This window comes from Lonchura striata, chromosome 4 (assembly GCF_046129695.1).
Source record: "Lonchura striata isolate bLonStr1 chromosome 4, bLonStr1.mat, whole genome shotgun sequence".
In the NCBI taxonomy this organism is placed as follows: Eukaryota; Metazoa; Chordata; class Aves; order Passeriformes; family Estrildidae; genus Lonchura; species Lonchura striata.
Window position 1 is genome coordinate 66309941 of NC_134606.1, and position 70647 is coordinate 66380587.

Consider the following 70647-nt stretch of genomic DNA (forward strand, 5'->3'; position numbering starts at 1 on the left):
CCTCTACAGGATGGTACTGTAAAGTCAGGATACCTGCTATGATTCCAGCTTTAGTTTGTTTTTTTTCCTGTGTGATACACATTCCCCTGTGTTAGATAAATCTTATGTTGGTGTGTGCCTCCTGCAAGCTTCTGTCATCCAACAGAACTGTGTGAGGAGCTCAGCCACTCTTTCTTGTAGAGGACAGGGCTGGGAATGCTCTTCTGTGGACTGTTGAGGGCAAAGCTGAAGTGAAATGTTGGACACATTCCTGGAAACAAGAGACCCAGGGCACAGAGGAATCCTACCTCAGCCTGCTCCTCTGGGGCTGCCCATTTCATTCCTCTGTGATTTCTCATATTGATTCTAACATTCTGCTTTGCAGCTGGTAAGGAATTTATAGGTATCACAGCTGACTCTCCTGACTCTGAAGACATCAATGATCTGGCAGTATTGTGGTAAGTAGTGAATGACACGCTTCTCTCCATCTCACAGCCAAATTAGTTTTCTCTTGTGCTGCCGGGCCTGCCTTCTGACATCCAAATGTTCAGGGCTGAAACACAGATCTGACTTACTTACTTTAGCTATAGCTCCCAATCAACCACAAATGCACCTGTGAATGCATCAGCGTCTCTGAGTATCACTTGCAGAGAGTGGGAGAATAATTTAAAAGACCTTCTTGCTCCAAAACTTGGAGAGAATGCTTTAGCAATCATGGGTAATAGAACAGAATCAGCAGCAGCCACTTTCCAGAGCAGCAGATAGTTCAGCTGTGCTATTGGCAAGTGATGATGACATGGAACCACGAGATAGTGATGGGTATGTGAGAGATAAAGTGATAAAGTGTCTCTCCAAAGTCTAATTTCTGACATAGGGTAGAATGAGTTTCTGGGTTCTGCTTAATTCTGTGTGAAAACTTCAGACATAGAATATAATATATAGACATATATAACATATATATATATATATATATACACACACACACAAAATATATAGATATAGAATAGAATATAATCTCTTCCAGACAGGAAGAGATTATATTCTATAACTAAGTAAAAAAATCATAGCAAAATCTAGCAGAAACAATTCTTCTCTGTTCATGAGGTCATTAATGAATGTGTCTTACATAATTGCTTGAGATGTGCTGAAAGGCTTGCAGTACATAGGAGTTTTTGGAATAATTGTGTTGCTGGGCTGGGGTGTTGCTAAGTCAGAGTATATATATATATATATATATATACTATATACCAGTAACACTTTTTGTGTGGTGAAATTAATGGCTGCATGTTCTTTCTGGCTGTGTTCTCTCTTGTGCATGGTCATCAGGTACCCTTAGTTCTCCAGACTGGATGGATGAGTACTTAGAGGTAAGGATCCATGTGTTGCCATAATTTCTGTTTTGTGGGAGGGCAATGGGGCAGAGAGGGAACTGTACAGCTCATCTGGCCAGTGTGAGGTTCTGTGGGCAGCTGGTTCAAAGCACAGCCCTTGCATTGGAGCTCCAAGTAGCTTGTCCCTCCAAGTCACTTCTTGATGGTGTAACCTGAGAGGAGAAACTCCTGCCAAGGTGGCACTGGCACATCTGTGGGTTCCTCATTCTTCAAGCAGCTACTGACAGATTGCAGATATACAAGTCCTATTTTCCTGGTGCCCATAGAGAAGTCAACTGGAATTCTTTCTTCTCAATCCCTATTGTTTTTTTGGTTTTATTTTTTTGTTTTGTTTGTTTTTTTGTTGTTGTTGTTGTTGTTTGTTTTTTTCCTTCTCTTCTTTAGTTCATCTAATATGAATTTTCCTGCTTGGGGAAAATTGAGGGAAGAAACACCTCCAGCCAACATCCAGTCTGGCAACTGAAATGAGAGGAGGGAAGAGGGTTTGCAGGTGGTTCTAAAGATGCCTCTATTTCTATCCTGTTCCAGCAGAGGGAAGAGACGTACCAGCAACTTCTTTATTTGTTCCTAAGGCAGCAGCTATTTAGCTACTACTTTTAATGTTCTTAACCAAAATTAGAGAGTGATAGCCTAGCATTCTTCATCTGATCTGCTATAATTGCTTGGCTGAGCTGGTGGTGATGTGTAACGCCAGGGCTGCACACCAAAGTCTAATTGTATTTTCTTTTTTCTCTCTTCCCATATGCACTGGTGCAAGCTTATTGAAGGTGAGTTTACATTTTAAAGTTGACAATGGAATTGTTATAATCATTAGTTTTTCTCTGTCCTTTCCAACCATCTCAAACAGCAGGGATTGAAACTGCATTCAGCAAAAGGCAAAGAAAAGTGGTAAAGCCTCTGGCCAGTGTCTTAAAGAATGGATCCCATCTTTGTTTGATAGCTGCTATCAAACATGGTGGAAAATCCCCACAACACAAGTTGTTGCTCAATACTTATGTAGGAAGGAACTTTAATTTGGTGACATTATGTAGGAAGGAACTTTAATTTGGTGACATTTTCTGTAATTTTAATTGATTAGTGCTTGATTATTGTTACATGGACACAGGAGTTGCAGAGATCATTGTTGCATGTGTATTCTGAGAATTAAAAAGCAAACAGCTGTTCTTACCCTTTGGGTGTTACCAGGCCATTAAAAATATATCTCCTTTGAACTATATGTGTTATAATTTTCAAGTTACCTTAACACCATAGGACCACAGCAGACCCTGTTAGCAAGAATTGTGTGAAAGGTCTTCCCTTTATAAGGCAGATTTGTTCACAAATAGTATAATTGTGGAACATATGACACTGAGACTCTCTTAGGTAACATTTTTAGCTGTTCATAGGGTGAATAGAGCAAATGTTTTGTGCTGGTCTGTAGCAGAATAGTCACAATGTGTGGAAGGGTTCAGCCTCAATATTTAGGGAAGCTCGTTTCTTTAAGATTGATTTTAACCCAGCTGAATAGGGTCCGTTTCAAATAGGAACCATTACAGACCATTTATAATTACTCATTTAAAGGATAGTTCCAAGAAGAGAAATTAAATAATAGATCTAACTTACTGAAATTAAATTGCAGGATGGGATCAACAAAGAAGCCAGCTGCTGTTGGACAACTCTGTACTGAATGATGATGAGGAAGATGAAGCAATAGATAATGATGTATCTGTGACTGATTCAGCATCTGAAGAAAGGGATTCATCAGAAGATGAAACTGGAAGTTCAGAGTTTGTATGACTTGTGATGTACCAGACATTTAATTTTGCTTTTTGTCTTTCATACAGACAAGACTATGTTTTACTGCTTACCTTTGTAAGCAGTACCTTTTTACTGCTTACCTCTGTGGCCTGGCTTATCTTTGTAACCTGTACCTTTGTAACCTTTGTAACTTGCTCTACTTATTTCCCATTTCCAATGATGACCACATCCCATGCTGCATGATGATCAAATTTTAAGATTTTTACTTTTGGAGAGGAAGGCAGCCCAAAGCGGATGGAAAGCTTTGCACACAGCCTTAAAGATGAGTTTGGGAGTATAGCAAGAGAGGGTGATTAGGCACAGGCCACTGCTTGCAATACTTTACATTTTCTTTTCATGCCAGGCTCTAGTAGTGCCATTAGATAAGGAAATACTTTCATTGGTATTGATGGCTTGACAGCAGCCAGACAAATTCTGTGCAGGTTTTAATAACTGGTGCGCTTTGGATTACTGGAAGGCAAGATAGGAGAGAGCTTAATACAAAAGAGGCATAATTTTCCCCTTTGATCTCAAGCTCCTCTGTTACAGCATGCACCTTCCTGTTCTGTTTAGGTGAGGCTGAAAAGCAGCACTTAACATTGAGTCAAGTCCTTCTTTCCAGAGCTGTCTGCAGTGTTACTCTGTAGTGTCAGGCCTTGTTCCATTCTAGAACTAATACTTCCCAGAGGACAGCTCAATGCTTTAGTTAAAAAGCTTATTTTGATAACCTGTTGGACATAAATGCTGACGTGCATAGACTGCCCAATGCTGGAGGCTGCTGATACTTCAGATCCTAGAGCAGGGTGCCTGACTGCATCCTTCTTCCAATGAAAACCAAGATGCTCTTTCTTTTGGGAGACCCACACTCATTTACATACAGCAAACTGAGAGACTTAAGGATGTGCAGGGTTCTCCAAAGGAAATGTGTCATGGCTGCTCAGTGCAGCTGGAGTTTATGTGACATTTTATGTGCCAGTGACCCTCAGTGTAGTGACATAAACAGCTGCATGTTCTTTCTGGTTCTTTTCTCTCTAGTGCTTGGCCACTAGGTACTATTAGGTGCCCAATCTGCATGGATTTTTACCCACAGGTAAAGATTCACCTGCTGTCATCTTTCCAGCTTTGTGGGAGGGGAATGGGGAACAAGGGGAGCTCCACAACCGAGCTGACTGATGTGGGATGCTGTGGGCAGCTGATTTGAAGCACAGACCTTGCTTTGGAGCTCTAAAAGTTATTTCTTGTTGGTGTACGTAGAGGGAGAAGCCCTTGCCAAGAAGGCACTGCCAGACCTACGTGTTCCTCATTATTCAGCAGTGACTGACATATTGCAGATACTCCAAGTCCTATTTGCCTGCTTCCAGTAAAGCAGCTAACTCAAATTCTTTCCTGTTGTGATTTCCTTTCTCCCAGATCGTGCAAAGTGGATGACTGATTTTGTCAACACTGTGTGGCCATGTCTTCTGCAGTCAGTGCCTCCCTTTTGCCCTTCAGACTGCCAGCTTTTGCACAACCTGCAGGACAGATCTCACTCCAGGACAATACCATCCCATTTATATATAAGTACTTCCATTTTTCAAGACAGTCTTAGATAGATTTGGGGGGATAGGTGGTATAATGAGGTTTTTTTCCTATGTATATATAGTTTTTGTTGTATAAAGGTCAATTTTCTCTGAATTTAATTATAAATAAATTTTAAATGTATTTAAATATAATCAAGTCTGTTCATCTATGTTGGATTCTGCTGGTAGGCAGACATTTCTTTTAACAGGTGGAAATAAAACCCTGGGTTTGATCAGTCAGAAGTGCTTGTTCTTTTCATCATACTATAGTAATTGATTTTTGGGGGAAAATACTGAAGGTGTAAGGTTTTGAAAGTGTAGTTCTTGTGATGGCATGTGTTTGATAGGGGAAGGGAACCAGGCACTGCTTGCGGTGAGAAGTCTTTTGTTTCTTAGGACAGACCCAGCCATCCTATCTTGCTAAAAATGTCATTACTTCAGCGCTTTGAAGGCTGGAAGAGCAGCAGGTTGTGCACACATCCAAAGACAACTATTTTCTTTGAGAAGAATTCATTCGTATTTGTTGTTTGTGGCCCAAGCTGCTCCTTGTTTTGTCCCTGGTTACAGTGTCCCATTGATGATTGTCAGCTGATGATAGGAGCACTGCCAGCTTCTATGAAGCTCTGCCACTTCTAAAAAGTCTGTAAGCTTAAGGACATTATTGCTTCAGTATATTTGCTTTATTATAGCTGCTTCAATACTGCTTCAAAACCAGTGCACTATACTAGTAGTTATAGCTATCTATCTGTAAATAATTCTGATTAACCTCTTTTTGAAAAAAATAATTATTATTATTATTATTATTGCAACCAATTTAAATTAATAATGCATTCTATTTTTATAAATATATTTGGTTTGCCATCCTTTGTGCTGCTGGACAAAGTTGTATAAAGGCTAAATTATCCCTGTATAACCTTTTGGACATAAACCATTGACAAAGTCTGGTGTCCAAGACTGGATCCCAGACTAAGTTCTTCTTCAAGGATTTCAAAAAGCAAGGGTTGTTTTTCCACACCTTTTGACTTAATGAGAGGGCTTCTCTTAATAAACTTTGTGTGAAGTTCCCACTCTGAAATATCCAACCCCCACAGCCCCCCATAGTTACTACACTAGCCCAGACCCGAGAGGACTTTGGGGGAAATATTTCAGTGGCATTGGCAAAAGATTCCAAAAGAGGCTCCAACCCCTGATGTGGTCCAAGATGTTTATTGCAGGGGAGGAAGAGGGAAAGAGAATGAACATGGAAGATCAGAGCCTTATCTATACTCCTGCCCAGGAAAAGATAATTGGTTCTCAGCCAATTAGGTCAAGAAAGGAAGGAAGGGTTAAACTGACATGGTCACAGCTACAGGGGTCTCTGGGGAGGGAAAAACCCTTCCCCAGAGCAATCCAACACCACTCTGCCTGCAGCACAGGTGCCAAACCCCCCCTGTTGTCTCAGGTATCTCACAGCAGCTGTGAACAAATCCTTCATACCTGTATTTCACCTCTGGCAAGATATGCTGGAGATCTGCTGGCCACAGATCCTGCAGGCATGGCTACTTTACACACTCCTCCTACCAGAAACTTGATCCAAGGACAATTTCTGGGCATGAGAAGTACATGTTTAAGGAGGGATGGCAGCCCGACGTGGCTTGCTTTGTAAATAAACAGCAGGGTGTGTAATGTAATAGCACGTATACTTGGCCCCAGCTGGGCTGTTTCTTTATGCTGTGTTGTTTTGGTGTTCTGGATCAGAAATCTGTAGGTTTGTTTTTGTACCAGCCACTCAACCACTAAACTGCTTAACCTTCTTCTCAGTCAGCGTCTTGGAAAAGCCAAACACAAGCAGCTTGGGCTGCATGAAAACATGAGCAGCAGACGGGTCTGAAAGCAAAAAAAAAGCTGTAATTTACTGGAAGGGAAGGAAAAAAAGAAAAGAAAAGAAAAGAAAAGAAAAGAAAAGAAAAGAAAAGAAAAGAAAAGAAAAGAAAAGAAAAGAAAAGAAAAGAAAAGAAAAGAAAAGAAAAGAAAAGAAAAGAAAAGAAAAGAAAAGAAAAGAAAAGAAAAGAAAAGAAAAGAAAAGAAAAGAAAAGAAAGAAAATAAAAATGTAATGACTGTCTGGCAGGGACCAGGGGATGCTGCTGCAGGAAGTGGTGATGTGGATCAGCTATCACATGTTAAACACATTTTGTCTTAGTCAGGTCATAATCCCATATGTTTGATGAGGAGCATCTCTTCCTACTACTAAAACTGCAGAGATGCTGCTAGAAAAGCCAAAGCTCAGCTTTAATTTAATTTGGCTAGAGATATTGAAAACTGCCAGAGAAGGTTATTTAGATACATAAACAACAGGCAGAAACCTAAAGGAAATATTGGCCCTCTGTTAAAAAGAAGAGGTGAGTTAATAACGAGAAACTAAAAAGGTTGGTGATGAGGCAGAGTTTCTCAACATTTCTTTACCTCTGTCTTTGCCTGTACTGCTGCTCTCCAGCTTGGGAGGAATTGGATAAAATACTGCAGTTGGCATGTATTTAAGTGGAGTCCTGATGGCAGTGTAGGCTGCACATGCCAGCAATAGCAGGGGCACCCTTAGGCAAGCTATGGAAATTCAGAGCACTGCATGAGCACCAGGATTTGTGCCACAAACATTTAAGTTAGCACTAAAAATTTTTATGCAGCTTCAAGGCAGGGCTTGCAAATTTGATTTCTTGGGGATAATCTATTAATTAAGCAATCAAGCTCATGAGAGCAGAGTTGATGCAGGAGTACAGACACTGCCAGACCTGCCCAGCAGGGACCACTGCCACAGGCTTGTGCAGTAGGCTGTGTGGTGCTGGGGAACAAGGAGAACTGGGGCCATGCTTTTTCCCTCTGCTTAAGCTCTGCCCCTGACAGACCAGCTCAGCCTTATGAAGTGTATTTCACTTCATTATTTTGCTTTCTTCCCCACTTTTGCAGTTCAGTTTCCTTAGTTACCTGTGCTCCAATCTTTCTCCCTCCCAGCCTTCTAGCTTTTCTGCCCAATTGGCATTGCCCCCCTCAACCCTTTTTTCCCACTGTTGTTTCTCCAACCTTGCCTTTTCCACTATGTATTTCCACCCTGGTGTTTCATTTTCTCCTGCTCTGCTCTCTGTCAGTGTTCACCTTCTCTGTTCCAACCTGAGTAAACTCATGCTAGCTCCTTGCTCTGACTGCCCAAAATTCTCAGCCAAATTAGGTCGAGGGACCCCTTAATGAAATTCCTTGAATATCAGTTTTTGTGTAATAGTCTGCTACTCATTGTATCTGGTTCTTTTATGCTTCCAAGCTTAATTTTATGCTTTTTGAAATGAGCCAGAACAGAAGTGAAATGAAGATGCTGTAGGGAAGGCTGTGGGGGAACATCAAGAGACCCAGTGCTGCTGTAGCTTGGCATATCTGGGAGTCTCATTTGCTGTCTGGAAATTTTTTGCCTTTATTCCTGTTTGTCATTAATGCATCTGAATAATAATACTTAATGCAAAGGAGTGGTTTTTGCTGTGCAAGAGCTCCCTGTAACAGTAAGAAAAGGGGGACTCCCTGTAAAAAAGTGAATAACTGCCACACTGTGGTGAGAAAGTTGATGTTGAAGACCTGTAGGTTACTTTATACAGGTCCTGACTCCACTTAGCAGAGAAACACCCATGCTGCAGCTAAGGAGGGACCCTTCAGGATGAGTTTCCCTGGAAAAACTCCCTAGGTTTTGCAGACAGCTCCTGTACCCAAAGTTTCTGGATGGAAATTCTGGATTTTATTCTGGATGTAAATCATTAACAGGCAGGGAAGGATGTTGGTCTCCAAGCGAATTTCCCAAAACTAAGTTGCTTGAAGTAAGTCACAATCAGATGATGATGATTTTGTCATCTCATTTAGAGCCAGCATCTGCTGTGGCCTCCCAGCTCTCATGGGTCACTGGAAAAAGTCTCTGACACATGCCTGGGGGCAAGACGGGATTTTCTGTGCAAGAGCTGGGGAACAATTGCTGCTCTCAGCACTTCCCAGCAATGAGTAAGTGCTCCTGGAAATGAAGAGGTGTCAGGAAACTCTGCCCTTCTCTGACCTCCCTGTGTGCCTTCTCCCTTAGTCACCAGCTGGGGCTGTTGGGGGCACTTTAAAAGTCAAAGAATGTTTAAGGTAAGATGCTGTGATACACATGGTCTAACATCCAGCAGAGGAGGATGTCTCCATGCCCTGTTTCCACCCTGCACACCCTCCCTGTAAGCCCTGTATGCTTTACCCTGCCTCTGTGCTGTCCTGCCTGCCCTAACCAGTGTTCCCTACAAAAGGGGCTTTGTGGAGGTGTGCTGGAGGAAGGTAGGGAAGTTTTAGCTTCCTGTTTGCAGAGCCAGGAGTAGGTTTTTAACAGAAATTATGCTATACCTTTGCTAGTGCTTACTTAGTGCTGCCTGGCTGTGGGCCACTTAAAACGGAAAGCCAGATCCCAGAAAAGAGCAAAGCATTGCTATCATCACTGGAAAAACGAATCTGTGTCCCTTCTCCATGCAGTTCAAACCCAGTTTGGTTTTCAGAGCCAGAGAAACCTCCCCCAAGGTGGGAGCTGGAGGTGTTTGTTGGGCTGTGGACTTGTGTTTCTCCACACAGGCATGTGAAGGGAAATTGCAGGGCATCTGTGTCATCCAGAGGGGTTTTGTGGTGGGGGAGAAAATTTAATTCTTCCAGCATTGGCTGCACCATCCACTTCCACAGAGGGCAAATCAAAGGGCTGATGCCCCAGGGACTGAGGTCTGTGGCCAGGCACTATCCTGGGCCATGCTGTCTGGGCAGGCTGCTGTGGCACACCTGATAGGAAGGGAAGGTGCTAGTGGGTTTGACACAGCAAGCTCTGCACCACACTTAATCCCTGAAAGTCCTGCTTGTTTATAAAGGCATGAATAGTCTGATAGTTCATAGTTAACTAGAAAATGAGATTTAGTTAATAAGGTATGCATTAGGACACCAGTGAGATTAAATCACTTGACTTTTAATGACAGCAATAAAATACTTTGGCCCTGTGGTACAAAAGCCTCAGTAGCAGTGGGTGTCAGCCTTGGTTTCTCCCTATGGTTTCCCTCTATGTGCTGTCAGGGACAAAGTAACCAGTACACAGCCTGGATCAGGCTTCAGGGCACTGCAGAGGGGACAGGAAGGGGACCCCTTCCTAAGGCTGCTGGGCTCAGGAGGAAGAGCTGTGCAGGGCTTTGGCATGGACTTGCTGTGTCAGATTGTTTTCAAAACAGCTGTTCTGCTTCTCAGGGTTTGCAGAAGAATTCCAATGGCCATGAGGAACACAGAAAGGTTTTTCAGGGCTCAGAGATATAAGAAATGTAAGGACACAGGTAAAAAGCTAATATTTTCAAGAGCAGATAAAGCCCTAAGGCTGTAAACAAGTCAGTGTGGGAGAGCTGACTGTGTACAGGTGACAGTCTGGAACAGCTACTGTGATGTGCTCTCCAGGAGATGAAAATCAACTGGCAAAAAAAGAGGTATTTAGCTTGTTTGCTTTCTCTTTGATCCTCCACTTCTGCTAAGCAATCCCTTGGTGTGACTTGTATCAGAAGGGCAATGGTGATGTTGCTTCTTGCTCTTTCTGTACTCTAGGATTTGCATTTCCAGAGCCTGATGCAAGAGCCACTGATGTGTCAGCGTGCCAGGCACAAAGAGGAGGTTTTGTCAAGCTATGTGGCATGACTTGCTCTGTTTGCCTCCCCTTCTTGCAGAAACCATACAGGAATTAGTTTCGAGTTTCTAGTAAAATGCTGATATAATTCCATTCAGTTTGTATAGAACATTTACTGTTAACCACTTATGTTCTTCCGACACTGTTGGATATTCCATGTTTGTGTGCCTGAGAAGTACTTTTACTTGGGCTTGTCCTGTCTTGCAAGGGAAGGCTGTCACTAAAGGCAAAACTTACACTGGAGAGATGTTGTCCAGTGACTAGTGTGGAGTTTCACCCCCTCTTTTTTACAAGTAGAGCACTGCTCAGGCTGGATCCTGCTCTCATTCCAGTGAGCAACAGAGAGCTTTAATACGCTTTGCTGCAGGGACTGACACACCTTGCTGATATGACAGACGAAACATGATTCATAAATCATCAGTCTAGCACTGGAATGCTGCTGGAAAATTCTAATTTAAAAGTTTTACATGGTACTGAAACAAAGCAGTCTGTCACAACTCTCAAATTGCTCAGAATTCATGTGCATTTCCTTGTGCTTGAAACAAGAAGTGGAAATTCAGACCTCAGCTCCTTCTGAGAGTCAGGCAGATTCTCCAAAGCCTGCAGATGTTTGTTCTGAGAGATGGGCACCTGCAAGCAGCTACAAGCCAACAGAGTCTGTGGATGGAGGTGCATGAGGCAGAACCCTTGCACACAGTGCACACAATGCTTTGTTTAAACCATCTCCTCTCAGCGATTGGCTTGACAAATTTTCTGTGCCTTTTCCTGCTTGTTTTTCCTTAAGAAGTCTTTCTCTACCCCCTGACAAGAACTTTGTGTGATTGTGAGCCTGTGGCAGTCCCAGTGACCACTGTCAGTGTCAGATGAATGCTAAAATCAAGCTGTGCCTGGTACCCTCACCCTCTTTTGCACCTGCTTGCCTGCATTATCCTCTTCACCGGACAAGGACCACCCAGACCATCAAGGTCCTGGGTTTTAATGGCTGAATCCTCTCACAGGTTTCACAAACAGAGCCAGAAGACTAGTCTGGTTGTAAAAGCTCACTGGAAGGGTCAGGAGTCTGGGAAATCCTTGCTGAGCTATAGCTGTGAATGTTATATTCAGAACATTATGTTCATTATGTTCTGTGTATGTGACAGAGCAAGTCATCAGACTGAATGGGCCAAAACATCATGAAATACTGAGGACAGTTTTTGGAGTCCTGGATTTTAGCAGGAATTTGATTCAAGAAGGTCTTCGGGGTTTGTGAAGTGGCCTTTGTGCAATTACATGGGAATCAAAATATTTAGTCATCTTTCCAACTCTCCTTCCTAACACCTTCCCTGCAGGATGGGAGTACCTTCTGATAGATAATCAGCTATATTCTGATATCTAGAAAATGAATTTTAGAAGTATATGCTGTGTGTATATACCACTTGTGCTTAGTCACATGTGTTCCTAAAGCCTAACAGAATCACAGAATGGTTTGGGGGGAAAGGGACTTTAAAGACCATCTTGTTCCAACCCCCTGCCAGGAGCAGGGATACCTTTCACAGTCTGGTCTAGAACAATTAGATGAGGATTTCAAAGTTTCTCTGATCAAGTGAGACACGCTCTGGTGTCTCACTACCCTTACTGTAGACAATTTTTTCCTACTATCTAATCTAAACCTGCCCTCTGTCAGTTTAAACCCATTTCCCTCTTGTTCTTTATGTCCTCTTGTAAAACCTCCTTCTCCAGCTCTCTTGCAGCCCCCTTTCGGTACTCAAAGGTGCTATAAGGTTTCTTTGGAGTCCAGTCTTCTCCATCCTGAGCAACCCCATCTCTCTCAGCCTGTCTTCACAGCAGAGATGCTCCAGTACTCTGATTATTTTTGTGACCTCCTCTGGATCCCTCCAAAAGTTCCATGTCCATCTCATGTTGGGGATCCCAGGGCTGGATGGAACACTTCAATCTTGCTGACTCTGCACTCAATGTTATTGTCTGTGTGTGCCACAAAAGTGTTAAACAGTGCCTGTCCAAAATGACCCCTGAGGGACACCACTCGTGACTGGTATCCGGGTGGACAATGAGCTGTTGATTGTAACTTTGCATGCTGCCATCCAGTCACTTCTTTATCCACTGAGTGGTCTAATCATCAAAACCACACCCCTCCAGTTTAGAAACAAGGATGTTGTGCAGGACAACGTCAAATGCTTTGAACAAATCCAGGTAGATGATTTCAGTCACTCTTCCTTTATCCATCAACACTGTAATCCTCTTGTGGAACATCACCAAATCTGTCAGGCATGATTTCCCCTTAGTGAAGCCATATTTGCTGTCACTAATCACCCTCCTTATTTTCCATGTGCTTTAGCATAGTTTCCAGGAGGATGTGCTCCAGGATCTTTCCAGGCACTGAGGTGGGACTGACTGGTCTGCAGTTCCTCAGGGAGCAAATTTGTTGCCTGCTTTTCCCCAGTGATTTATTTAGCCAGGCCACTTGTGCTGCAGTGTCTTTTCTTATGGATGAAGGACAGAGTATTCACTTGTATATTCCAGCAGTGAATGAAGAAGATAAGAGAGAAAGCAGCTGATGGTTTTTTTTTTTTTTAGCTACGCTGGCTCAAAAAAGATTTATAGCAATGACTGTGTAAAGCCCACATCCAAACAAATTCAGTAAGCAAATGACTACTTCTACTAGTGAGTTTCTGTGCTGATGGAATGTAATTTTTCACTTATGTTTAATGATTCACCTGGCATGGAGAGCAGGGAATAGTAAACCATTTGTTATTTCAGTCCTCTGTTTCCGTCTTGGATTATACGTTGTGCGTGTGGGACACGTTGCAGGGAATTGCCCATCTGGTTCTAGTGACCTCCAGGCAGGAGGTGGCTCACCACTGCTTCCCTAGGCTGCAGCCATCCAGCCCCACTGTGCCACACTGCACTGCTCTCAGCAGCTCCTGGGGCTCAGCCGTGTACAGGTTTAGGTGCTCTGCCTCCTGAAGGGCAAGTGCAAACACCCTGTGAAATGTGAAGACCATGCCGTGTTTAGTCAGGTTCTTAGCAAATGCTTTTGCAGAGGGAAGTCTGGCTCATTTCTTTGACTTTAAAAGGAAATTCCATGCCCTTGTTTGAGCGCTGTGCGAGAAAGTATATAGCATCATAGAACAGTTTGGATTAGAAGGCACCTTGAAGGCCATCTATTTTCAATCCTCCTGCCATGGGCAGGGACACATTCCACTAGATCAGGATGCTCAGAGCCCCATCCAACCTGGCCTTAAACACTTGCAAGGAATGGGGCTTCCACAGTTTCTCTGGTCAACCTATGCCAGTGCTTCACCACCCTTACAGTAAAGAATTTCTTCCTAATAGCCAATTTAAATCTGCCCTCTGTCAGTTTAAAGCCATTCCCCCTTGTCCTATACCCTTGTAGAGTTAGTCTCCAGATTTCTTGTGTGCTCCCTTCAGGTACTGAAAGGCAGCAGGTTTGTCAGAACTGAGGCATTTTTATGTAAGATTTAACACAACTTGAAATCAGACCAGGGTTTGCCATGTCACACAGGATCAAACAGCATGTGCATATTCTGGCATATGCTCAGTCTTCAGAAAACTGCATTTATAGATTGGAGGAAACAAATTTCTTTGGGTGAGCTGACCATCATTATAGGTTATGGCAGCCGTTCCCAGACCACTGGCTTAAACAGGAAGGGAGAGAGACATCTGCCCCGTCTTCAGTTTGACAAACCAAACTTGTTGCAGTATTTTGCTGCACAAAACCATAACCCAAAATAACCCCATTCTCATGTGTCGGATTATATTTGCAATTATACTTTGCGACAGGAAGAAAACTATGTTAATTACATTTTGCAGAAGGAACATTCCTCTTGTGCTTTCCTAGAGCGCCTGTAGGGAGATTACTATGTTGAAATAAAAACCCAAACAAATAAACCAACAGCTGTTTTCATTGGAGAGCACAGTTTCCACCTTGCTGCTTATTAGAGTAGGGCCTATGCCATTGATGAGATTTTTCTGGAGAGTAAGAGCTGAAAAATCTGCACAAGAATTGCTCCTGCTGGGTACAGGCCCTGCATGATGACAAGGTGTTCTCAGGAAGTTGGGAAAAGCTTTTGCAGAAGAAAGAGCAATGAGAGTACATTGTATTGCATTGAGAAAGGTGTGGAGAAATGATGTAATTTCTAAGTATTTTTTTAATACCCATGTGTTTCTAATCCATTTTGCATCAGTGGTTCAGGTACTTTGGCATCTTTTTCCCTAGAAGTCACAGATAGTTTTGCCATACAATGAAACAGACTTCTCGGGCAGTAAAATCTGAAACTGGAGCAAGGTGAGAGGCCAGTGCTCTGGGGAGGCTTTCCCAGCTGTGAGCATAAAGGTGCTGGCTAAACCTCACCAGCATTGCCATCAGGCTTATCTCTGTTAAAATCAGAATATAACTTGTGAATACCAGGAGCTGGAATAGAACTGGTAATTGTGAGCCAGGCTGCTGTGTTTATATGTGGCTGAATTGTGTAAATGACCTGAATAATCTAATCTCCTCTCTGGCCACAAAAAAAAAGGGGGAAATCCAAAGGCCTGTGCATAATTTAATTCTTAGAGTTACAGCTGGGTGGTATAGCTGTACTCTTATCAATGTGACTGTATGGAGAGTAGCTTTAACAACAGAACAACCCCAGTGCAGGAGGAATAACTACATTTGGGCAAATGCAAGCTGATTAGCTCAGTAGTATGTGAAGTTTGTCCTTCAGTGTGATGTGTGCAGGGGATCAGAGTAAAAGATGGCCTATTTAAGATTTTAAAATCCACAGAACTTCATCATCTGGTTTGTATCATCTGTACACTGTGGTAATTGACTTTTCTAGTCTGTCTGTGTTACCAGTTCAGGCTTGGGAGAGTTGTTGGCTTTCCAGGAAAGATCTCCTGGGTACTGACCTGGACACCTGGATAGCTCCTGCAGCTGCTCAAACATGGAACAAGGGAGACCATAGGCTTGCCTTTGCCCCTTTTAATTGCTAAGCAGGGAAGAAGCAGACAGGCTAATTTTTCAGTAGGCCTTATCTTTGTGAAAGGGGAGCAGCCCTGCTGTCTAAGGCTTCAGTTTGAAGCATCTGTTTAGCCCATGTATTTTCAATTAGAAAGAGCCTCTCTCTTTCCCTGCCTCCAGTGTGTAGTTTATGAATATGCAAACAGAGCTGCTCTTCACTGGAATCTATAGAGAAGACTTCCTTCTGGAGAAAGATATTTAATAGCTACACCCAATGAACAAAATTACTTGGCTGGGTTTATTTTCTTGTTCGTTTTCTATTTTGCCTCAGTGTTTTTCCTTGATATCCATGGTGATAAAGGTGGGAAATCAATGTGTTAAGAGAAATTCTAGTACAATTGGAGTTCAGAGTGAGCTTTTAGTATCCCTTAGGCATCTATGCCTCACCTCATGGAGATGATAAAGAAAATGAGAAAATTATTTTTACATCAAGATTTAGAGTGGCCTACATTTAAAAAATATATATTTAACAGTCTACCAAATAACAGGACCTGATAACTATTTGATCTCTAACAGAAAACTTGTGCCCATACAGCAGCTTTGCAACACAGAGCAGTGATTAATGTTATTTTTGCTGAAAATTATCAAAGTCATGTGCTATAACATCAGTATGGGAAGGGCAGGTATGGCAAACATGAAGCTAAATGAAAGGCTACTTAAAAAAAAAAATCTTGCTATGGTAATTCTCATTTATTATTATTTAGATGCTATGTTTTTTAATTATTGTTGGAAAATCTACATTATTCCTACTGTCTTAAGACCCCAAGCAAGCCACTGAGGGTGCCTTGCAACGTACCTGTGAAGAGCAGTGTTACACCCCAGCAATGACACTGCTGGCACTGTCCAAAAGAGAGTAATGGATAATATTCCCTGGACAACCCATCTTCTATTGTCCTCGCTCTGAGTCTTGGTCCTGCCTTTCCTTTTGTAAAAATCTACGTCCAATGGGACTGTCACACTGCTCTCTCTCTCAGGAGAGCAGCTACTTAAAAAATAGGTGGGATGAATGAATCTGCTGACCTGAAAGACTGGGAGGTGTACATACAAATTCCCAGTGTATCAGCCTGGCTTCTTTGTCTGGAAGAGATGAAAAGAGACCTCCATGACCATGAACATTTGTTGAAATTAAGCCTTCCTCTTTCTGTCTTTACTTAAGCCTGAATCAGAAGACTAGGAATAATCTCACTGGAAGTTTCTGTGATCCATCACTATCCTTTGCTGTTGATTTTTCAGCGGGGGGGTTTAGAGAGCCTGGATAATGTAGCTGTGTAATATGCCCTTGCCTGCACTCTTAGGGTAGAGCAGAGCTAGGATGTGTCAGGGATGTGGCAAACTCCTGTGGGATGTGACTGCATTGGTGCCAGTGAAGTTACAGGTACCAGAGTTCCCATAGTGCTCCCTTCAGGGATTGGCTGCATTAAAAATGCTTTTCAGCTCTGCAGAGGGCACAGATTTATCTGCTGACCACCTGGACCCTGAGATCTGTGTTCTCCAGCCTGGCCCAGCCCACGTGTCACTGCCCTGTTGCTGCCCTGCTGTCTGAGGTGAGACCAACACAGCTGCAGGCAGCAGTCAAGCTTCCTCTTTTGCCTAATCAATTGCTGAGATGAGATCTAGTCTGTGTTTCAACAGCAGTTATTTTGGGTGCAGCAGATCAAGTTTCTCCATACAGAACGGATGTTGCTTCCCAAAATTGCCTGTCATCCACTGTGTTCACATTTTCCATGGGTGAGAAGAAGTCATTTGACTTCTTAGTGATAAACAAGATTCAGTGAGGAAAATAGCAGTGCTGGCTTTTTATTTGTTGACTGGTAATGTTCTTCCTAATGCAAAGAGCTCTGATGCTGCATATCCTCCTCAAGAGTAAGTTGCCCTGTCAGCTGCCCCCTCTTATTGTTTGATTCAGATCCTGCTGCTTAACTCAGTTTCTTAGGCTTCTCTTTCCTCTAGTTAATGTATAGCTGCAGTTTGCATCCTGCTTTGCATCCATATGCCAAGCACAGTTTGCCATTTATTCTGCCAAATTTATAGCTACACACTCAACCAACAATCTGTCTAGGTAGCCAGTATGAGTTATGTGCAAAATGTTATTTCCTAAATCTGGATGTGATTACCTCTCAACTGCGTATTTCCAAAATAGCAGACTCCCTTCCAAAGACAGCTGGTAAGCAAGGAGGGAGAGCAGGGATTTGCCAAATGTGTTTGTGCTTCTGTGCTTAATAAAAAGAAACCTTTTCCCCAGACACTTGTATCTGAACTATTCAGTCTCAGACACTTGTATCTGAACTATTCAGTCTATCAATTTATCCTATTTTCTTGAAAAACTATACGTTTAAGAAAACATCCCCTTTGATTTGCTGATAGTAATACCTGTCAGGTATGAGTTATTACTTCACATTTCATTAAAAACCCTTTCAAGTTTAAAAAAATTTAGTATGCAGAACATGAGGAGAAATTGCTGGGTCTGAGTGATATTCTCTGTTGGCACTTTTGTTGCTTGTTGTACAAGAGGTGGAGGCACCAATACTAATTAAAAGAAGTGTACTGATGCTACACTGATTCTTAAGATTTTCTAAAGCCTTCTGAGTTTACATTCTGTTAGAAAACTTTCCCACACATTTTCTATAAACAACATATTGTTTTGCATTCCTTCGTAGGGGTAGAGGAAGTTAATGTACTAGTAGTTTGTCCAATGTCTTTGGAGAGGTGGCCCATTCACTCTCCAATCCACTGTCACCTTTAGAAAAGTATAAAAGTTGGAGTCAGAAAATAAACCTTCTTCTTTTTTACCTTACCATAGCAGTGGCTCGTGTTGTGCTTTCTCATGTCCTATAGCAACATACTGACATGCAGGAGATGTTCTGGCTTTCCAGGACAGAGCCAAACTGACTCATTGCTGCAGTGGAGAAGATGGTTCCTGCAGAACTCCTGCCTGCATAGGCTTTGTGGGAAAACAGCCTTATCACCTCCAGGCTTGAACAAGCTGCGGGGAATCTCCATGATTCAGTCAAGATGGGAGAGGCCCTGACCCCAGCCTGCTGATTTTTGGTTCCCCCACAAAATCAAATCAGCTTTTTGGCCAAACAACTTCCTCCCCGAGCCCAGTCCCCAACTCTTTAATTTCCCTTCACCAGGCCCACAGATGGGTTTTTCCTCCCACTCCACCACAGGGTCCCCACACCCTGGGGCACAGTGCCTGGGACATGTTTGCTTTCACACTGACTCAGTTCTGCACCCGTCCCACCTCAGACCACAGTGGCCCTGGGCTGAGAGTTAAGAAAACTGCTCCCAGCAGAAGCTGACGCCAGGTTTCTGACGGGTTTCTGATACGTAGCAAAGCCTATGTCTGAGGTCAGGTTTGTTGGCAGGCTCACAACGTGCAAACAGCACATGCTTCCCCTGCTCCAGACCTTCTGCAGAAAAGATGCCTTGTGTACAGATAACCACAGATATGCAGAGTGGAATCCTGGGTTGTGCAATGGCTGGCACCTCTCCAAATTATCTGTTTTGCACTGGCCTCTTGCAGGAGGCACTCAGAAAGTGTGTCTTGTGAAAGGTTGGTCCCTGGGATTGCTAGCAAACCTTTTTGGACTCAGCTCCTCGTGCTGTGATCCTTGTGCGGCTGTGTATGGAAACATGGCATGAGCTCAAGGTGGTAAATGTGGAATGCAAAATCAAGGCTGCTATGTGATAAAAATTCCCGGGATGCAGTCGGGACTCTGTCACGCTCATCTCAGTGCATAACTGAGGCAGCATATGGAAGAGCTGGCCCATCATCTCTCTGCCTACCTCTCTCTGTCCAGCTGTGCTGAGATCCACTCTGTTTCTTGCAGCAAGGGGTTCTCTGTGTTTGAGCAGCAGAGCTTCATGCAGATCAGTCGGAGCGGTGCGGTGTGCAGAATCCTTCCTCTTGTGCCCTGCCAGAACTCCCCGCACTTGGGAGAGCAGGCATCTTGTGACTTTCCAAGTTTCACAATGCAGAGTGAGAGGATGCTGTTCTTTCCATATCCATTCTGCATATTTATATTTTCCCATTAGGGTCCTGTCTCAGTAGGAGGAGAAAATTCTGCAGTAGGATCAGATCTGAGCAGAGGGGAGAAAGGGAAAAAACTTGTCACAAATTTTTTCCAAAATTTCTCAATAGGATCAGAAACAGGCAACTGAGCTGGGGGGAGAGAGGGAAACAACTTGTCACTAAGTTTTTCCAATACTTGTCTGAGAAGCAATCTTCTGTAAAGCTGTTTCCTACTATCAAATTCCCCTCAGCACTCAAACTGTGAGCCCTGAGCTGGCAATCTGATGACTGCTGTTTTATGAGCATGTGTGGGATTTAAGCACACACATATCACAGCTCATATGCTTTCCTTCATCCTGGAGTGTTATATCTGCAGCAGTGTTCAGGCTTCAGATTGAGCTCAGCTCCCACTGAGATGAGAAAGTCTCATCCTCCTGTTCCCAAAAAATTGCTTTTTGAGGGTTACATACATTAAGAAATTGTACAGTTACACCAGAAAACATAGTGTACACCATAAATTATTTCACTGGTCATTCTTGTTACTACGAGTACTTCAGACTACTATTGTGTTTGTTACTTTCCAGTTGAAACAAATGCATTTCTTCTCTTGTCAATTCAGAGCTGAAACACAGCCACAAACCCAGCACTGAAAAGCTGGTGTTTAGCTCTTCACACTGATAACTCTGATGACCTGATAATAATGAAATGTTTCTGGGCTGGTTTAGTTCCTGCTGCTACATGATCTTTAGTATTAAAACAGATGAATTTCAATGGGGGGAAAAAAATCTGGAATATTTTTCTAATTGGTTGTAAAAGTTGAGGGAGGGGACATCAGTGGGGCTCCATTCTAGCAAGTTCTAGACAGCTGGACTTTATTTGTGCTGTTGCAGGAACATCCACTTGCCTCTCTGAAAGCTGGGATCTGACTGAGGCTGGCCAACCTCCAGGATTTGTGAAACACAGCTGCATGGCAGTTTCTCAAATATTAATTGTTTTCTTCACTTTCCAAAGCTGTTCCTAAAAAGCCATTTGAAAATGGGAACAGATAGTGACTAGTCCCAGAAGCCAGAGACAAATGAGTGGGCTCTCTTTGAGTAGAGGGAGATAAGGACAGATGTGTCAGACACTGGCACTTTCTAGGATGCTGTCAGCCTATGGTAGGGCTGTTTCCCAGAAAGTCTGTCCCAATTTATCACCTCCTCTAGCTCTAGGTCAGTGTTGAGCCTCATTCTGCAACTCCTCAAGGAACTGGTAGGGCTGATTCTGGGAAAGTGACTTCTTTAATTGCTCCAAGTGGTACAAAGGAAAAGATATACAGCTGTACTGCAAAGCATGTGTTATCATGGTGCCCTGTTCACACACGTAAGGAGCAAACCTCTGTTGTAATTTCTTTAACAGATCTGACACCCATATCTCTTCTGCATACCAAATATTCTCCTGAGGCCAGACACAAACACTGTTGTTGTCTGTGTTGTCTATTTAAGAGGCAGAAGGCTTTGTTTTAATTCTACCCACTGCTGTATGTAAGCTTTTCCTCACTTTTGAAGGTTTAATTAGGAAAATGTAATGGCTTTGGGAGGTATATTGGTTGATACACCGAGTTTCCAAAGGGAATTTTATGATAGCAATATAAGAAAGTTTTGCTTTTCATCTGTCTTTACAGAAACTTTTCTTTACTAAGTCTGCTTTTCATGGAGATATTCTAGTTGCAAAACAATATTTAATAGCATTCTTAATGCTGCCAAAGAAAATAGCCTCTCTCTTCGAGCCTTAGTCTTTGCCATCTAGTCTTTGTTTATATTCTCCTCCAGATTTGTTTTTTGGTGAACAAAATTCAACAAAAGCCAGCTGCCCTGAAAGCTGCCTGATCACTACAGGTCACTGCAGGGAGGCTGGGATTTTCCAAGCCTGCCAGAGGTATTTCTGGGCATCACACTGGTGTCCTAGCTCAGGATCTTAAGTAGGTGTTGGAGGTTGCACAGGGAGGCACTGATACAGCTTCTTGACAACACAAAATGACAGCCTAACCACGTTACCAACATAGCCCAGGATGGAAGGAATTGTGGTCAAAAGCTTTGTTCGACAGGACAGACAAGTAGAAAATAGTCAACTACATGCAACAGATTACAGTCAGAATCATGCTCTGCACAGACCCTGACAGCTCTTGAAAGGCAGAATCATATACCCTCCCACCTGTACAAATTCAAGCAGGCTGCTTCTGCTGTGCCACTAGCAGACAAGTGTTCTCTCCACAACTAAGGATTTTAATGTGGGAAGTGAAGATGATGAAAGTTCCCCACTTTCTGCCCTGCTTGTTCCTTGTCTTTGAGACAAAAAGAAACATAAATCCTACCAAGGAAAAGGATTTCTCAGCTAGATGAAATAATTTACAGGAGGAATAACCACATAGTGATAGGCATGAGACGTGCTAAATTTGCTACAGCTCTGTAGGAGCTAATCTTGAATTAAATGAAGACAGTAATAGCCATTTCTTCTCATCCTGCTTCTGGATTGCTGCAAAACATCCCTGTTGTTCCTTAGTTCTTACTAAATCTACCATATAGTGGATTGTACAGTATGTTTGGCAACATACTCAAAAACATTGTCATTTCCCAGTGCACTGGAAACCAGTTGTTTGCCAGAAATAGCTCCCTGAGGGTCACACAGAGACTCTGCTGGGAGACAAGAGTTCCAGGTTCTTGCAAAACATTTGCCTTGAGGTGGCACAGTAATAATTGACCTGTACAGGAATGTCTGTAACAAACTGCAGGAAGACTGTGTTTCTCATGGCTCCATCAGCACGACTGATAACTGCTGCTGAATTTGGTGAAACAGGTGTTTACATAATGTGCATTTTCCTGATGGTCTGATACACAGTAATATGTCATTATGCAGATTGCAAGTATTGGTTTTGGCCAGACAGCAGCTCTAGAGGATCTTTGAGCATAATGTTGTTTTTCAGTTCTGTGTCTCTTGATGAATGGCTTGTAGGGAAAGTAGGTTTTTCAGGCTTAAAATTTAATCCAGGGTGTGGACAGGAGAGCAGCACACCCAGTCCCACATCCAGTGGTGTGAGCCGCTGGCTTCACTCTGTCTCTGCTTTTGCTCTGTCAGATGGAAGTAGTTTTTTGCTGATGGTCAGGACTGGTGTTTGGCTACCTTAGGGCCTGGCTTGGGGTTCCCTGGAGTCAACAGCAGTGGCCTTTTGAAGCCACCCTAGTAACTAAGTAAGTGTCAGCTACCACCTGATGCTCAAACCAACACTTCCGAAGAGCACCCGCTTCCAGCTGGAGTCCTGAATCTGCACTCAAGGCCTTCAGCAAACTGGTTTTCAGCAGCACTGAGCTATAGATACAATGGGAGATGGTAAATCTGTCTAAATCTGCATAAGATCTTGATACTGAAATCCTAGTTGCTGGAGGCTTTTTTGGTTGAAAAGTCTTTCCTGAGTTAGGATATGACAATGGTCATATAGCTTCAAAAATAGAAGCTAGCATGGTCCTCGCTCAGGTGGATCCTTACAGTCAGAACTAGTAATGATATACTATTACTGTTTTTATCCACTTCTCCCACTGGGATATTAGAGCACTCTCTTAAATACACTAAGTTGAACTTCCAGCTGTTGCTGATCTCAGCTAAAAAATATAATCAGCTAAGTCTGTGTGACAAAGCGTGGGAATGTTACTCCTGATGTCTCTAAACATGCCCCAGAAGTGTCAGTAAGCACAGGATAACTGGTAACAGGAGCTGCTACAGACAGCTCTCTCTTGTCTGCTTGGCTAAGGATACACCAGTGGGGTGTCACAAATGAGAAGCAGGATAACGACCTTGAAACAGTTATAAACATTCTGCCTTCTAAGAGGGCTGTTTGGAATGTTTTCCTGTGTTTGAATGACTCCTCATTGTCCTTTTAAAGAAGCACCACACAGAAAAGTGTCTGAGAGTCCTCCAGCACATCCCAGCTGATGCAGAATCAGTCCAAAGCTATGGACATCCAAGGGAGGCCACAACAGATCTGTCACCCATCAGCAGGACTGATGCACTGCTCCATAGTAGACATGAACTTTCATTCCATTATATCCTTTGTTTCCCAAAACGCCACTCATGGTACTCCTCATGCTGGAGCTATAGCTGTGTGCTTTTTTTCCCTTTTATTTTATTTTATTTTTTTATTTTTATTTTTAATTGAAAAATATCTGGCATAGTCCCTGAAAAGAGTTCTGAAATGGATTTGGCGCATGAGACAGCTTGACCAGATTGACCAAACCACCAGAGAAAAGAACCAGAAGGAATACAAATTAAGAGAAAAGGAGTAAGAATTCCTCATGATTCCTCATAAAGATGCACCAGTCTTCTTTAATTAGACCACTGGCTCTTGTACATCTTTACAAACAAGTTGCTGGATGCAGAATGCCTGCCAAGACAACTAGTACTAATAATTTATTTTTCTTTTACCCTGGTAGACCAAAAAATGCAAAGGGCCATATTCTGCAACATCTTTGCAATTCCTGTTATACCATGCATGCCCTGGAGAGCAAGTCTACAGTTCTGTGGACACATTAACACCTCTTTAGTGAATTTTATGTTCAGATTTATTTCTTCCAGCACACATTAGCTATTCCTACCCCCTACAGAACAGGGTACAAAAGATTTCTGGGAAGCAAGGCTCTGGCTTTTCACAAAAGTAGAACAGACATGCCCTGAAGCCCTCCTACATGATACCAAACACTGCATTCAACAGACTTGCTGGTTAATGATCTTGCTCATAAGTAATGTTTTAACCTTAGCATGGTTTTTGTTTATTTCAAAAGCCACAAAGCCAAAGAGGAAGTGTAGGAGAATGTGGGCAGGACAGTGGCCAGGAGCCTCATGACCTCATCTTTTTCCGCCACATGGGGATTGGTGGCTGTGCTTGGGACACAGCTTAAATTCCCAGAGCTCGGAGATGTCAGGCAGCAAGGGACAAGGTGAGAAAGCCAGAGCTGCTGGGAGCCAACTGGCTGGAGCTGCTGCTGCCATCACTAAGAGTGCTTTTGTCGTGGCTGGCTCCTTCAGCACCAGAAAAGGTAAATTTTTTTGCTTTTTTACCTGACATGTGCCAATTCATCTGCAGCTTTAGCCTAGGAAACACTGATCAGGTCTTTGAAAACTGCTTCATTGGGCAGGGATGTCTGATATTTCTCTGTAGAAAAAGGTGTGTTTTTATAGGAGCAAGGTTGCTTTAGCAATGCCAGGTATTACACATAATCACAATTTTAAATTTGTGTACTGATAGATGTTGGGAGAAGGTTACTGAAAACGCAGACACTGAATCATGCACTAGAAACTCAGAGCTTGTGCTTGAACACAGAAAACTTTCTTCCTCATGTAATCACTGCCTAGCAGTGTCCTTGTTTCTCCTGGCAGGCTCATGGTTCATGCTGTACAATCCTGAGTGAATGGGACAGTGAATGGGACACACTTCTCTGTAAAACTTGAAATTGCAATACCCCTATTAGAGTGTCATGTCTCAGGGCCAGCCTTACTGACACATTTTAAATGTCCCAAGCAGCTTTCTTTCCTGCTGTGACTTACCAAAGTTTTGAATTATTCTTGTTCATCAGTAAATCGGTTTAAATTCGCAGGGATGTTCCTTATTCTGGGAACTTGTCAGTAAGCACTGAAATTTACTGTAGCTCTCCTAATTTCAGCAGGAATAAATTATTTATTAAATTGCTAAAGCTGAAATGTGAGCAGCTATGGGAGTGGCCATTTCACCTAAACTCTTGTTTGGAAACACAGGTTATTTTGTTCTAACTTCTGGAGAGGGAAATGCAGGTCTATCAGTAAGAGCACTTTATGTTCATATAAACTGACTTTACTCAGCAATTCAAATTAATAACCCTAAATACTAGTTTCAAAATAGCTGACAAGACAACACAAATTGTTTGTCTTAACCTGCCTCTTTTTCAAAACAATTGTGTTAAGTGAATGAAGACAAAAAGCTGGTTTTTGTAACAGTTTTTCACAGATCTTTTCCTTTGCCTGTGCAAGTCAGTAGGCAACAGGAGTCATTCCACCTTTTCAGTGTGGTTTTTCTCACCACTGCTCAGCTCTTCTCAGCATTCAGTTTCAAAATTCTTGTAGCTTTTTGAGCTGCTAAGTCAAAATATTACAAGGTGGGTGGGAGGTGGTGATGGAGGATAGAAGAAATAAAATTAGCATGGGCAAGTTGAATCCATAGCAGGGACCTGGTCTTGGCATAGTGAAGTATACCAGGATAAAGGAAAAGCCCATAGCGTTTTTGTGGTATTTTACTTTATTGACTTACTGTTCCAAAATATTTTCTAGGTAAAATATCACAATGAAGGTGGCAGTTCTGTGTTTATGTCTTATCAGCATCACAGCTGCATGGCCTGTGAGTAAATCACAAACACTATCCCCTGCACTTGCATTATTTCCTTTGCACATCAGCGAGAAACACTGATAAATGTTTTTTCTCTTTTCTTCCTTCAAGGTGGTTCCATCCAAGCAGCATGCCATTTCTGCCAGCTCAGAAGAAAAATATGTAAGCTCATTTTCTCTTTCTGTTAATTTTATTTGATAAATATGTTTTGATTTTTGTTTATTGTCCTCCAAAACACACTTTCTGGTACTTGTTCTATGATTGTGGATGCTTGCAGAACATGCCCTCACCTGGCTGTTATGAGCCAGTTTCGAAGCAGAGAGCCACTGAGGTCCACAGACATTTTCCTGTGTCATGTGTCTTGGCTGTGGACTTTCATTAGTTCTGTCTCCAGACCAGCACTGGAAATCTTTTTTCTTAATGAAAAATATGTTAGCTGTTAATTAAAAAGAAAAAGGGACTGCAGTATGGCAAAATTGCTATAACCCATATTCATTAGTGTGAATCAGATAATATTTGGTGTTGGAGGATCATCTTAATCAAATATCCTATTTTTTTTTTTTCGAGTGATGTAAGCAAACTGCATTTAGTTTTGTTATATAGCTCTTGAATTCATTTCCTATTGCTGTTACCCTTGCAAAATCAATTCTTGGCTCTGAGAACCAACTACTGCATTAACTTTAGAGTCTTCATGAGGTGGGAGATAAATCACCCTCCAGAAGGGGCCTAAAAATTAGCAGAAGCAATGATTGTTAGATATAACTCCACATTCCACTCAGTAAAAACAAGCTGGAGAAACTGATCCAGCTTGCTCAGGCTCTGCCAGTGAGAGAGACACATCTATCTATCTTTTGGGTACAATGTTCATCTGGGATGATGGCTTCTACTGAGTCCTCTTCCTGCTGCAAAGGACAGCTGAGCACACATCCCATACAGGAGGACTATGTATGCAGATGCCACATCTGCCTGAAAACACAGGTTGGGATGCAGCAGTTTTGCCTGCTCCTTTGAGGATTAACCCCTCCCTTTTATTTTCTCTTGAAGGACTCCAGGGGCCAACACTTGCACAGATATCACAATGACCACGTGAATTCTCAGTCTCAGGAGAGTCAGCAGCACCCACAGAGTGACCTGGCATCATCTCAGCAGGTACAGGCACCTAACTGGAAGAGGAAGCAGAGCATCTTTCCATGCCAAGATTTGCAAGTTATGATTAAGTGCTTAAAGAATAGTCAATATGCTAATCAGCTCCACTGTATGTGCCTTTGTGTACTAACATTGAGCTTTGTGTTGATTTCAGACCCTTTACTCTTCAGAAGAAAGCATGGATGTCCCAGAACAGCTGGTACGTATTTTGAAGGACAGCATGTCAGTTGAGTGCTGTAAGGCAGCCAGTGTGGAACAGCTCTCATTTTCCTCACTAAAGTGTGGTTCTTGCAGTAACAACTCTTCCAAAATAAAACAAAGCTCCAGACAGGGGGAGGTGAACTCAGTGCAGTGTAGCTCTTCAACAGTGCCTATGCCCTGGGTCAATGGGACAGGTATCAGTCTGTACCTCTCCCATCTGTGTTAATTTGCCTGATGTGTAATGAATGTTTTCCAGCACTTTCCTGATGTGTCAAGCAAGAGCCACGAAGATGTGGATGATGATGATGATGATGATGACGATGATTCCAATGACACAGATGAATCTGAAGAGGTTGTCACGAGTTTTCCCACAGACATTCCAGTGACTGAACCATTCCCCACTTTCCCTTTCACCCGGGGAGACAATGCTGGCAGAGGTGACAGTGTGGCCTACAGGATGAGGGCAAAAGCTGCACTGTTGAAGTATATAAAATTCCACAAAGATGCCAAAAAGGTGAATAACACTGACCAGTGGTGCACACGTTCTTGGAAATGGGGAGTGAACTTGAAAATGGACATGGCATTTTATGGGAGTTGGTTTCGAAAACTGTTATGGGGAAAGTAGGCATAAGTGAAGGAATGCATTTCCTTTCTCTGGATACCACAGATCAGGGGTCTCGATGGCTGCCAATGCATCGGGGCAGCAGTGCAGCCTGCTATGCAAGCTGTGCAAAACTGCAGTTTGCACTGTCACGATATACTTTCACACATTAAATCTGAGGCCAGGAGCAAATGAGAGTTTCTCATAATGTGAAAGGTTCATGTAACTCCATAAAACACCAGAATATCTCCAGGTAGAGGTTCATCACACAGGCTTTGAGCGTCCCTGCAGTCCGAGCAGCCTGCTTTAGTGCAGTACTTCACACAGTAGCTCCTCAGGAGTGACAATGGCTCTTATTCTGCTCTCTTATACAGCTCCTCTACGATGCCACTGAAGAAGACGAGAGCGACATGGATGCAGACAGCCAGCGCCCTCTCTCCCGGGAGAATCCTGCTTTCCGTAGGTCCCTGACGAAGCCCGCCAGCAGCGTGGTATGGTCTGACCGGAGCCACGGGCGGGACGGCAGCGAGCAGGACAGCGAGCCGCATCACCGGAGCTTGGACAACGACAGCTGGCCCAAATCCGACAGCCGCGAGGCACAGAGCGACAGCAGCAAGCCTGGTGTCAGAAGGGACAGCCACCCGAGTGTGGAAAGCAGGGAGAGGGGGGACAGCCACCCGAGTGTGGAAAGCAGGGAGAGGGGGGACAGCCACCCGAGTGTGGAAAGCAGGGAGAGGGGGGACAGCCACCCGAGTGTGGAAAGCAGGGAGAGCCCGGACCGCGTGTCAGCTGAGCTCGCTGACGATATCAGCAGCCAAACGCTGGAAAGTGCCGAGGATTCTCAAGATCGTCACAGCATCGAAAGTAACGAAGTCACCCTTTAAAGGGAGATAAAAATAATATTTCCCTTCTTTTCCAATCCCTACCTAAGAGAAGCGGGGAGCGGCTTAATTCTGGGGAGCTGTTTGTTAATGTACTTGCGTGGTGACTTTTGGGGTTCGAGGCGGTCCCCTAGGGCTGTGCTAGCGGGGCTGTGGGGCACGGCGGGCGAGCGTGGCCCCTCGGGCACACTGCTGTCCGCGCTGCCGGGCGCTGTTTTGTGTAACGGGACGTGAATAAAACCTCAAAGCCCTGTACCTGCGTTACAGTTCACTGGGGCTTGGACCGGGCGGGGGGAGCTTTAACATTTCTTCTTAAAATGATGTGAAATGGCTGTTCCTCACAAATTTAACCAGCACAACCTCTTCGCGAGGCCTCCTCGCACTTTCGCCGAGGATGAGCGGGACTCCCAACACCCAGCGCCGGCCCCGGCACCGCTCCCGCAGAGGCGGTCCGGGACTGCCCGGCAGACGGGAGGGAGGCGTGGGAGGAGGAGGAGGAGGGCGGGAAGGAGGTCCCGGCCGGCGCTGCCGCCGGGAGCCAGGCGACTACATCTCCCTCCGTACCCCGGGCTTTCCGCCGGGGGCGGGGAAGGGGCGGCGGCGGCGGGGCCGATGGCGGGCGGCGGCGGCTGCCGGCGCGGCCGGGAGCAGCTGGAGCTGGAGCGGCTGGGGCAGGCGGCGCGGCCCGGCTCCCGCCCGCCGTCGCCGCCGCTCTCCGCCTGCTCGCGGCAGGCCTGGAGCCGGGACAACCCGGGCTTCGAGCCCGAGGAGGACGCGGCGGCGGCGGCGGGGCCGGTGCTGGAGATGGACGTGGAGTGGGGCAGCCGAGCCGCGTCGTCGCTGGGCAGCGGCGCGGGGCCCGCGGCGGGCGGCGGGCGGCGGGCGCGGCGCGGCCCCGCGGGGCGCGGCGGGGCCGAGGGGCCGGGCCGCCTCCCGGGGCCGCCCGACGGAGCCGCGCCCCGCCGGGCCGCCTGGGCCAAGCGCCTGGCGCGGAGACTGCGAGGTGAGAGGGCAGCCCGCACCCTGACGCGGCTCCTTTCCCATCCATCCTGCGTCTCTGTGTCCCCATCTCTGCGTGCGCAGCTGTCTTACGATCCCCGTCCCGGTTATGTCCGCCCGCACACGCAGATGATGCTCCTTCCTCTCCCCACCTCTCCGCCTCCCAGGTCTTACTCCTGGCTGCTTTCCGTGTATGACACTCCCGCATAGGGGAAGTTTAGGTCGGGCATTAAGAGGAATTTCTTCACAGAAAAGGTGGCATTGGAATGGACTGCCCAGGGAGGTGGTGGAGCCACTGTCTCTGGAGGTGTTTAAGGAAGGACTAGATGTGGTACTCGGTGCCGTGGTCAAGTTGACATGGTGATGTTGGCTCATAGGTTGGACGTGATGATCTCCAGAGGTCTTTTCCAGCCTTAGCTTTCTGCACCAGCACGAGGTCTTTACAGCAGAGTGCTTGTGCTTCTTTCTCAGCAATACCCCATTCTATAGAAGACGTGGTTAGGATGGCATGGGATACTTAGAGTGGGCTGCTTGGGAGGGTGTTTGAATCGCTTTTTCTTTTCTGCAGTATTGTGCAGTGCCTTGGTGCTGCCCTTTACAACAATCAAGTGCTGCCTCTTGTCACACAGCTGGTGACCAGGGACAGAGTCGGAAGCAAAATTGGGCACACATCAAGTGAACATTTGAGGTGTCATTAAAAGCTTACTGCAGTAACTCCCTGCTGAGCCGTATTTGTACAGGTTTGATTTGACAACAGCATAGAGAATGCAGGATGGGGAGTCCTTTGGATTTAAGGTTGTGGGAGCACATTGAAAAACCCTCCTTTATTTTCAGAGAAGCTTAAGATGTCAGCTTCAAACTACAAGGATTTTAAACAGAGCATTGGGTTAAGTATTGGGCAAAATCTTTATAGTTACAAAGCTACAGAGAAAGCAAACCACATTTAGAAAATAAAGATTCTTCTTCTGAAATGTGGATTTCTGAAGTGGTAGATAGTACTGTTACTGGCTGCCATGGCATCAGTGGAACTCTCAAAACAAACTTGACTTTAAGCAAAGATTTGTACCGTCTCTTATTTTCATGTGTATTCAAAGATTGTTTTCTGTAATGATTTCTCTAGCCTTGGCTGTATTGCACCAGAAGAAATCCCTCTTGAACATTGCAATATCTTAGTGGTATGCAAGTCAGACTTGTAGAGATTATGGAATAGACTATGTTTTCTTTTTAGCAGATTTTATTGGGACCATGTTCAATGACCCAAGTCACTTCATAACAAGAAACCAGAATAACAAGGAAAAAACTACCAGTAATGATTGTGTTGTGCATGAACTGGCACTTTTCTGTTTGGAGTCTCCAGTGGTGTGTTTGTTTTAGTCCATTGCTGAGATACGTAATTGCCTAGGAAAAGAGCTGCTTCACATGGAGAAAGTTAAGTCCTTTTAGAAAAACTTTTGCTAAGTTTTTATAGTTCAGATGCTCCCTTCATCTTAGTTGTTGCCAAGAAGGAACCTCCTGTGTATGTTTTCAACTGTGGTGAAAAACAGCAGTGTTTGTACATGAGGTGAACGTGAGTGACCTGGTGTTGACCTGGCAGGTGTTGCTCCTGTTCCATCTCTCTTGTGATTTGTGCACTAGTACTCAAAACAGTTTCTGTTGATTCCTGACCCCCTTCTATAGGCAATTGTAGCTAAAGTTACTGTAGTTGACAGATCCTTTTCTGGCTCTTTGATGAGAATGTTGCCATAAATTCCTGGGCACAGTAAATGTCTGGGTGAGACTTCGGTGCTGTGGAGGTGCTGCAGGAAGCTGTGACTGTTAGATTCAGATAAGTAACACCTTATCTGAAGAATGTGATCCCTGTGCTGCACAGTATAAAGAGGCTGATTGCAAGCCTGACATTATTATAGGGCGCTTGAAAGATAATTGCAGGTTTACTATTAGAAAGAATACTTCACAGTTCTTTTGACATTTCATGGATATCCTCTGAGTATCTTTGAAGACTGGAAATGGTGCATTCAGTTTTATTTCAAGGACTACAGGAAAGTTGGCATAAATTTATTTAATGGAATTCCATCTCGCTAGACAGAATTCAAAAAGAGGGAGCAATCCTTTGGATATTGCAAGTGATAGTGTCACCATGGCAAAAAAAGGTGCAACTTAGTATTGAAGGATGTTCAATGACAGATGGCACTTTACTTGCTGTGAGTTATGAAAGAAAAATGCAGAGAGGATTTAAAGTATTGGGATTTTGGTAATTGCAACTGTTGGGGAAACGGTAACAGGTGTTACTAAGTGAATAGAACAGACTATCAGTAGTTGAGGTTCTTCTTTATATGGATTCTGTTCAGATTCTAACATGAGTGTTTGTGAAGTGCCTTTAGTTCCTCTAGTTTTGCAGATCTCTTCAGAAAATATCCCAGATGCTGAGAGGAGAAGAGGGGCTGATTATTCTACTCTGTTAAGGAGGAAGTTACCAGAACTTTTGATGGGTAAAAACAAGGTGTGTTTCCAGAGCCAGCCTGGAAAGATAATCCTGCATTGTAGAGCTGTACTTGGTCACCCAGTGCTGCCATGTCCTCATGTGTGTCATCACTGATGTGTGTTGGGCATTTCTTGAAAGGTTTTCTTAGTTATTGTTACGTCAAGGTACAAAATACCCTTCCAGACTGCTACATACAGAATGAGTATAAGCAACTGTTAGTTGCAGATTTATTTGATAAAAATACACAGATTCTGTCAAAGTGTTGATGAATAGCACATGTATATAAGAAAACAAACCAGTTTTGTTGCTTGCAGCAGATGTCAAATACAGCACTGCTTACTTCTACTATGTTTGATACATCTAAATCAATGTTCTGATAAGGGGGAAGGGGAATAATATATTTGCAGTGCAAAAATGTAACAGCTAATGAAAGCTCCAAGCTAACTTATGGGCAAATTCATTGTTCATTTAGCACAAAAATCATTGTGTGATCCCTGGTGCTGTTTCGTTGGATTTTTTCTTTTGCTGAAACTTTCTGTTCTTTGCTGACTTGACTCTTAACGATAGTCTAATATGACAGAGTTTGAGTTTGGAAACTTTCTGCTTCTGCTCACCACATTTCTTATTGGTGAGTAATGTGCTGACAGCTGAGACTTGGCTTTCTCTCCAGCTTAGCTCACTGGCTTTTCCAGCCTTTTCTTCCTCTCTTCCGTAATATCTTCCTGCCTTTATTATGAAGGTTGCTAGTGCAACGTAGTGCTGTGCTAGAGGCTGAATTTATTGAGTTATTATTATTAGTGACTCAGTAAATGTTCTTGGATTTATGTTTATGTCTCCAAGAATGACCTAATGGGGAGGATTTGGCGTTCAGTGTAGTAAAGTTGCAGTCTTTATCTGCGCATTTTCAAACTTGGCCTTAAAGAGCAGCTTTGAAAAAGCTCTCTTATTTGGGGGCTGACACTAGGGAAGGCCCTAACTTAACCAATTAAGCCATGTGAACAGAGGTTAATGCTGAAACTATTAGTTCTTGCAAGAGCAGTTTCCAGGTTTATGTCATAACTTAAAAATGTGATAGCTGAAAGGCTTCAAGAAACATCTAACATGTTTTATGCTTGTTTTTTTTTCATTTATGCAGGTAGAAGGAAGAGCTTCTTTATTCCCATCTCTGTTAGCAAACAAAGGTCTGCAGCAGCTTAGCCAATTGTTTTAGCCTTACAGCAGTGGTTGCAGATTGGCTGAACTCATGCTTCATTGTCAGGTTTATAATGGGTTTTGGCTATCCCTTGTTACTGTTCCATTTCAAATTACTGTGGTATGTTTGATGGATCCAAGATTTTTCCTAGGGAGTTTGAGGTTACTACATTTCCATCTACTGAGAATGTAAATGATGTTTTGAAAGGTTGGCTTTTTAAAACACCTGAAAAAGATGGAAATTTACTGCAGTTCCATAGGAGTGAATTTTTAGTTTTAAATCCTTTTTCACTGATCGTAAACTGAGGTCAAATTGCCTTGCTTTAGGTTTAAATGAAGAGAAGCTCCATGAAGGGAACAGTCCGAGCAACAGGGGCTGTTCCCATCTTTTTTTTCTGCTCTGTAGTAGGCATAGGAAATGAGGATGGTGATTGCTAACTGTGTTTTGTTTCAAGGTGGTTTTTCCTTTTAGAGATTCCATTTAAAAGATCCTTTTGTTTTTCTGTTAACCACTTGGAAGAGATCACCAAAGTTCAATAGCTTCTCTCCCTGTCCTTTTGGGAATGTCAAGCATTACATGAAATGAAGAACAGGCAGAAGCAGTTCAGCTGGTGTAGTTGTTCAAGCTGACAGCTAGACTGGACAGCAGTTGCTCATTTAGGCTGCTACTGATGTTTAATTGATAACTCTTTGTTGTGCAGGGAAAGAAACCATGCAGAAATGCTCACCAACATCTCTGCTATGTCTCTTGTTTATCTGAGAGGGGAAGGTTATGATAAGGTGTTTTAAAAATAAGTTTGACTCAAGTATCCTCCTTTCATGTAGAAAATTAAGACTATTCCTAAAGGCTCAATAATGAATGTGCATTTTCATTCATTGAACAATGATTTGCATGTTTAAAAGAAAATATACCAATGCACTGCATTTCCATTTCTTGAAGGATGGCTGTCTGTGCATGTCTCTCTCTCCTTGTATCTGTTTTTATACCTTGTGGTTCTAAGCAACAGCACTTCTACAAATCTTCCACAGATTCTGTTAGAGTTCTGCTGAACTGTTCCTAAATTATTATGGTATCACATTGATAGTTGATACTGCCTCAGGCCCCATTCTGTCTACAAATGAAGCTCCTCGCCTAAACTTAAAATCCATGGAAGAACCTGCAGAAAAACAAGCTTAAGCTTTCAACACCACTTACTATGTCACTTGTACATCTGTACCAGACATCTGTGCACATCATTATGTATCTCTTTTTCCTTTTAAGGTCTGTGGGGGACAAGACTCATGGAAGAGAGCAACACCAGCAGAGAGCAGTACTTGAAAAGTATTTTACGGGAGCTGATCACATACATGGTTTTCCTTGTGGTCCTGTGTGTCTGTAAGTACTATTCAGCACCAGTACATCCAGTTGTGTACTGCCTGCTTTTTGTGATTCCAGAAAGAAGGTTGTTTAATGTAGGAGAAGAATTAATAGATAGGTAGGCAAATACTTAGAATCAAATATTTATCTTTTTTTCTGTGCATGGGCTGTTGATTGAGACTGAAAATACTACAACTTTCTGCACCTTAACAAGTTTAGAATCTTCAGGCAGGATGATAATAGACTTGTTCTTTGTTTTTAGAGAGATTTTTTTATTGTAGTACCACATTGCAATGTAATACTTCTGCTACACTTTTTGAAATCACTGAGCAGAAATGGTAAATGAAGAGGAGGAGTTAGTCATTCAGCACAAATAATTGAACATTTGAAGTTTATCAGCAAGGTTATGTACAGATCACAGCTGGAGACTTCTGTGGTTTGTGCCGTTTGTTGTCTTGATAGCATATGAGGTATCATAACATAAAGAACACAGAACATAGTAGCATTCAATTTCCAATGCAAGAAAGAATTTATTGTGGAGTTACAAAATATCTGTTTTATTTGTTTGCTAGGGAGAAAACCAACAAATTGTATATATTAAGTTAGTGTATCTTTAGAAAGCCAGTATTTTTCAAGTCTCCAATTTTTAGTGTGAGCAGTTCTACCCTAAAGGGCTGAAATGTTGGTGACTCTTTAGTTGCCATTTATGATCAGTTGTAATACAACAAAGTGATGTTTTAAATTTTTGTGAGAGGGAATCTCAGAGTGGAGAAGCAAAGGCAAAACTACACTGGTAAACTGTCTCTGCGAGCAAGTCTGCACTGCTGGAACGTAACAGAATTGCTAAAAAGCCCAAATTTTATACTATTGACATGACTGTTGTACTGCAGACATGTTTATATATTAAATGTCATGGTTTTTTTCCTTCCTGAGAAATTTAAGAATGCTTAGAACAGGTTTATGAACAAAACAGTGCAAGGGTGCTTGTGGCTGGCACACTGTAGCACCAGGAGAAGTGTTGCAGTGAGAGGCCTGCCTTAATGTGAAATTTGTTTCAGTAGGAGAAATTTGACTCTTAACAGGCTGTTAACTATTTGTTTTGTTACAGAAAAATATGTTTGCTAACTGAATAAAGGAAAAAGATAGTGTGTTAAATATCTGGAGATATTGCTAACTTACTAGTATTTTTAAGTATCCTTTTTATTTTTCACATGAACAATAACTGGAGGTCAGTCTGGTCGGTGGCTTCACATGCCCTAGGAGAATGCTTCCCAGTGCAGGCTAAGTGCTGTGGGCATTTCTTGTTCTCTTATTGTTTGGAGATTATATGTTTAGAGAGAATGCAGGTATTGCACAGTCACATGATACATTCCATGTGCGCAGCAGAACTCTATTAAAAATTCTTAATTAATTCTTAAAAATTTCTTAATTAATTAAAAAATTCTTACTCTCTGGCTGTTAAGGGAAACAAAAAAAATATAAATTTTATACAATTACCAAAACTGACACTGATTGTTCAGTGTAGGCCTAATCTTTCAGACTCCTCTCTGAGTTTTAGCCATAGAGTGGTTCAAGTATTTACAGGTAGTAACAATACCTATCAGCAATGGAAAGATGGGAATATGTGAGCTTGGATCAGAAGCCAATTTTATTGAGAATATAAGGCTTTTATATATGGTTTTACTGGTATGGCACTTATATAAGGTTCTATTTTTGGTAACAATTTCCCCTTGGTTACATATTCTTCATGACATCATGTCACTTGATAACATTATCTTATCACAAAAGTTTCACAACATGTCTCAGGCTCTTTTATCAGTTCCATTGTACTCTCTGTTTTATTCCCCATAAATACCCATGCCAGAGACTATTTCCTCAACCCATCTTAGTTTTGTACGTCATTTTATAATTAATGCTCTGTAGCCCTCAGCCATATCTTTGGCCCTGTGTGAGGAAAAGGAGTAATACAATAATTTATTTTCTGTAGGGAGTTTCTCTTAAAGGCACTGCACATCTGTACCGGATGTTCATTGCCTAATCCATGTCATTCCCAGTGCCCCAGTATCCTGGTTGACTGTCCTTATCTGCTCAAGCAGAGCATAGTTGTCTTGAGGTCTTTGTGCCATCTCTGCCAGTTCTCCATGCATGCCTTGGATAGCACAAGCCACCTAAAAAGGCACTGTCTGCCTCTCTTCAGGCTGCTGAATTGTGCCTTTATTTTCCTTGAGGTTTACTTTGGAAGAAGCATTAATAATAGAATGAGGTGTGGAAGGGAGAAGAGAATATTATAAATTGATTGATCAATCTACCTTCACTGCATTTTCTATTTTAGTCACAGTTGACAGATAAATGCTGCTTGGTGTGGATTTTGTTTTGGAGCTTAATAGTTCCGCTACAAAATCTGTACAAATACAACTTGATGTATTTAAAATAAATAAAGGTTTGGTGGGGTTTGTTTGTTGGTTTGTTTGGTTTGTTTGGTGTTTTTTTTCTCTTTCCTTTATTTCTTTATCTCTCACTCCTTGCCAAACCTTCTGCAGTGACTTATGGTACAGTGAGTTCCAGTATGTACTATTATACAAGGGTTATGTCACAGCTCTTCCTGGAAACACCTGTGTCAAAAACGGAGAAAACTGATTTCAAAACTTTGTCCACAATGGATGACTTCTGGAAGGTAATCTAAACCCAAGTTTTTGTATCTCTGTTGCTGTGGTTCACTGGTACTGTCATGAGCTGTAAATTTAACCTTCAGAATCTCCTAACCTTCAGAATTTCCTAACGTGGTCAGGCTTGTGCATGAAAATCTATGTGCACAATGTCAAAGCTATGGAACAAAGTAGGCCATTAATATTTGAACATTTAGAGCTCAAATAGTGTTGGTGGGGCAGGGTAGGGCAAGTTTGTGGGATGTCTTTGGAGGAGAGGTAATACTAAAGTCTTATGTCAGAGAAATTATTAACTGCAATTCTAGCACTTCTGTGGAACAAAAAGCAGTGCTGGCAACATGCAAACTGAAATTTTGCCATCCTCCCCAGTTCACAGAAGGCCCTTTGCTGGATGGTCTTTACTGGGAGATGTGGTACAACAACAAAACCATGGCAGAAAACAAAAGCTTCATTTATTATGAGAACTTGCTCCTAGGAGTGCCTCGCATTCGGCAGCTGAAAGTCAGAAATGGTTCCTGCTCCATACCTGAAGATTTAAGGGAGGAAATCAAAGACTGCTATGATGTCTATTCTGTAGCTAATGAAGATACTGCTCCTTTTGGACTCCGGAATGGAACTGCGTATGTAGCATTCCTGTAGACACATGCTCATTTTTTATATACTTGTGACTCATTTTTCTATCTTAATTTTATAGTGTTAGTCGAAGGACCTTTGTAACTTCTTTCTCAGAGGTTACATCAAAACTTTGTAGCAAGGACCTCCTGAATTAAAGCATATTTAATAGCTAATAAATGTTTCTTGGTCAGGTTTTGTTGGTATCTGTTTTATTAATTGTAAGTTGAAGGTGGGAAGACCAGTGTGCTCTCTTTCACTTCTGAACTAGCTGGACGTACACCAATGAGAAGGATTTGAATGGCAGCAGCCACTGGGGCTTGATTGCCACGTACAGCGGGGCTGGTTATTACCAAGACCTCTCAAGGACCAGAGAAGTGACAGCTCTGCAGATTGCTAGCCTGAAGAAGAACCTGTGGCTAGACAGAGGGACCAGAGCAACCTTCATTGATTTCTCTGTGTACAATGCAAACATCAACCTGTTCTGCGTGATCAGGTATGAACAGAAGCACAACAGCTTTCAGTTGCACAGGGTGGGTAGTAGACTTGGGGCGTTCTTGTGATTACTTTGTTTTGGGGACATAGGTGAGGGTATGTTTTGTGTAAAGGGGACAGACAACTGAAATGCCATGCCTCCCTTTCAAAGAAGCGAGGCTCCTCATGGAGTCTGTCCTGGCTTTCCTGGTGCCATAATGCCTTGGGTACAGTTTGCAGGAGATCTATCTGGGCAGTTGGCATATCCAAATAAATACATGGATATAAAGCATCAGCTTTTGGTTTAGACAGCATGAGACAGGCAAAGATGAAAACAAATCTTTCTGGCTCTGTTTCCTCACTGTTCCTGAAAGGCTTTGAGTTTTAGTCAAAATTGAACGTGGTCATGTTTACAACTTCTGTGTGGTGGGAAAAATTGGAATCATATGTAGGTTTGTTTCTATTATTTAGATAATTATACAAATAAACCCAAGTGTCTTTTAGTAGTACTTTTCATCAGTTCTGGTTAAATTAAATTCTTTTTCTCTTTGCCTCTTTTAAAATACAGGTTGCTAGTAGAGTTTCCAGCTACTGGAGGCCTGGTTACATCTTGGCACTTTCAGCCTGTGCGGCTGATTCATTACATCTCCACTTTTGATTTTTTTCTGGCAGCCTGTGAAATGTCCTTCTGTCTTTTTGTTCTATATTATATGGTGGAAGAGATCTTAGAAATTCACATTCATAGACTGCGCTACTTCAGAAGTGTTTGGAATTGCCTTGATATCCTTATCATTGTGGTAAGTAACCTTTGTAATCAGGCTAAAGTTGCTTTCTAAAGTGCACTTTGTGGGACACGTGAATTACTCAGTGTTCCTGTTGTGGTTTTAAGGTACAGGACCATCATTAAGAAGGATACTTACAGACTATTAGGCTATTCAGTCTGAACATTGACAATTTTAGTCTGTGTTGCCATATTGGTATGTTTCACAAAATTGGTTGTTCTGTCTTCAGCGCTTTCAGCCTGGTGCAAAATTAGAGTATTTGTCCATCATGCATTTTCATCTTTTGTTTGTATAGACTTAGCTTTTATTGGAGGTGACAAACTTGCCCTCCCTTCTACATATCTGGTACAGACTATTGCACTGGTTTTCAAGTAAGAAAATCATCTGCTTTATAGGAGTGGTTTGCATTGCAAGGAATGGGACTGGGATTTGAATATGTTTGCAAAGAACCCCAAGGAGATTTATCTTGGTATTAAATGCTCACCAGCTAATACCAAGTTGAAGAAGTGCCTCAGAATTGTAGAATGCTAGAAACTGTTTAGGTTAAGTGGACAGTGTTGCACATCAGTAATCTTAGTGCACCAGAAAATATGAGCTTTGGATGTAAAGCTGCATAATATAATTCTCTCTGGACGCAGATCAAGCTGTGCTTACCAGAAGTATACAAAGCCAGAAATGCTGAAACAGTTCCAGTCCCATACTTGTTTTGTATCTTCAGTCTTGGATGAATCAAAGGTTTCAAGTCTTGAAGCCAATATTTGTAATCCAGGGAAATCATATTTGTATCACAGTGCTTTGTAAATGAAGGGTTGCTTAGGAGGATGTTTACATGAACTGTATGCTGTTTTTTACACTTAATGGTTGGGCAGGGATAAAATGCTTTGCTGTTAAGTCAGTGAAGAGTATTCAAGTGTGAGTGTAAAATTCAGTTCACACAAGAGGTCAGAATTCTGTGTTTATGCCTTGCCTGAGGGTCATTGTTTAAATGTAGGATTATGTACTTATGACTCTCAATATGTGGCGAAGTGTTCACTTACAGTAATGAACAGCACATTTGTAGAAGTCAAAGTAAGAAACCTCTGTGGTAGAACTGCAGCTTCTCTGCTGTTACTTGTTCTGGGCAATACTGCTTAGTCTGTGCTCTGGAGAAACTTCAGTACCTTTTTGGCTACTGCTGTCTTTCTGCTCTGTTGTTCTTTTTCACCTTTGTCTGTTAGAGTTGTCATATTCTCTTCCTTACATTTTCTTCTCTGTGACAATATCACTTCTATAATCCTGCTAGGTGCCACTGTCATATTCTTCTTCACAAACAGTGGCAAGTAAATGACTTCTAAATCTTCTTACTCCCAGACTATATGTCTGTAGTCCAGGACTATAATGGTTTTACTGCGAAATGCATGAAGTTCCTCATATCTTAACTTTATCTGACGTAAATGTCTCAAAGAAGTTGTTTTAAAACCCTAGTTACCTTTTGTAAATTTGTGTGTTTCTTTTATCCTCAGCTGTCTGTAGTAGCTATAGGAATTAGCATCTATAGGACATCAACTGTTGATATGCTCCTGAAGAAGCTGCTGGAAGATCAGAACTCATTCCCCAATTTCGAACCCTTGGCGTATTGGCAAATGCAGTTTAACAACATTGCTGCAGTCACTGTGTTTTTTGTCTGGATTAAGGTAATTCAAGACACACATCCTTATTCTAACATTAGAGTGTAAGCAGTATTCTGAGTTTCATTAGACACATTATTTGAGATTTACTCACGTTTCTCTCAAAGTCAGTCATGTGAGAAAGTCAGAACAGTGATAACTTCTTGCAGATGAAAAGCTAAGTTGTAATTTGCCATAGGTGTAGTCAGCTCTTGTTTAGGTCTAGAAGATGTAGTTGGTGCTTGTGTTTTGTTAGCAGACATGTTAAGAAATGTTTTTATTATTCCTCAATTGATAAGTCAGTAATTCTTACTGGGTACTGCTTTGTCTCCAGCCATGTTCAGTAGGTCATCTCATGTAAAAGAGCGGAGAGGAATTTTGTTAAGAAATTGTCTTCCTCCTATTTTCAGCTTTTTTCTTTTCTTTTTTCTTTTAACAGCTTTTCAAATTTGTTAACTTCAACAGAACGATGAGTCAGTTATCCACCACGATGTCTCGCTGTGTCAAGGATGTAATTGGCTTTGCCATTATGTTTTTTATTATTTTCTTAGCATATGCTCAGTTGGCCTATCTTGTCTTTGGCACTCAAATTGATGACTTCAGCACTTTCCAGGATTGCATGTAAGTACAGGTATTAAAAAATGCAAAGAATATTTTGGTGCGTTGGTGAATCAGTTACTTTATCAGAGGCAAATCCTCTGACATCCATCTAAGCAGATAAGCTGCAGGCACACCTCTGTTGATATAATCTGGTAGTAAACACATTTTTATAACATTTTTATCTCTCTGTTATTGCTATCAGAGCAGTAAGCTAAAAATGGCAGGGCTGTGATATGATTTTTACAGCTGTTGCTTGCATTCCTAGACAAAACAATGACTCCATGTTCAGTAGTTAAATGCTGACTGAAATGTTGGATGCATAATAAGGCTGTGTTCCTGACAATGTTCAGAGTTGCTTGACTCAGAGTCTATTTTAGCCAAACACAAAATTCATAAGTATCTGGAATCCAGGAGAGGGAGAGAGAGAGAGAGGACTTAATATAAGATTGCTAATCAATTTTTCCTTGGTGGATTTGGTGCAATGTAACCTGATTGTAACTGAGGCAGTTAAGAGGTTGTTCAGTCACTGATTTCCCCTGCTTCCTTACGCTGGGGCAGTGTTGCAAGGAGTTTCTTGCAGAGAAGTGAAGGAACTGGAAATATGCTGATGGTGCCATAAATTGCCAAGGTTTTTCTGGCTTAGAGGGAGAAGGTTCAGGTTGGGGTTATATGTGCGTGAGGAAGATGGGAGTGGGTCTCAGAGCTTCACAGTAGTAATTGTTAGTTTGCTCTGCTTCCTGCTGTGACCAAAAGGGAGAAGTTACCCTCATGGTTTTATGTGTGTGGCACCTGACTGCAAGTTGGGTTGTGCCTATAGATGTGCTTGATGAATTGTTTTTGCAGTCCCTGATAAAGTGTTAGTGCAGATCTCTCTGCCGCCTATCAGTCACACTGCTAGAATAAAATATTGCACAGCTCCAGTAATGTTTTCTTCAACTCCTGGATGTATTTTGTTTTTTAAGATTTACTCAGTTCCGCATCATTTTGGGAGACTTCAACTTCACAGAGGTTGAAGAAGCTAATCGAATTTTGGGACCCATTTATTTCACTACATTTGTGTTCTTTATGTTCTTCATTCTTTTGGTATGTACATTTTGTTTAAGTGGGGTGGATCAGTGGCTGTTTTTGCATCATTTGTCCTTTGATTCCTGCTTTTGGGACTTTTTCTGATAATGATGAGTATATGGTCCATGAAGGGGCCTGACTGCTACATGGCTGATCACTACACTCTTTCCTGTTTTTCCTCATTTAAAATTGATTTGCATAGTATGTTTTTTGTTATTCTCATGTAGTGCTCCACATTGTGATGTTGTTTATTATTATTATTATTATTATTATTATTAGAGTTCTAAAATCTAAATAGTGCCTGGTTGACAGACACAGCAAGGCTGTCTCTTTTGGTGCAAAGTAGCTGTACTGTTCCATGCAGTCTCTTGGTTCATAAAGTGCTCTAATGTGTGGCTGGCTGTGTTTACAATAGCCTTATTCTTGCATGCCACACATAGCTTTGCCTGCTGCAAGAGCATGGTTCTTCAGCAGTATCATCATAATTTTTTGTGCTATTTAGTGACCCTCGTACTTAGTGCAGCTTTTTGTTACTATTTGAGATGAGGAGGAATGGCATTCAGATTTTATTTGTGGGAAAATACTTCATCTTGGATGTTCACTGGTGAGGATGTAGAGAGCTGAAAGTGTTTTGTGAGGACTTTAAGTGTTTGGTGAGATGGACCCGGATTCAGTGGGAAAATAACATATGTGTCACATAAAGCAAGTTTCTTATTTGCTTTGTCCAGAGGAACAGTCTAGTGTCCAGCAAGGGAAAGAAATATCTTTTTTCTAAGGGACAACAGAAAAGCACTAGAAGGTGAAGTCAGAGCAGGTTATCCAAAATACTCACTGTAATTTGTGGGTTTTTTAATATCATTTTGCCTGAACAAAATGTTGATGCAAGTCCCTTGAGACCGGTCTGAGACCAGGAAATTAAGTTAGGGAAGATGGGTAGAAAGCACCAACTCTTAAAGCTGGGCAAAATAGCAGAGGAAAATAACACAATAGTGGATTGTCAAGTTGCCTCTTAATTTTCTGGTGTTGGGCATGAATGCATAAAGATACAGCACTGAAAGATTGGTCCAAAGCATGTTTTTTAAGTCCATGAGGAAACAGAGGATAGCACTGCCTTTCTACATTGAACATGCCAGTAAATTGAGTAACTCTTCTTGAATGTGAATATGCAGTTTGTAATTCAGTCATATTTACTCCATGGCTAGCAGGAGCCTTTCAGTGATGACAGCATGGTTTGATTAAGTTACATGCTTGACACAGGGTTAGTGAGGCAAATATTTTCTCCTTTCTCTGAACAAGAAAGCTCTTTCCAGATTTGGTGCCATAAATGCCAATGACTAATTTTAAGCTTTTTTATTTTATCTTTAATTTGAAATGCAAGCAGAGATGTAACTAGATAAGAACCTTTGGTTTGTGCTTGTTATTACAGGATGTGTAGTTAACTTGATTCCTCAGGAATTTTTGTTGCCAGCTGTTTTGCCTGGATTAATTCACAGCTGTTACCTGTGTAAGTTTTGCCTTGCAGGGTTTATTGCCACTGCTGTGTGTAGCTGTGAACCCTCTCTGGAAAGTAATTTTCCAGTTATGTTAATAACCAGTGATGTTGATTAGAATTTGTTATACTGCAGTGCATCATACATATTTCAATATTAAGCTCTGGATGGTAGTTTCTTTTTAAACAGATCACCATTTTCTTCTGGCCTTTTGAAACAATATCCATGTTAAGGTCTGCACAAGAAGGTCATAGGAGTAGCAGGGCTCAGTCTTGTTGAAATTTGAAATTTCAATATTTTTGTTTTCTCTTATGAACAGAACATGTTTTTGGCAATTATCAATGATACCTTCTCAGAAGTCAAATCAGATATGGCACAACAGAAGGCAGAAATGGAATTGTCTGACCTTATCAGGAAGGTAAATGTATTGCTTTGCTTGCTTGACATCTTATTTGTCACATCTGAACTTATTTAGTAAAATACTATAAGCTGTACAAAGTAAATCTGGCAGCAGCTAGTAAGAGTACACATCTCAGTTAAAATAAATTAATCTGAGCTGAGTGTAAATTAAATGAGTGAAAACTTTCCATCACAATGTATTTCAGTTATCTGAGACTTTGCCTTGAATGATCACACTAAACACACTGAATGAGATTGTGCAGCAGCTGATTTCTGTAATCAGTAAAGTTGTTAGAAATCTCATTTAATGAGAAACAACAAGTTTTACTTTCTCTTTTAGGGCTACAACAAAGCCATGATCAAACTTAAATTGAAGAAAACTACTGTTGATGACATTTCAGAAAGTCTGAGACAAGGTGGAGGAAAACTCAATTTTGATGAACTCCGGCAGGATCTCAAAGGGTAAGGGAGATGTTACTTCTTACCTAGGATAGTATGCCCAGGGACTTGGGATGTTAACTTTTTTATGTGATTTTCCTCTAGCAGAAGCACACTAATGTGGATAAAGACACACACCATAGTGTTTTTCGCTGCATTGTGGTTGGTGTTGGCATTGCATACCAGAGAAAGGTTTTTGGAGCTCTGGGGCCCAGCCTTCATGAATTTCTGTGTTTTGAGGAGAAAAACACAGAAATCTCTGAGGAAGCAGAGACCTAAGGCCTTTGAGGAAATGGTAATGTTTCTGTCAGACCACTGTAGGAGTTTGTGCTTAGTCAGGAGTCCAAGGCAAGGATACAAATCAAGGAGATAAAGAAAGGAGTTGTGAAGGAGAAATGTTCAATGTAGAGAAGATTGTGCTTTAACTAATGAAGGGTAAGGACTGAGGGGTTTTTATCAGTCTTGCGAACCTATAGACAATGCTGGGATGTCTTTGTCTTGAGGATGAAAGTCTGTTTGAAGTGAAGTGTTTTCTAATACACAGAGTTGTTTCAGCATCTGAAAAATGAAAAGTGAAGTGACTGCTTTTACTGCCTTTTCAGGAAGGGGCACACAGATGCAGAGATTGAAGCAATATTTACCAAATATGATCAGGATGGGGACCAGGAATTGACAGAACATGAACATCAGCAGATGAGAGATGACCTGGAGAAAGAGAGGGTGAGCTCAGCAATAGGAGTGGGATGCCACCAGCACTGTCTGCCAGTCTGCTCCCTGTGCTGGTTTCCTGCCTCAGAAAAATCCTCTTGTCTCCCTTCACTTTTGCAGTGGTTCCTGGCTGTCTGAGCAGAGCTGTAAAAAGGCACAAGGGGAACTGATAGAGGAAAGGAGCTCTTTGATCTTGACACCACCATCCCCCATGTACACCTAAAAGTTTTTTATATCTTCTCTCTCTGTCTGGCTTGTGTTTTCCCAAAGGAGGATCTGGACCTGGATAGGAGCTCTCTACCACGTCCTCTGAGCAGCCGCAGCTTCCCCCGGAGCTTGGATGACTCTGAGGAGGATGAGGATGAAGACAGTGGACACAGCTCCAGGAGGAGGGGCAGCAGCTCTAGTGGGGTTTCCTATGAAGAGTTCCAAGTGTAAGTTTGTCCTTCTGAGGGGGACAAATCTGCATGTTGGGTTTTGGTTGTTTTTTATTTCATTTTGAGTTTTCTTCTTTGGGTTATATAGTATTCTCTCCTTGATATTAATCAAATTATTCATAAAAGCAAGTTAGGATTTTATTGTGCATAAGTCATCCTTTTAGTAGCTTTCAAATAATATCTGAACTGGAAGTGCCTTAGAGATCCTCATGGGAGCTGGTTAGAATATAGAAAATCAGAAGAAACAAAAAGAACACAGCAACAAAACCCCTGTCCTTAAAACCTTGTCATTGAAATCAGAGAAAAGGGTCATGTTACAACAATGTCAGAAAATACTTTTCTGGTTTTTTTAAGTAGTAAATCCTTGAGTTTATTTTAGGTTCAGTGAGAGCTTTAACGGTTGTTTTTAAGATTAGGTTACTCACAAGTCTGTATTTTGTCCTAAGTGATAGATCTCCTTATTAATTAATTACAGCAACACTAAGCTGAATAAAGAATTATGTAACTGGTGTCCTAGATTGCAAGGCAATTCTCGTTGCCACCTGTTGGAGGTGTGGCAGTTATCTTCTGTTCATTGGGCAGTTTTCTTTTTCTCTTCCACAAACCAATCCTCCCTCTGGAGAGACATCTGCTGTTAATGGGCCATGGAGTGTCCCTGCATGGCTGATAAAATTACATCATCCCACTGGGAGATGCTTTGCCCAGGGGGAGGAACCAAGTATTCCTAACTGGATATAATCAGAGATTTTGGGACACCAGGGCAGCCTTTTCCACTGGATTCCCAGAGGAAGACCAGGCCCATCTACACCACAGGTGCACAGGGCAAATGTTGTGGAGTCTGGCAAATCTAGGGCCATCCCAATGCACCACCTTCATTGCAACGATTAGTGCCGACACCAACCGAGAGACAATGGGCCGTTTGCCAACAAGCTTAGAAAACATGAGAATATGATCAATGGCCCGATGCAGGCTCACGTCTCTGCCGTGGTCAAGGAACTCAAGAGAGGAGATGAGGGAGGAGGTGAGGAGAAACAGTTCCCATATCACACCAGTGCAAGTCACAGGTCCCACAGTCAGAGCCCAATGTCCCCCAGCTAGAGAAAGAGGGTACACCCCACGGGCTGACCTATAGTTTTTCCTGCATGACCATGGGGAAGACATGGGAAGGTGGGTATGGGACACCTTCTTCTGTCATGGCAGCACAGGTGTGATGACTCAAGGAGGGAAACACTAGCTGAGGGAGTTCCAGTAGGGTGAAGGTAGCCTCAACCTCCCATGACCGAGCTGCTGGGTATGACCTGTCAGATCCCCTCGAAGGTACCTCTACCATGTATATCCAGGAAAGAAATAGTAACAGGGGTTAGAGGGGCCCTGCCTCTAGCCAGAAAAAGGCATGGGAAAACCAGATTTCTGGACGGTGTGGATCCGATGGCCTGGCACATCAGAGCCACAAAAATACAACGCCTTAGTTGATACTGGTGCACAGTGTACCCTGATACCATTGGGACATGTGGGGGCGGGATCTGTTTCTATTCCCAGGGTGACGGGGGGATCACAGCAACTGACCCTGGTGGAAGCCGAGGTGAGCCTGGCTAGGAAGGAGTGGAAGAAATATCCTCTTGTGACTGGCCCAGAGCCTCTGTATATTCTAGGCATAGACTTCCTCCAGAATGGCTATTACTAGGACACAAAGGGACTCAGATGGGCATTTGGCATAGCTGCTGTAGAGGCAGAGAACATTAAGCAATTGAACACCTTGCCTGGACTATCAGAGAACCCATCTGCAGTTGGACTCCTGAAGGTGGAAGAGCAACAAATGCTGATTGCCACCATGATGGTGCACTGCCAGCAGTATTGAACGAATCAAGATGCCGTGATCCGCATCCACAGAATGATCCCTGAACTGGAGAGCCGAGGGGTGGTCAGCAAAACCCACTCACCCTTCAACAGCCCCATCTGGTCTGTGTGCAAATCTGACAAAGAATGGAGATTGACTGTGGACTAGCGTGGCTTAAATGAAGTGACTCCACTGCTGAGTGCTGTTGTACCGGATATGCTGGAACTCCAGTACGAGCTGGAGTCCAAGGCAGCGAAGTGGTACACCACTATTGATACTGCCAATGCATATTTCTCCATTCCCCTGGCAGCAGAATGCAGGCCTCAGTTTGCCTTTACGTGGAGGGGAGTGCAGTACACCTGGAACCAACTGCCCCAGGGGTGGAAGCACAGCCCCACCATCTGCCATGGACTGATCCAGACTGCACTGGAAAAGGGTGAGGCTCCAGAGCACCTGCAGTACATCGATGATATCATTGTGTGGGGGAACACAGCAGTGGAAGTATTTGAGAAAGGAGAGAAGATCATCCAGATACTGCTAGAAGCTGGCTTCGCCATGAAGAAGAACAAAGTCAAGGGACCTGCCTGAGATATCCAGTTCCTGGGAGTAAAGTGGGAAGATGGATGGTGTCAGATTCCCACTGAGGTGATCAACAAAATCATGGCGATGTCTCCACCAACCAGCAGAAAGGAAACTCAAGCTTTCCTAGGTGCCATAGATTTTTGGAGAATGCACATTCCCAAGTACAGCCAGATTGTGAGCCCTCTCTACCTGGTCACCCACAAAAAGAACGATTTCCACTGGGGCCCTGAGCAGCAACAAGCCTTCACCCAGATCAAGCAGGAGATCGCTTATGCTGTAGCCCTTGGCCCAGTCAGGACGGGACCAGAGGTCAAGAATGTGCTCTACTCTGCAGCCGGGAACCATGGGTTGTCCTGGAGCCTTTGGCAGAAAGTCCCTGGGGAGACTCGAGGCCGACCACTGGGATTCTGGAGCCGAAGTTACAGAGGGTGTGAAGCCAACTACACTCCCACAGAGAAGGAAATTTTGGTTGCCTGTGAAGGAGTTCAAGCCACCTTGAATGTGATTGGCACAGAAGCACAACTTCTGGCACCCCGACTACCGGTGCTGGGGTGGATGTTTAAAGGAAAGGTTCCTACTACCCACCATGCCACTGACACCACATGGAGCAAATGGATTGATCTCATCACACAGCGCGCCTAGAAACCGGAATCGCCCTGGGATTTTGGAGATAATTACAGACTGGCCAGAAGGTGAAGAATTTGGCCTCATCGATGAAGAGGAACAAGAGTAAGTGACATGGGCTGAGGAAGCTCCGCCATACAACCAACTGCCAGCAGAGGAGACCTGTTGTGCTCTCTTCACTGACGGTTCCTGTCGCATCGCAGGGATGAATCAGGAGTGGAAAGCTGCTGTATGGAGCCTCACAAGTCAGGTTGCACAAGCTACTGAAGGAGAAGGTGGATCAAGCCAACTCGCTGAACTCAAGGCCGTTCAGCTGGCCCTGGACATTGCTGAAAGGGAGAAGTGGCCAAAGCTCTACCTTTATACCCATTCATGGATGGTAGCCAATGCTCTGTGGGGTTGGTTGGAAAGGTGGAAAAAGGCCAGCTGGCAGTGTAGAGGAAAGCCAGTCTGGGCTGCTGATGAGTGGAAAGACATTGCCACTTGGGTGGAGAAGCTACCTGTGAAAGTCCACCATGTAGATGCCCATGTCCCTAAGAGTCGGGCTAATGAGGAACACTGAAACAATGAGCATGTAGGTCAGGCAGAGGTGTTGAAGATAGACTTAGCAGCATAAGGGGAAGTTGTTCCTGGCTCAGTGGTCCATGATGCCTCAGGTCATCAGGGCAGAGATGCCACCTACAAGTGGGCACGAGACCGAGGGGTGGATCTAACCATGGACAGTGTTTCCCAGGTTATCCATGACTGTGAGACGTGTGCTGCCATCAAACAGGCCAAGCAGGTGAAGCCCCTCTGGTATAGTGGGCGGTGGTCCAAGTACAAGTATGGGGAGGCCTGGCAGATTGACTGCATCACACTGCCCCAGACACACCAAGGCAAGCGCTACGTGCTGACCATGGTGGAAGCCACCACTGGATGGCTGGAGACTTTCCCTGTACCTCATGCCACTGCCCGGAACACCATCTTAGGCTTGGAAAAGCAAGTCCTGTGGAGACACGGCACCCCTGAGAGAATTGAGTCTGACAACGGTACCCATTTCAAGAACAGCCTTATCAACACCTGGGCCAGAGAACATGGTCTCGAATGGATATATCATATTCCCTATCATGCACCAGCTGCCAGGAAAGTTGAACAGTGCCACAGGCTACTTAAGACTACCCTGAAAGCACTTGGCTTTCCCACTTAGAAATTGGGAAATGAGCTTAGCAAAAGCTGCCTGCGTGGTCCATCAATCAAGCTGGTCCTGCCCAGTCTGAACTCTTGCACACAGTCAATGGAGATGAAGTCCCTGTGGTACATATGAAAGGTATTTTAGGAAAAACTGTTTGGATTAATCCCACTTCAGACAAAGACAAACCCATCCATGGGATTGTTTTTGCTCAAGGACCTGGTTACACTTGGTGGGTAATGCAGAAAGATGGAGAAGCCAGTTGTGTACCGCAGGGAAACCTGGTCTTAAGTGAGAGCTGTGTGTAAGGTTTTATTGTGATGCAGATGGAAATAGAATAAAGGATGGATAATGTCCTAGATTGCAAGGCAGTGTGTGCATTCTGTTCCCATCTGTTTGAGGTGTGGCACTTATCTTCTGTTAATTGGGCAGTTTTCTTTTTCTCTTCCACAAACCAATCCTCCCTCTGGGGAGACATCTGCTGTTAATGGGCCATGGAGTGTCCCTGCATGGCTGATAAAATTACATCATCCCACTGGGAGATGCTCCGCCCAGGGGGAGGAGCCAAGCATTCCCAACTGGATATAATCAGAGATTTTGGGACATCAGGACAGCCTTTTTCCCACTGGATTCCCAGAGGAAGACCAGGCCCATCTACACCACCACTGGATCTTCAGAGGAAGACTACACCCTTCTACAGGATCCCTGCTCCAGCAGAACCACACCTGTCTCTGCAGGAGCACTGCAGCCACCATTTCAATTGGACTGCTACCAACACCCTGACCCACAGGGTGTCAGGTCGTATTCTGACTCCATCAGTGTTGTTTTGCCTTACTGCATTGTTATTTTTATTATCTTCCCTAATAAAGAATTTTGTTATTTCTTTGTCCGAGAGCCCCCTTAATTTCAAAATCATAACAATTTGGATGGAGGGGGTGTACATTTTCCATTTCAGGGGAGGCTTCTGCCTTCCTTAGCAGACACCTGACTTTTGAAACGAAGACACTGGAACCAACAAATTTTCATGATGATGCCCTAAGAGCAGTGAAAGCAGAGTGCAAGATGTGCTTTTTTCCCCCATGTGCTTTGACCCTGTTTTACTTTCTTGCTCTGGTGTACCTTGTCCCTCCTGAATGGTAGGACTGGTTTGTGGGAAATCAGAGGCGTGTTTGGATAAGAGTGATGTCGCATCCTTGTCTGCTTTGTGTGTTGTCATGCTAGAACAGTGCTGATTGGGTCACTGAAGCTCCCACTTCTTGTCCTCAGACTCATGAGGCGGGTGGATCGCATGGAGCATTCCATTGGCAGTATCGTCTCCAAGATCGATGCTGTTATCGTGAAGCTAGAAGCCATGGAGAGGGCCAAGCTAAAAAGGAGAGATGTGTTGGGAAAGCTGTTAGATGGAGTGACAGAGGTAAGAAACTCAGTCTCTGTGGTCTGGTCACAACCTGCATGTCTTCCTTTCTGTTGGCACTTCTTCCTACTGACTGGCTTGGCAGGATTGAAGGAGTGGTGGTAAAGAGGAGGTGGGTGCTTTGGCAGTAGGTGAGTGATTTCAGTTAGGTGTTAGGAAAACATGAAATTTGAAACTTTAAATTTTGGGAACATGGTTCAAGATTCAGATATGACAACACATCTTACAGCAACCCTCTGTCACCATTAAAACCTGTGATCTGGACGGCAGTGGTGTTCAGTAGTTGCTGAAGCAACTCCTCCATTCTTTGGTGTCTGTTTGGAGTAATACAATATTTTTTGTGGACTAGTCTATTGGAGTCTATTGATTCCTGCCCAATCTGGTCTCATTCTCCTATGTTCCTTCTGGGACTGTGTAGCAGATGAGAGAGGTCACTTCTGTCACCAGGGTTACCCGACTTCTACTTCTTCCCCTTTCACTCTCTCTTTCCTTGAGGGCCCTTTGGAGGTGGCCAGTGGGAGAAATGTGTTGTTTCTGTAGATGATAAAATCTGTCAGGTGGAATACAAGTTGTGCTTTCCTAGGTGGCAACCTGGGCATTTCATTTCATCCCTGGAAATAAAACAGTTTGCTGTGGGAGCTGTTTCCTCATTGACTTATGGAAGTATTCAAGTGGTATATGAATTTCTTGTGGTTGTATGTCAGAATCTGTGGTATTGATGATTCCGAGATTGTAGAAAGTCTTTGTCTTTCAGCCCCATTGCCAAAGAAGAAGCCCATAATTGGTCTGTGCTGGTTTCAAGGTTGTTTATTCTGTTTATCTCTAACATGTTCTGCTGCCCTGCCACAGCTCTGTCCTGCAGGGCAGCGTGTGGGGCTCTGCCCTCAGTGGGATGTTACAAACATTAAATACCAGAAACTCCCTGGGCTGGATTTACAATAATGTGCCAATATCTGTCACCTACGTTGGACAGTGTGTCCCCAGCCTAAACCAACAGAAAAATACCAACACCACTGTGAAACATGGAGGGCATGAAGAAGGAGAAAAAGGACAAGACACACCCAATTTCCTCCATCTTGTGCCCTTTGGATCCTAATCTAGAATCCTAAAATTTTACTTTTGTGCCCGTGCCACACTTAATTATTGCTTATATCAAACACTCAGAGCTTGTAATTCATCCTGTAGGATTGAAATCTCTTTTCCATGGCCAGAGATCACAGACAGTGTCTCTGGGGGCTCTGTCCAGGGGGGTTCCTGACCCCCTGCCAGGGTCCCAGGCATTCCAGGGCAGCCAGAGGGAAGCCCTGGATTCCCACAGTTGTATAGGGTTTGGAAGCTGGGCATTGAGCTTGTGTCTTTTAATGTGTTTAGGATGAGAGGCTGGGCCGGGGCAGTGAAACGCACAGGGAGCAGATGGAGCGGCTGGTGCGAGAGGAGCTGGAGCGCTGGGAGTCGGACGACGTGGCCTCGCAAGCGAGCCATCGGCTGGGAACACCCCTGGGGCTGAACGGCCAGCCCCGCTCCAGGAACTCCCGCCCCTCTTCTTCCCAGTCTGATGGCCTTGATGCAGGAGCGCCAAGCGGGGCCAACAACATCCACGTGTAGCTTGAGCTTTGTAGGTGGTTCCACATGTTTCAGGTCAGTATTAAGCTAGCAAATTCCCCAGTGTGAGGGGATCGTTCTGATCAGACCCCTGAGGACATCTTCCATTGGTGGGAAAAATTAAATATTCACTCCGTAAATCATTTTGAGGCCTATGTAAGCCATGTGTAATGCCACCAGTGAGAGTGTCACCCTTGGAAACAAAAATGCAGGAAACTGAATGGATATCAAATAGGACAAAATCTACCAGGACAGAAATCTGATTCCATAAAAATATTATTGGGAATATTTGCATGAGGGCAGCAAGCTTCAGACAAAATAATGTCTAATGGCAGGCATACTAAGAGGTTATTAATTTTCTTCTTTCTCTTGGAAAGTACATTTTTTAAAGGCTTTTAAAAGCAAATTTTAAAACAATATGGCATCAGTTTGTCTTATTCACTATAACAGCTGACAGATAAAACAGGATTTTTTTTTTTGTTAAATATGAGTTTCTACTTGTCTTTCTTAGTTATTCTTGGTATACTAGTATTTTACTTAATTTAATTTTTTTTTTCCTTTTTTGAGAGGTACATTTCTTTAAGCCAAAGAAAGTGCACTTAGTTTGTACAACTGTAAATTACATCATTCTGTGGTAGAAACTGAATGCATTATAATTAGCATTTAGCAAGAAATATTTGAGAACTGCCTCTTCACACCCAACTAACAATAATTTTCAGCTATGTTGCAAAGTGCCCATTTTTTAATGCTATCTTTTAATGATTTAAGTGTTTCTGGGATAAACATTCCAGAGGTTCTTAGATAAATACAGATACCTTGCAGAAAATACTTTATTTAAAAGCACACAAAATTGAAAACCACTGAATTTTCCTTGGGTGTGACAGGGAGAGGGGCAGAGAAGTTTCTGACAGTTGGGAAAATCTGATCTTGTGCCATGTGAAGTTCTAATCACATCTCAACTATGTGGTCTGTATTTACATTTAACTATAATGATTAGCTACATTTCTACATAGACTTTTCTGCTGAGGTGCAACACAAGATTCCTTTGGGGAGGTATTTGTATTATAATCACTGATTTTTAGTATTTAATTCCCTCTGCTTTGTGTCATAGAAGCGTTATTTTTGAAAGGACATGCAACATTGAAATTCTGTTGATTTCCTATAGAGAGCACCGAGGCAGTGTTTGCAGTTTTGCCTAGGAATGTCTCCATGTGTGGAATGCTGGTTTAGGAGGGAGGCTGTCAGTTGTGCTTTTTCCCTGAAGATGGCAGTTGTCTGGTGTTTAAAGACTGAGAGCTGGTGAAAATGATAATGGAAAGCTACATAATCAATGACATTTCTACTATTAGTAGGGTATATTGAGGAGGAAAAGGCCAGTTTAACAAAGTGTAAGTGTCATGTGTTATGTTGGTGCCTTCTGTTTCAACAGTATCTCTTCATTCTGTGCTGCTTAGGCAAAACTTCCATGTTCCATATATTCTTGCAATGGCATTGCCTGGATGTACAGTGGTTCAGAATGACTTTTCTCTAACCAGAGAACTTGCTGAAACTAAATAGAATTCACACCTTTCCATTTTTAATTTTATGAGTAACCATACGCACAGAAACCTAATTAATGTAAGCTGGAAGAGGAGGAGATTCAGTACTGGAATTTCACAGTGGCTGTGTCTCGGGAACAGAATTATGTAGGAGAGCAGGTTCTGGTTCTTGTGTGGGTTGTTTGGTCCTGTATTGGGAAGAAATTCATACCCTTTCACAAGAGTCCTCAGGAACTTGTGAAAACAGTGCACAGCACAGTGGATAGGGCATTTGTGTAGGATGAGGGCATTCAGATTAAGCTCTCTCTTGCCTTGATTCTGAGGTTTTACACCTCAGAAACCTTTCTGAAGAAAGCTTTTCAGTGTTGAACTGCATTTATGACTGTAAACAAACAGACCAAAAAGAAACACCAGCTGTACTCATGACCATCTGCTGTGCAAGAAGAATAGAAAATACTATACCAAAGCAATTTAAATATACAGAGCCTAGTCTTTATATTCATATCTAAAATGTGTCTTTCAAAATGTAAATTCAGTCACTCAGTTCACCTTTCATTTGTACTATATGTTTATTATGAAAATGTTTGCATTAATAGCTGTATTTGTTGGGGTGTATTTCTGTAACATGTTGTTATTTGATAACAAACTTCATCTTGAAGTGCAGTAAGTTTCCATGGGGTATCCATGTGCATTGACAGTGGGCCTTGCAGTAAGTGCATTGCCACTTGATAAATGTTACAAATATTTTATTGATGCATTTTTCAGTTTTAGATTATAATATCATTTGTCACTTATTACAAAGGTACAGTTTTTTGCATAGTAATGTACAGTGTTTGGTCTTATTAGGAAGCTGTTAATTATGCTAGTCCTCTACAATGATCAAGAATGTATTGATCTGTAAAACTGAGCACTTTACTTCCTAATAAACATTTATATAATCTACAAAGCAAATATTCTGCCTACACTTGGTTTGTTTGTAATGGAACATGAAGAATCCTACATTTTATTTTATTAATAAAAATACAGTATGAATAAGGTATGAATAGCTCATACTTTATTCTCAGATTACCTAATAAAGAGAGTGAAGGGTGTAAATGAACCCAGTGGACTGGGCTGATCCTACTGCTTCATTGCCCAAACAGTCCTTTCTTAACACTTCATTTCAGATTTGTATTCCTGCAAATGCACAAGTCTGCTTTCTGCTATTTCAGGTAGCAGCTCCCACTGCCAGTTACTGTCTCTTCATTACTTGCTGGGTAATATAATTATTTTTTTTCTCTATTCCCCTTTTTTCCCCTCTTGTTTCAGGAGGGAATACTGCAGCACCTGGAGGGTTTGAATAGAGCTTGGAAAGCCCAGGCTCCCATGTAAAACCCATGGTTCTCTCTGGACAGCTGTATTAATGAAACTGTATTAAAGAAAATTGAATGATTAATGTAACTACATCTCAATCTTTAATTAAATACATACATAATGAATTTGTTAAGTATATTAAGCCTTTAGTCAGTGCACTATAAAAGTCAAAGTGTATGGGAAGTGGGAACTTTATTTATTTATTTATTTATTTATTTATTTAATACTGTGTGAATGCTGTAACATTGCTGATTTTGGAAGTTTTCTTCAGGAAGTGCAGCTTGAGATGCGTATTTGGAATAAGAGCTTTTTGGAGTAATTCTTCCATGTCCACAGACATTACTTGGGTGTCTTGTATAGTCCAAGATTCTTCTCCAGTAAATCTAAACAAGAAAAAAACTTGGTCAAATAACTGAGGAAAAGGGATTAAAAGGTTATGATTAAAGGTCTGCAAGAAATTGTCACTTCTATCACAAGGACTTCCAGGTTTTAATCACTGATCATGCGAAATAGGTACAGAAAGGTGGAGTGACAGCTTAATGGTTCAGGTGACAGACTGAAATTCAAAAGAGTTGTGTTTTATTTGTGTCACCTCACACTGCTGCCTTAAACACACACTCAGCTGGATCAAAGGGCTGCTACAAACATGCTGCCTAATCACCAGTAATGCTAAAACACAAGTTTTCCTTGGATTGGAGATTCTGGCAGCTTTGTAAGGGAGACTGAAACTGCATCTCAGGAAGCAAAGAGCAGCAAACTTGTGCCTTCTGCAACAGGCCTGAATTTGGATGAAGTGTGAGAGCAGATTTCCTACAGCTAGGTTTTCAGGTGTTTTGGAGCAGGCCTACCAGCAGTGGGCTACCAGGAAGGGAGCAAGAAGGGTTTTGAGATGTGGGGAGTGTACTGGGTTTGTGTGGCTCTCAAAAAGTCATTAGTAATAAATGCAGTAAGATTGCCAAAGGACCAATCATGACAGTTTGCATCAGCCACAGTTTTGCTGGTGACATAAAAAACATAATCACAAAAAACAAATCAACAATATTCAACTCTTGCAGAGTTAGAATTTGTTTTAACTCCTGTTCAGGTTTTAAGACTTCTAGTTTTGAAAAAAATAATTTGCAGTGAGAAGAGTAAGGCTTTGTTTTCTGGGAAGTCACAGTAGAGGTGTTTTCGAAATAAAAACTTAGCACTGTCAAAAATGCCTGTATGTGCTGCTCAGGCTGCTGCTTTTCACTGTTGCATGGAGAATGATGTGCTGTGGACTCTGAGAAACACTCAAAGGAAAAGGATGCTCCTTTCAGGCTAAACCTGAAATTAGCAGTTCATTCCAAAGTCTGAGGTAAGCACAGGTCCGTACTGCCATCACCTTTTCCTGGAGCCAAGGTGGTGCTGTCAGACTGAGTTCCCCAGCTCCTCAGTTTTAGATGTCTGTGTGCAGAAGATGCAGCCATGAGAAACCTTGTGCTGCAGAAAGGCTGACCTGGCGAGCACTGGAAAGAAATTTCCATTTCTCCCAGTGTTCATGTGTTGCCACAGCTGTGTAATAAAGGACACCTGTGTTTCCTGGCTAGTTATTTGAAACAGTTAAGTGAAGAAACAGGTTTGACAAGGGCTTTAACTGTCTTAACTGGTTGTAGTTTCATGCCCAGCAAGCAGTGGACTGGGAGAGGAAAAGCATTTATATTCCGGAGACTTCTCCCTTTTTTTATGGCACAGGAAGACGAAAAAGGTCTATCTGACAGGAGAACTGATTTTTTTTTTAAAAAAAAAGAAGGGAAATACTTAGGTTGAAAGAATTTGTTCATGTCTGTAAGAACCATAATCACAGATTATTTAGCAAATAGAAGTGTGTCACGTGGAAGACCCAGGGGAGCAACTGCAGGAGTCTTTGTTGGCATTGCTGTTACTTACATTATTAGATGATACTCTCTCCTCCTGCTTTGTACTTTTTGTGTAAAAAGACATGGCTGAACACAAAGTGAGCACTTGCTTCCTTGAATGTTCAAGAGGCAGCAAGTTGATGCTTATAAAAATGGTATTTACCAATTAATATCAGAAAGGAAGTCGCCTTTTCTTAAATTTTCTAAATTATGATGTTCTCTTTTAGAAGATCATTTGTATACAGTGTTCAGAAAACCTGGCACTGTAGTAAAGAATACTGAAATTTTTCATCCAGGAAAGAAAAGTTTGAATACTTGTAGCATTTATCAGCATCTCAGAGAAAGTTTGCAAACTGAAAATAAGTAACTACAAATCCATAACAGGGGTCATTTGGGTACATTTGACTCACCTTCCACTGATGCTGGTGTGTGTCCACAAAAAATGTCCAGCATGTTTCCTGCAGTGCCTGTCTCAGCCCTACAGAGCAGCGTATTACATCCTCAGAAGTTGCCTCTGTGCCCACTGGGACAGTGGAAAAGTAATCAGAAGGCAGGTGGCTATTTCATAACACTGGGGAGTGAGGGAGTAATTGCAGTGCTGTGCTCTTGGAGAAATTCAACAGACTTCTGCACAAAAAGCTTCTGCATCACTTCCCTAAATTTTCCTCCTATTCCAAACCATGACACAGGGTGACTTAAGATTTTGGCAATGCAGCTTTCTTGAGAATGAATCAGACATGACCCAAAACCTTATGGAGGCAAAGATTATTTCTCTTGAAATATGAAGAAAATACATTAAACTGGAGAAGCAGCGTTTACTTGTTTTAGTAGGTTGGGCTGCCCAACCTACCATTGAGTCTGTGCATCTGTTTTCACATGTACAGAAACTGGGTTTTTTGGCTCTTAATTGATAACTATTTAGTCTCTGAACAGATAGACATATATAATTTAATTTTTTTTGTGATGTTGCTATCCTAATTGTTTTCTTTCTTTCTTCTCAGTGGATATTTTCATTATCAATATTGTTTGACAGCTTCCGGTGTCCACCTAACATAAATTCTTTCTGTCTTTTATGGTTTTTTTTTTTCAATTCTTGCTCTGTACTGGAAAAACACAGAACTGTGAACCTTTGTATTGATTTATTCTGTTTTAGTGGGGTGCTACTCTACAAGCACATTTCTCAATGCCTCCTGGAAAACCCAAATGAAACAAATGGTTTTTTCCTCACAGGTGGTTAGTATGCAGCCTACAAGGTTCTTATTTTATCCACCAGCACAAAAGTCAAGAAAGATGATGCTTTTATGCAGCCCAAAGCATCCAGCCAGTGGTAGTGGCTTTATCAGTAAAACATGTAGACCCATGGTGAGAGCTAGAGGGTCAGCAAGCACTCAGACGCTTGTTAAATCTTTGCTTTTGAACAAATACAATTTATAAACCCTTGGTACACTGTGAAAAATAAGTCACAATCCCCAGGACAGTATCATGGGCCTTTTACATGTGTCATTTGAAAAGTCAGCAGCCTGTATCATGCAGCTGTGTGTATGTGTGTTTTCCATACTGTCTAGCCTTCTGCCTCCTCAGCAAAAGCCATTCATACTGCTCTGGCACCAGGCTTACTAACCTGCTTCACAATCCACTGAAATAATTCTTTATTCCAGAAGACTTGCTCCAACAACTGATATTATTAATTATTAAATATTTTTAGTGCAAAGAAGAAAATAGTAGGACTGAATACCAGTGATTTCAGTTTTGTCAATGCCCTTCTGGATATTAAAAGCTCTCAATTAATAGAGGTTTACTCCTTAGGCTGCTCTTAGCACTAGGTTCCAGTTTACTTTTTTCTTCTTCTTAATAAATAAATACAGGGCTTTTTCAGGCTCCTCTGAATTATGACATTCCAAACCTGTGTAAGTTTTAAATATTCTTCCTAGGACATGACCACTTCCACTGGGTAATGAATTAGATGTCTCTAGCCCATTTGCTATCTGTTCTTGCCTTTGTGAATATTCACTACAAGGAAAAAGCAATTACTTTCAGTTACTGACACAGAAAAAAACCAAAACTTTAGTTTCTGTACTGAAAGCAATAAAATTTAAAAGTGGTATCATTTAAGAATATTATCATAAAGTTCCGTTCAAACTAATTGAATTAAATGAGTTTAATAACTCTTTAGAAAGCATCAACCTCAGCTTGTGATTTATTTTAATTGAAGTTGTTCAGATGGAGGATGTAAAGAAATACATCAACTAGATTGAATACTCTAAAACCTAAATAAAAGTAAGTCTTTTATAGTTTCCAAGAGTCCAGATTAAATCACTTAGTGTCAAAGTGTAAGCAAACTAAAAAGGAATTTTCATCCATGAAAACACATTTTCAGTTGAGTTACTGATATAATCAGAATCATTAAGTTCTGTACATCACACTTGTTAAATGCTAAATGAAAATTACAAAAATCTCAGGAAAACAATGGTATCAGGCAGTTCTGTCATTTTTAAGCCTGAGCAATGCATGAGTCTTAACACCATAAACTACTTGATCCTTGGTACCTTCTCACTAAGATCCTGCCGAAAGGAGCAAAAGTCAGGGATAATTCAGCTCCTGAGCCAGTTGCAGTGGAAAGCAGGGATCATTTCAAGACCAATTTGGAGCAGATTAATGAAAAGAAGGCTTAATGAGCCACGGACCCCTAAAAGAATGTTGGACAAATCCACCTCTAATGAGGGTGGGGAGATAAAAAGGATTGTGAGAAACAAGTCAGGACCATTAACCTTGGGCTATGAAGGAGGTTCTTGAGAGCCTAATTCTTGTCACAAGGTCAAGCTTTTACAAAGCAATTATTAAGGATCTCCATAGTATCAAGATACAGGCACACACACATACTCACAGCCTTTTAACCTTGAGGACTCTGGACTCATTTCCCTTCTCTTAATTGTCTTTTCCCCCCTGCTTGCACTGCTTGTAAAATACATGTTCAGGTTGTTGTAGGAATGATGTGTCTCCTGGCTTGTGCAAGAAATTGTAGTTGTAGTTGTACTAATCTGCCCCAAATTAAAGGGGAGAACGAGATATATAACAGAATAATAGAATTCTGGGGTTAGAAGGGACTTCAGAGTTTGCCTATTGCCAACACCCTGCCATGGGCAGGGGCACCTTTCACTAGAACATGTAATGTGCAGTGCTGGACAAAAAGAGAAAAATAAAATCTTAATTTAAAGCCTATAGTGTGACAGGGAAGTGTGGCATTACTACTACTGTAATTTCTGCCCATGCAACTGAGGTATAGAATTTTACAAGTTTACAGAGTAAAGTGTTGGACAGAACTGGAAGAAACATTTATTTTACTTAAATATGTTTTTCTAGATGACCAGCTGCTGAAATAAGTAATAGAAAGCAAGAAAAGTTTAGGAGTTTTGTGGTAAGTATTATCTGTGCAACATGGGGTCAAAGCCTGTTCAAAAGCCTGTGAGTAACTCAACTTTGATTATTTCCTTTCTCAGAAACCACTGCTATATACTGAAATTATTTACTTTTATAACTGGAACACAGTCTGTCTGATCATGTTTATAACTTGTTGAAATTACAAGGACCAGCAATTTGATTGGCTGTAGATTTCTACATTTTAAAATCTGGGACGATTTTCTTTTTTTCAAAGGCAAAAATTCTACTTTCATTTCTTTGGAGTTCCTGTCAATGTTTTTGGAATAACTACATAACTGTTATCTCCTCACTGTTTGCTTCTGCTTAACAAGGGCTAAGTTAGAGGTACAGAACACTCTCTGCCCATTTTTTGTGCTCTGAGTGGCCTGAAGCTCTGTCAGGGAAGTTTTAGACTGGATAATAGGAAAAGGTTCTTCACCCCACAGGGTGTTTGTGCATTGGAACAGCTCCCCAGGGAAGTGGTCACAGCACCAAGCCCAACAGAGTTCAAGTGTGACTCTTGGGGATGTCCTGTGCAGGACCAGGAGTTGGACTCGATGATCCTTGTGGGTCCTTTCCAGTTCAGGATATTCCATGTTTCTAAATCTTACAGAAGTAAGGTCCTGTAAGATTTTTTGTGACCTATGCAAGCCAGGGCAAACACTGCAGGAGCAGCAGTAAGAACCCCAGAAAGAGCTGTCAAGTTGTCTTCTATGCATTTGTATGCATTTACTATGCATAACTCTGCAGATAAAAACGAGGTGAGCTAGCTTTGCTGCACGTGGCCAGGGAAAAGTTGGCCTGCCAGGAAGGGATTGCTCCAATCTATGGACTTTTACAAAGGCGCTACCATCCTGTTTAGTCATGCACTTGAAATTGGTCACCATAAAAATTACTGAGAGCTACTCATGATAGCAGCACTGATTAGGCAGTGAAGATGAATTGCAGTTATGGAAATACAAGTTTCAGGATAAGGATTATGGGAACTGGCACTGCAGGAAGAACACCTTTATTTAAAAACACGGTGCTTCTACCACTTGAGTGAGGCAAGAAAGGCTTGATGGCATCAATAAGTACATTCTAGAGCAGTAATGATTCCCAAATAGAAAAGGGCACTGGGAAGGAAAGGATTTTGTCCGTGTCTCACATATCCTGTGACCACATAAATAGCTAAAATTCTGTTGGTGTCCTGATAAGCATGACTTTAGACTGACTTGCTTTCTGGTGAAGATAGGTGCTAATTAAAGTATGAAACCACTATTTATTTCAGGTCAAACAACTAAATATTAGATATAATGTTTGACAAGATCATAGCTAGAACATGTGGAAAGACTGAATAGTCTATTGAAATGAACAGTTGTACACGTTTTTGTGGCAAAGAAGAGTGATCCATGCTAGACATTTTGGCACAGTAAATTAACAGCAAGTATTTATTATACAAGGATGGCATTCACATTGTTGACTTGGGTAGTAATAAAAGTACAAAGAAATGCCCCCTTCAAAGTAATCAAGTCAGTTCCACAATCGGTTCAGTGAACTACTGAACAGTGGGAATTGCATCTTTCCCTCTGGTTCTAGGAGAACTTCTTCATGAAGTGCAGTTTGAGGTAGGCAATGGTGAGGAAGATCAGGGTCATGCAGGCCAGAGCCAGGTGGTTCTGCCACAGACCCCAGGTGCTGGCATCGATGCCTTGACTCTTCAGATACTCCTCTCCTGTACACGGCCTGCAGATAAACACACACACGTCGGGAAGCTTAGTCACCTAACAAGCCACTCAGCAGGACCTAGGAAGATCTCTAGAAGTTGTGTAGTAGGCCGGGCAAACACCAGCTATGTGTCAGTGGTTAATTTTCCATTTGTAAATTTGCTTTTCTTGTAGCTCCGGTTTCACGTAGGAAGCTGAAATGGATTTTGTGAGGCTGTACGATCGTGTGTGTGTGCACATCTCTCACTAAATACAGTTTGAAGAAAAGTAAGAAGCATAATGCAGATATTTCTAGTGTTATAAATACTAAATATGACAGCAAGCAGAATGTTCCATGCAGTCAGAATGGAAAAAACCCAGTCAAAGGCTGCTTTTCCATGTAAAAACTCACAGATTCTCTGGTCATTAGTGAGTATCTCTGATACTCAGACTGATGTTCTAGGACTTCTAAAGCTGCTGATGGTGGGATTCAGTTCAGTGTACCAAAATACTTACATCTGGCCTGTCTGTCGATAGCTACTGCCACTGCTTAAAACTGTGTTATTACTGCTGCCACAGAAGTTCAGATCAGTCAACTCATTGATCTGTAAAGCCTTTTAAAGCAAAAGAAACAATGACAACAGAAATTAGTAGGTAAATGAGTAATACATTAACAAGATGAGATACAATGCAATTAAAATTCATTCTAAAAATGTCCTGGTATCCCTATTTTATTTGCCAAATCCCCATTTTTTAGCAGAGTAGCAGAGTTCTTTTTTTTTCTTTTAAGAGAGGAATGTATATAGTCTGTACACACCTGGTAAAGCATGCACCACTACAGGCTTTACCACTTCCCCCAGGCCAGACCATTTCTGCACAGGCACAGTAAACCCCAAATTTCTCTGCAAAACATCACACTGGCTTAAATTTTCACAAACAAGGAGAAAAGCTTTAGCCTGACAAGTTTTTGTTTGATTGATGGAAAAGCCAAATAGAAGATTTTTACTTTTTTGGGTGGGAGTAACATTGTTCTTTACTTTGAAACATTTCTGTCCAGCTGAGGTCCAGTGAATGTAGTAGTGTCTCTCATATGAGGTGTTTCCAAATTACAGAAATGAGCTCTTCTAAACAGCAGCTGGTGCTAGGTGATGAGAAGCCATTCTTGTTTCAAGATACTGCACAACACTCAGAGGTTGTTTTACTTAATTAGCTTTCCTTTTGCTCATTAGGCCATCAAGTGTGAAGATTTCTTTATCATGATTAAAGACATTCCTTTCTAGCAAACCATTTCCAGGTTTGTACACAGGAAATCAGATCACTTACTGTCATTCCATATCGAGGGATGCTGAAGTATTTGAGCCAGGAGAGCCAGGACATGATGCTTGTAAGATTGACCAGCAACCCAGAGAAAATCTAGAGGCAATGTTTACCAAAAAAAAGCCATAACAAACAAAAACAGATTACAATTCACATGCTTTTATCATGTGTCCTTCTCTAGCTCTTTGCTTTTTCAGACAAAAAGGAATGGGAGAGCATTTCTGGAGGAAGAAACTCTTCCAGCAGAAGAACAAAAGGAAGGATTTATATGTTATTGAGCTCTGGTCCGTAACCTCAGGCCCTTCCCCCAAAACAAGTAACAAGGAATGCTTTCCCCTGTGCAGTAGACCTACGTGCTTCCTGTCTAGGGGTCCCACATGGGTTCACATGAACTCTCTGCTGCTCCTCAGTGTGAGACTGCTCTAGGTTTTGCCTGTGTGCCCCGAGTCCAAGGCAGTGTGGATTTTGGCTGTAGGTTCAGCTCTGCCTCATCTAAAGTGCCTGTCTCCTGACTGTGGCTGTGTGTTGCCCAGTTTAATATGCCCAAGGTAGGCTCTGCAGCTGAGGAGGACAGCTGGGCTAGTGGTCTCAGAAAACAGAGGGCTGCAGGTCATGTTCTCATCCATTTAACATTTGCCTTCCACAAAGTTAAGGGAGAGAGAATGATATGTAGCCCTAAGTGGCTTTCCTACTTTCCAGGCAGTTTTCTGTCTGCTAGAGCCACAGAGAAGAAGTCAGAGGAACCATTCTCCTCCTCACACCCACCCCTCCAGCCCCTCACTTCTTGTTCTTTCAAAGGACAAATCAGAATACTCCACCCCACAGCATCAGGATACTCAAATCAGACAAATCAGGATATGTTGACCCCAATAGACTTTTTGCACAATTCAGCTGAACTCCATGCTAGTAGGATTTCTGGATTTCAGCATTTCTGGGGTTTCATGATCCAGACTAGACAATTGAAAAGTGCTACTCACAATCATAAAAACAAATGCAACAGTCATGAATAGGTTTGCTATAGCAACCACGCTCTGTCCTGCTGCAATGGCAAGTGCCATGGAAGTGGCTGTGTAGGACACCATCATAAGAGTGAACATCATGGTAAAGAAGGCTTGTACTGTTGGTTTCAAACCTTAAAAATCAGAACAAGAAGGGTTTCAGAATTATGCTGCTGAAAGCTCTACCATAATCTGAACACTATTCTGAGTTTCCTAATGTGTCCTGCTTAAAAATTACACCTTGTCTGCCAGCACAGGCTGTGTCACTGAGACCCAAGACTGACGTGGTGCTTATGACAGCCCTTATGTGTCTGTCTTGACAATGGAAGAGAGGATGAATAAGTAGTGTGCCCAAAACTGCAGTAAGACTGAAGATAGTGGAATGTGTAGAAGTACTGTACTTCACACATCCAAAGTGGCTGCAAGTTGTCCATCAAAGGAGAAATTTCTAGTGCACTTCCATGAGCAGCAGCTGTACAGCATTTCACAGTTTCCAGGCTCTCCTAAAGAGCCTAGCAGCCTTGAGGTGGTTATGGATTCAGTAGCAAGGTCTGTTTCACTCCAGTTTCACAATTTGAGAGCCTCTTGCTGATGTGGCCTTGTTTCCTATTCCTTAGGGTAAAAACTCACACCAAAGCAAATAAACTGGTATTAATTCTCACAGTATTAAGATCTTAAAACAAAATCTTTGCTTTTAGGTGTTCTTGCAAGGATCAGAAAAGCATCTTGTAAAAGTCATCAAAAGCCAAGAAGGCCATAGATGAAAAGGAATAAATCAAAATTATGTAGTAAAGGTTATGACTTCCTCTAGGGACAGTGGATATGAGACATGTCACAGATTCTCTGATGAATGCTTTAATCTTTGTGTCTTTTCTGTAGAAAACAACATGGTGTGCTAAAAGTAAGCTCAGTAGCCAATGCCATACCAGTGTAAAGATTTAGCTTATATAAATATCCATGTATGCATAGACATCTATAAGATGCACGTGCCATGATTTACTGGGGGGGTCAGAATGAGACTGCAGGAGACCATACTTGCCTAGCATGAAGTAAACTATGCAGGTGAAGATGATGCTGGGCATAGTCCTTATGGGTATTAAATCAGCCATTAGCTTTGCTATGAAGTATACAGATGTTCTGTAGTACCCACTGATATATTCATGTCTGGAACACAGAGATAGGTACAGCACATTACAAATTTAGCCACTTTAGCCAGTTTGATTTCCACCTCTTGACAAATGAATTCTAGCTCAAACTGGAAGAAAATCTTTCATACTTAGGCTACAATGCAGCTGTCCAGTAAGCCTATGCACTACAGAACTGGTGACATTTTCATACGCCAGTGAACGTGGGTATTTGTGCACATAATTTTTAGTAAATTTATTTGTCATGCCATTGAGACATAGAGTGTAAAGTTTGAATAATTTTCATATTTTATACAGCATGATACGCATAGCTTTAAAGAATCCAGTTAGATGATATTTATTGCCCTCTCTAGTGAGTCACAAACTTATTAATCAATGCCAAAACTGATTATTCAAGGGTTTTTTTACCTACTGTGTCAATAAGATTACACTCTGAGCCAGTTGTAATCATAGGTACCTTTTGGGAGGTTTGCAGACAACTCACTGGCAGACTAACAGAGCACATTTGCAATGAGCACTATCATTGAAATAATTTGAAAATTCTGCACTAACTGTACTTAAATGACATTTACAGCATGTCAGACAAACTCACAGTCTAACAGCAGTCTGGTAATTTTTTTGTATGTTTTACTTACATAAATATCTTCTTTTCCACAACAAAGAGTTCAAGAGCTGAGACACTGCTGAAACACTGGTTGGTGGTCAGAAAGAACATTGCACCCACTCTGCAAAATAGCAAAACAGTGAGCTGTTATTTAAAATGAGATGTAAATGTAGCATTTCCACAATAGAGTACAAAAATCCACTTGCAGTGACTGAAGTTTGGCAGTGTTTGACTTCCCATCCCAAAATCCATGGGAGAAGTCTTGGCTACGAGTCTGAGGCTGTAACAAGCCTGACATAGATGTGGTACAGTCATTATTTGGTTTTGGCATGCAATGATAGCACATTCTCTGATGCAGTCAAAATATAGAAAATCAACTGAGGTTTCTTTTGAGGGACTGTGGTTTGGTTTTTTTTCTTGATGTAATTTCCTGATACCATAAACATTCTCAGATAGTGAGGCATTTTTCTGCTGCAAACTAAGAGGAACCAAGTAAACAGTGTGAGAAGTAGTTTTCACATTTTCCACAAAAATTCAAAGCACTTCCTATTCAGTTTAAAACTGGGCTGTTTATAAACAAATGCTGTGAAGTCTTATGGGATTAAGAGCCCAGAGGTTTCATAGTGGCAAACTCATGTGTCAGGTCAGGTACATACAGCTGTCAAAATGATATATAGAGCAGCATAGTTTGAAAATCTCCTACTGCTGGTAAAATCAAGTGTGTGAATAGAAACAGTTGCAAGATTACAACTTTAGTTACCTAGGTTTACGTACCTACAAGTCTGTATACTTTAATGGTCTCAGTTCTGCAGGGACCTTGCTCGAGGAACAAAATCACATCCTCACTTCCAAGTCACACAGGTTTGGCCTTATTGATGTGAAGGGAAGCGTTTGCTTTAAAGAGGTATGAACCTCCTTTAAAGGGAGCTTTATCAAATTTTTGAATATCCATTACCTAGACTGACTGACCTGTTCTGTAGTCCAGCAGAGTTCTCTTCAAGTCCGAAGTAGATGGCACCTACAATCAGTCCCAGAAAAGATGTAATACAAAGCTAAATGGGAAAAAGAGAAAAGAGGAGGGAAAGTATCATTGTCATTGCTTCAAAGGTTTTCCTGACTGCCAGGATGAGGATGCTAGTTTATTCTCATGCAGTGTGTAATTACTGGGCTCTGCCATACATCTTACTCGTGGGATTGTTTTTAATGAGATGCTACAACAAGGATACTGATATTTGCAGTCTGTAACTTTATTACAAAAATTATTTAAATAACAGAGATAACAGCTGCCGCAATGATGTCACTTAAAAGACTGAAGTGTGTGCATCATACTTTTTAAGTACTAAATGCAAGTGACAAAAAAAAATCTCAGGAAAACAATGGTATCAGGCAGTTCTGTCATTTTTAAGCCCGAGCAATGCATGAGTCTTAACACCATAAACTACTTGATCCTTGGTACCTTCTCACTAAGATCCTGCCGAAAGGAGCAAAAGTCAGGGATAATTCAGCTCCTGAGCCAGTTGCAGTGGAAAGCAGGGATCATTTCAAGACCAATTTGGAGCAGATTAATGAAAAGAAGGCTTAATGAGCCACAGACCTCTAAAAGAATGTTGGACAAATCCACCTCTAATGAGGGTGGGGAGATAAAAAGGATTGTGAGAAACAAGTCAGGACCATTAACCTTGGGCTATGAAGGAGGTTCTTGAGGGCCTAATTCTTGTCACAAGGTCAAGCTTTTACAAAGCAATTATTAAGGATCTCCATAGTATCAACATACAGGCACACACACTAGCTCAAAGACTTTTAACCTCAGGGATTCTGGACTTGTTTTACCTCCACACTAGCCATTTATTCACTCATTATATAAAACATGATGAAGATAATTTATACCCCAGGCTACAGGCTGACTTTTCTATTGGCCTCTCCAGAACTGGTGAGAATTGCAGTGGGAGTTTTGGTGGTGCTGTGGCTGCAGAGTTTGGCCCATGCATTAGGGGATTCCCAAGGATTAGTGCAGCTTTGAAGGAGTCAACACTTTTGGTTCTGATCCTTCAGAAAAAGCAGCACTAACAGAGCCAGTGATTATCTTTCATGGTGGGTGCTGATCCCCATTGTGGACTTCATGACACCTTATCCAGAAGACATCATCACCAATATGAACAGTCAAATAACCAAACAGCACACACTTTATGAGACTGCAAAAATATTTTTGCACTTAGGCCAGCTGCCAGAACTTCATTTTGTGCTGAAGTTTAACGAAGTATACAAATGCAGTCTGTTATTTTTTCCTGAGGATTTGAGGCCAAACCCCACAGGGCCAAGCATGGACAATTAGAGTCAAATCTGAAGAATGTTCTTGAGCAAACAAGAGTGAAACTACTTGGGACATAATGTGCTCCTGGGTGGGAGCAGCAGAATACCCTGCTGGGACAGGTCTTGCCTCTCAAAGTCTTTCAGTAGTCCAAAATTAGTTACTGAACAGTCCCACATTTGGGACCATTCAGGACACCTTCTATCCCCAGATTCCTAGACCTTGAGCACTCTTTCTTCAGATGCTTACTGCAGTCAAAATATCAAGAGGCAAAACCATCCCTCCCAGTGACTTATCTAATTATCCAGGAGCCAAATAAATTCAATGTATACCACAAAACCATGGATACAAATAGCCTTACCTGAGCTATGGAAGCCTGAGGGTTTCCTATCAGGTTTTTAAATGTGCGCCTGGACACCCATTTCAGCTGGTGGAGGAAGGAATTGGCATATGTGATTTGCCGGAAAAGTCCTTTGGTTTTCTTTTTATTTCCTGAAGAAATGCTCTCTAAATGTACTTTTGTTTCTCGGTAGTAGGCAGAGTTGCAGTATTTTTCTGCTAATTGCTCAGCCAATGTCTTATCATATTCAGAGCATTCTTCAGTGCTGTCTGCTGGAAAGATTAAAAAAACAGAAGAATTAAGATGCACATGTAGTTCCAGTGATTTACTGCACTCAGTCCCATAGCAGACAGCTCAAAAGAGTTGGTATAAATAAGACCAAAAAAATCTGTGTTTGTCTGTGCAACTTCTCCCACAGGCAGCAGCCTCTCAGCTCTCTGACCAGGCCCAGGGAGTTGCAACTTAGCAGCAACATGGCTTTTAATCAAAAAGTGATTTTTACATCCCCTTTGCCCCAAAGATTTCTGTAAGTAATCTGTTTCACAGATAATGACATAATCCTGGACTTCCCAGACTTTCAGATCCAGGTAACCCTGCATGTGTCTACCTTGGTCATATATAAATTTCAGCTGGATCTCTTTTTTTTCTTAACTATGGTACAGTGTAAGCTTTTGCAATGACAGATATGTTTGTCATATCTGCCAGCTATAATATTTGCTAGACCCTGATCAGCGCATTTTTGTGAAATGATAGCTGGTCCTTTGGTAAATGTATAGTGAAACTGTGTTTGGGCACTCAGCGTATTCATTACTTCATTTGTCTTTTCACTCCTGTGAAAAGAGAGTAAGCTGTTA

General features: G+C 42.2%; 3 protein-coding genes across 5 annotated transcripts in view; 2 read left to right on the forward strand and 1 right to left on the reverse strand.

Annotated features, from left to right (window-relative positions):
- Positions 1-24386: 24386 nt before the first annotated feature.
- On the forward strand, positions 24387-28890 carry SPP1 (secreted phosphoprotein 1). Its single transcript, XM_077782591.1, has 8 exons — positions 24387-24487; positions 25752-25818; positions 25918-25968; positions 26851-26955; positions 27107-27151; positions 27410-27667; positions 28129-28377; positions 28453-28890. The coding sequence occupies exons 2-8, from the start codon at positions 25765-25767 to the stop codon at positions 28636-28638; spliced, it is 948 nt and encodes a 315-aa protein (XP_077638717.1). The 5' UTR covers positions 24387-24487; positions 25752-25764; the 3' UTR covers positions 28639-28890.
- Positions 28891-29424: 534 nt separating this feature from the next.
- PKD2 (polycystin 2, transient receptor potential cation channel) lies at positions 29425-55697 on the forward strand. The gene is made up of 15 exons (XM_021526513.3): positions 29425-29638; positions 34569-34682; positions 37205-37338; positions 37700-37950; positions 38214-38438; positions 38985-39213; positions 40701-40871; positions 41284-41465; positions 42407-42527; positions 44319-44417; positions 44739-44860; positions 45439-45556; positions 45815-45978; positions 51459-51606; positions 52978-55697. Exons 1-15 carry the CDS (start codon positions 29440-29442, stop codon positions 53209-53211), a joined length of 2511 nt encoding a protein of 836 aa, XP_021382188.3. The 5' UTR covers positions 29425-29439; the 3' UTR covers positions 53212-55697.
- A 7100-nt stretch (positions 55698-62797) lies between these two features.
- ABCG2 (ATP binding cassette subfamily G member 2 (JR blood group)) overlaps positions 62798-70647 on the reverse strand; it is a 13455-nt gene continuing 5605 nt past the window's right edge. For 2 of the 3 annotated variants that reach the window (XM_021526475.2, XM_077783036.1), the window contains 8 exons: positions 69815-70065; positions 68115-68197; positions 67177-67266; positions 66436-66560; positions 65376-65530; positions 64405-64494; positions 63598-63695; positions 62798-63121 (listed from right to left, as the gene is read on the reverse strand). In XM_021526475.2, the coding sequence (XP_021382150.1) occupies positions 62971-63121; positions 63598-63695; positions 64405-64494; positions 65376-65530; positions 66436-66560; positions 67177-67266; positions 68115-68197; positions 69815-70065 (1043 nt within the window). In that variant the 3' untranslated portion in view covers positions 62798-62970. The remainder of the gene's footprint in view (positions 63122-63597; positions 63696-64404; positions 64495-65375; positions 65531-66435; positions 66561-67176; positions 67267-68114; positions 68198-69814; positions 70066-70647) is intronic. The other variant, XM_077783035.1, reaches the window with a different exon arrangement.

Excerpts from the sequence above, each read along its gene's own strand:
- PKD2 (XM_021526513.3), top strand. The coding sequence starts at position 29,440 with ATGGACGTGGAGTGGGGCAGCCGAGCCGCGTCGTCGCTGGGCAGCGGC. Across the intron at positions 37,951-38,213 it reads GGACTCCGGAATGGAACTGC|CTGGACGTACACCAATGAGA; the intron begins GTATGTAGCATT and ends CTTCTGAACTAG. Across the intron at positions 45,979-51,458 it reads TCCTATGAAGAGTTCCAAGT|ACTCATGAGGCGGGTGGATC; the intron begins GTAAGTTTGTCC and ends TCTTGTCCTCAG.
- SPP1 (XM_077782591.1), top strand. The coding sequence starts at position 25,765 with ATGAAGGTGGCAGTTCTGTGTTTATGTCTTATCAGCATCACAGCTGCA. Across the intron at positions 26,956-27,106 it reads ACCTGGCATCATCTCAGCAG|ACCCTTTACTCTTCAGAAGA; the intron begins GTACAGGCACCT and ends TGTTGATTTCAG. Across the intron at positions 28,378-28,452 it reads GCGACAGCAGCAAGCCTGGT|AGGGGGGACAGCCACCCGAG; the intron begins GTCAGAAGGGAC and ends GAAAGCAGGGAG.